General features: G+C 40.0%; 1 long non-coding RNA gene and 1 other non-coding gene across 5 annotated transcripts; one reads left to right on the forward strand and one right to left on the reverse strand.

Moving 5' to 3' along the window:
• Positions 1-9,641: 9,641 nt before the first annotated feature.
• On the forward strand, positions 9,642-44,941 carry LOC133260636 (uncharacterized). Of its 4 annotated transcripts, none has more exons than XR_009740929.1 (5): positions 9,642-10,361; positions 27,741-27,840; positions 30,811-32,955; positions 34,026-34,269; positions 44,362-44,941. It is a non-coding gene; the product is annotated as an uncharacterized LOC133260636 (long non-coding RNA). The 4 variants fall into 4 exon arrangements; XR_009740935.1 differs by lacking the exon at positions 44,362-44,941 and having other exon boundaries at positions 30,811-30,954; positions 31,168-32,955; positions 34,026-34,341; XR_009740918.1 differs by lacking the exon at positions 44,362-44,941 and having other exon boundaries at positions 9,647-10,361; positions 30,811-31,372; positions 32,830-32,955; positions 34,026-34,341.
• On the reverse strand, positions 9,822-9,958 carry LOC133255271 (small nucleolar RNA SNORA68). Its single transcript, XR_009738909.1, has one exon. It is a non-coding gene; the product is annotated as a small nucleolar RNA SNORA68 (small nucleolar RNA).
• Positions 44,942-72,089: the final 27,148 nt, after the last annotated feature.

Below are 72,089 nucleotides of genomic sequence, written 5' to 3' on the forward strand. Positions count from 1 at the left end.
CCTGACATCCCTCTGGTAACTATCCTGCCTTCTAACAACACACACAGTCATAACTCCACTGTATTTACTAAATTGTACTATTTTTACCCATTCCCAAGTTTGGAGAGCCAAACTTAAGAAATTTATTATTCAAGTGACTCAGTTTGGTTACTTTCAGCTAGCTACAGAAAGTCAGGCTAATTGTTAGCAAAGTACTATATTGCAAAACAGATATGTTTGCCTTGGTTTACTTAGGCCAATTTATCAGAAATTCTAGTGGGAGTGGTTGTTGGTTTATAGGGCTTCTCAGATATTGCTAGTGGTAAAGACCCCACCTGCCAGTGCAGGAGACATAAGAGACTCGGGTTCTATCCCTGGGTCAGGAAGATCCCCCGGAAGAGGGCATGGCAACCCACTCCAGTATTCTTGCCTGGAGAATCCCATCGACAGAGGAACCTGGCGGGCTACAATCCGTGTGGTTGCACAGAATCAGACATGACTAAAGCAGGTTAGTACACACAAACATGGATTGATAGCAGTGAGATTATCAAAGAACTGGAATTTTTGAGATTGTTATTCTATTTTTGACTGAGAATTTGCATTCTAAACTTTTAGGTCTTTAGAGGCAAATATTTACAAGAATCATTAAAATGATTTTTAAAGCTAAATATAAGCTAAATATCCAATTCAGTGTTGATGACTTGTTCTTTTTCTTTACTGAAATAATTTCAAAATTAGTTTTTCATAGAGGTATAGATACTACCAAGTATTCCAGAAAATTTTTATAAAATAAAGAAAACCATGGTGCCAGCCCCTTAAGTCTTTCAAGTTCCATCTTTAGCTCCTCTGTAATTCTTCCCTATAGTAATATGTATGTGATACGTGGAGTTGCAGCAACCATTTTGTGACCAAGATTAAGAAAGTCCCATGAGAAATATATTTCTTCTTCAATATTACAGAGTAGTAATATTGAAGGAGCCTGGCTCCTGATGACATTCTCGAGCAAATGCACCAGCCCTGGGCTGTCTACCTTTGTAGTTGTTGTTATACAGGAAAAAATAAATAAGGTACTAGTTGTCAGACTTTGTTTTACTTGCAGCTTAAGTCTTTCTAATACTTTAATTATTCCTCCTTTGCTCAGATGCTCACCCTGGAAGCAATCAACAATAGCTAAGGGTAGGAGATAGGATCATGTTAAGACACAGGGGACCTCCCTCCATAATTAGTGTTGGAGAGAATGAGTGGTGAGTGTGGGATGTCATTTCTAGAAAAGGGGAAATATGATAAGCAAATGATATTGTAAATGCCTACTTTAGAGAGAAGTTTTTGAAGATGATTCCAGCTATTGAGCCAATGTGGATCTAAAATTAACAAAAATATGAAATTCAGAAAGAGAAGAGATAGGAGGGAATCACTTTGATCCAGACAGTTATTGAAAGAGTTGTTTCCACCAGCTTGACTGAAGCTCTCCAGATGTTCATTTGTGTGGATGCAGGAGTTCCACTTCTTTCTACCCACCCCTTCACTATCCTATGTTCTCAACATCCATTCTAGGAGGCTTAAGAATATCATGGGTCAACTGAAAAGAGAGGGCAGGGGAGTCATTTTGGAAAACGTTAGGGAAAAAGCGTGATATATGCAAGTGTCCTTTCTGTTAGGCAGTCAAGGAACAATGAGCACTAGATTGCTATTGAGTAATCTTAATGAGCAGACAGAAATAAGAATAACAATAACATTGCTCCTGGGTACCTGCCCCCATGATGACTTCATGACACTTGCAACTGGTGGTTTTTGCATAAGAAATGAAAGCTGCTTCTTCCATTCATGTCATGGAGAATTCATCTCAGGTGGTGGATGGACTAGAATACTGTCTTGGAAAAGGAGAGGGTAACAGGAAGGAAGGCTAGTTCCTCATCCAGAGGAACTAGGCTGCAAGTGTCAGATGATTTTTATCTCTCTCTTAAGTGGCAGGAGGGAAAAAGCTACAAGTGTCAGATTTTTTCCCCTTCTCTGCACAAATTTAAAAGGAGGTTTCTTTTAGAATTCTGTGTTGCCATGACGGTACCTAGTTCCACCTAAACTTAACTTTTCTCAAACCTTGAGCTAACCAATGTGTTTTTCTTATGGAAATATTCTTCTTAAGCTATGTTAATGAATTATGTATTTACCTTAAGTCTTATTGCCTAAGACTCAGAACCTATAGCGGCTCAACAACCCAGTGTGTTTTACCCATGGAAATGTTCCCTTAAGCTATGTTAATGAGCCTATGTATTTGCTTGGAAACCTGTCTTTCTTCAAGGTTCATGTCAATCGTTTTATGGCCCAGGATGACTCCCCTTGTGCCAGTGTTATCTCAATATGAATGTTGTGGGTGAGGGGCCTGGTGCCACTCTCTGAGTTTTGAGACATTTCCTTTCTCTAATTAGCAGCCTGCTGATAGGTATATAACTTCTTGCTAAAAACTAGCAATGGGGCACTCTTTCTGCCCTGTCTGATGTCTGTGTCACAAGCTTTCTCTCTTTTACACTTTAATAAAACTTTATTACACAAAAACTCTGAGTGATCAAGCCTTGTCACTGGCCCTGGATCGAATTCCTGTCCTCTGGAGGCCAAGAATCCAGGCATCTTTCTTGGCTCAGCAGCAATCTTTCAAAAAAATATACATTTAAAGCCTTTTAACGTAAACCCATAAACCCAAATATTTTAGTAAGTTTAGGAGTCAAGAATTAGTTTCCTTTGTTCTCTGCATCTATCTAGAGTGACCTTTTCTCCCCTATCTGTTTAGCTAGGGCCAGGAGTTGCTTCTAGAAGTGATGGGGTTGAATGAATGTAGAGGGAGAGAGAAGCACATTTGAAACAATTCCCTCATTACAGACACATTGAACTTAATATCCTGGTGGTCTGTGTAAACTGAAATGTGGGTCTAGAGAGGCATAAGGACTGGAAGGGTAGATTTATGAGATACCCATAGCTGAAATGATTAAAAGTTCACAGAATAACTTTGAAACAAAGGGATGAAGGGCTCAAAGTTAGAAGACAGGGCACCAGACACATTTAGGGACAAAAGAAACTAGAAGTCTTATGTCCCAGAAGCATGCAATGGGGAGCCAAGGAGGAAAGTGTGGCCAGTGGATAGAAAGTTGAATTTTCTGATTGGAGAGCTTAGTGCTGAGTACTGGATACTAGAAATTATGAAATCACTGGATGCCTTTGTGACAAGAGCTTCAGAAAACCAGAGGAGAGGGCAGGTAATTTAAAAGAATGCATAGAACAATAGTAGCTTGGGTAGGCACTTATAAGACTGATCTTTTGTCTGAGTTGGAAGACTTGAGCATGCTTTTGTTTTTTGCTGAGAAGAGTGAGGCAACAGAGAGAACTAAAAATGCAAGAATAGGCACCATTAGGAGACCCCAAGGCCAGACCCAAGGTTTAATTCCTTTGATCCTTTTCCCAAACTGAACCATTCAACCTCCAGTAAGAGAGCACAAAGGTCAAGGGGAATAGGAATGAGGACTGAGGGAAAAGATTAAATACTTTTGGTCTTAATATATGTAGCTTCAAGGGATCAGGCTTTCTTGCTCTAAGTATTTGACCCCCCTCTCACCCTCTTTCTAACTAGTTCTGAGGCAGCCTGTCCTAGTCTCCACTTTAATCAAGAGGTTATGAGAACTTTGTGGGATAATTATTCTCAGTCATACTGAGTCCTGGTCATTCATTCTTCCTATAGACATTTATTTAGCACCTTTTATGTGCTACATTGAAAACAACCCCATAAAAGAAAGAACCACTGTTACTACCCTCACATGATGGATGAAGAAACTGAAGCTTAGGTTTAGACATAGAGCAAGCGTGGAGTTTGTTTCTAATGTTGTTTTAACATTACTTTACTATCTGATTCAGAGCCATTCTACTAAAACAATGAGACCAGTATTTTCTAAATCCCTACATCTTGCTAGAAACTTAAGAGTACACAAAGGAGCTAATACCCTCTTTCACTCTCCTAGAAAGAAATTCCATTTGAGCCACCAGACAATCTCCTTAAATGAAATATCACACAGTCAGTACCCATTTTGCATGGTACTTTGGGATCATAAAAATGATCATGCAAACAGAAGCCAAACAAATCAATCTTAATAATGTTAAAAAAAGAACTGACTGTTCTGTAATCTTTAAAATATTTTGTCAAAACACTAAAGATTTGGTTACTGTAAGTTATAAATTAAAAAATATCAAAACTGATATTTACTTAGTTCCCTTCAATTTAAAACATTAGAAACATTCAGAAGTAAAGTGTTTTATTTCTTTGTACTTATCAAGAAATTTTTGGGAATTGCCTGGCTATCCAGTGGTTAGGACTCTGTGCTTTCACTGCAAGCACACGGGTTTAGTCCCTGGTCGGGAAACTAAGATATTGGAAGCAGCGAGGTATGGCAAAAATACTGCCTTTTCTGTTGTATATCTTGCAATATGAAACAAGCATCTTTTCTATTCCTTGGTGAATTGTCAGTCTTCTTTCTAAGTTTGTATTAGCTTCTAATATTTTATCCTTGCACTTTTGGTGGTGTCAAATATTCCAAGAGTTCTGTAATCTGAAGATTTCCTGTTTGTTTCTTTGTTTACCACCAACACTTCCTCTGGGACATCTTTATCTGGCTTGTCATAACCACTTTTTTCATCTATGTCAATTACTTAACCTTCACAAAGTTCCTGTCATGCTTAATGTTATGTGTCAACTTGGTTGGGCCATTGTGTCCAGATATTTAGTCACATCTTGAATTGCACCATCAGCTTTCACCTCGGTCTCCAGTACACTGGTTCACTCTGCACATTTTCCCTTGTCAGCCTCCAAAGTCATGTGAGCCAACTCTTTAAAATACGTCTCTCGCTATGTGTATGTGTATATATATATGTAATATATGTTCTATTGACTCTGTTTCTCTGGAGAACACGGACTAACAGTTCCTCTAGCTAAGCATCTGTGTCTCGAACAGTGGCAGTGATGACATTTCCTTGATCAGCTTTTTCTAATTCCATTTATATTCAATTAGAATTTCACTTTTTGTTTCTTTACTCCACTTTCATCTCTACTGTCCAGTTATCATTTTTGTAAAATGTCACATGGGTTTATCACTGGTAGACAAAGAAGCAACATAGCTACACACTTTGCTTTCTGTATGTAAACTGGCAGCAGATGTCCAGTGGCCAGTCACCACAAACCGTTCTTTTTTTTAATTTTTATTTTATATTGAAGTACAATTGATTGACAATGTTGTGTTAGTTTCAGGTGGACAGCAAAGTGATTCAGTTACACTGATATGTATACATCTATTATCCCCTTAATTTTCAAGTTCTCTTCCCATATAGGTTATTAAAGAATATTGAGTAGAATTCCCAGAGCTGCACATTAGGTCCTCATTGATTACCTGTTTTTAAAAATAATCCATCTTATTTACTTTTGGCTGCACTGGATCTTCATTGCCGCATGCAGGCTTTCTCTAGTTGCAGTGAGCAGGGGCTACTCTTCATTGCAACACATGGGCTTCTTATTGTGGTGGCTTCTCTTGTTGCAGAGCACAAGCTCTAGGCACACAGACTTCAGTAGTTGCAACACTTGGGCTCAGTAGTTTTGGTGCATGCGCTCAGTTGCTCTGTGACACGTGGGATCTTCCTGGACCAGGGATCAAACCTGTGTCTCCTGCATTGGCAGGCAGATCTCCATCCATTGTGCCACCAGGAAAGTCCTAATTATTTATTTTGTATATAGTAGTGTATATATTGGAGAAGGCAATGGCACCCCACTCCAGTACTCTTGCCTGGAAAATCCCATGGATGGAGAAGCCTGGTGGGCTGCAGTCCATGGGGTCGCTAAGAGTCAGACACGACTGAAGCAACTTCACTTTCACTTTTCACTTTCATGCATTGGAGAAGGAAATGGCAACCCACTCCAGTGATCTTGCCTGGAGAATCACAGGGACGGGTGGACTGCAGTCTCTGGGGTCACACAGAGTTGGATACAACTGAAGCGACTTAGCAGCAGCAGCAGTAGCAGCAGCAGTGTACATACGTTAATCCCAACCTCCTAATTTATCCCCCACCCCAGCCCCATTTCCTCTTTGGTAACCATAAGTTTGTTTTTGAAATCTGTGAGTCTGTTTCTATTTTGAAAATAAGTTCGTTTGTATCATTTTTTAAATTCCACATATAAGTGATGTCATATGGCATTTGTCTTTGACGTATTTCACTTAGTATGATAATCTCCAGGTCCACACATGTCACTGCAAATGGCATTATTTCATGTTTTATGGCTGAGTAATATTCCACTGTATATATGTACTACATCTTTTTTATCCATTCTTCTGTCAATGGACATTTAGGTTGCCACCAATAGACTTTCAAAAAAAAGTAATGTGATTGGTCAGTGAATAGCCTGTGCATCTCTTATCTATGTAGTGATCTGTGGACTGAAGAGCTAGCACCAAGTTTGTACTTTATATATCCATCTCTATCTCTGTGTACCGTGTGTGTGTGTGTGTGTAGTAACTGTAATTTGAACTGTGTGGCTGGTCAACCAGTGATACTTAACTAAACCACAGTAACTAATTAAATGTATGCATATTGAAGCCATGCAATGCAAGGACTGCTTCTATTTACTTTTGAACTAATTGTCTAGGTCCATAAATCTCTACTATGAAGGACAGTCCCTTGAACAGCAAAGAGATCAAACCAGTCAATCCTAAAGAAAATCAACCCTGAATATTCATTGGAAGGACTGATGCTGAAGCTGAAGCTCCAATATTGTGGCCACCTGATTCAAAAAGCTGACCCATTGGAAAAGACCCTGATAAAGCTTTAGGGCAGGAGAAGGGGGAAACAGAGGATTCGATGGTTGGATGGCATCACCAACTCAATGGACATGAGTTTGAGCAAACTCTAGGAGATAGTAAAGGACAGGGAAGCCTGGCATGCTTCAGTCCATGGGGTCTCAAAGAGTCATATACAACTTAACAACTGAAGAACAACTGTGATGGATAAGAAAACCGGTTCTCAACTGAATCAGCAGCACCCCTATGTAAAAGTTGTATCATTTTATTAACTGTTATCCTTGAAATACCAGATACTTGCTTTCTTGCCTATTATCTGTGAATAGCTGGCTGCTTAGAAAATCACATAAAAATGTTCAAATATAGAAGGTGGTTTGTGGCACAGACAACTATTTGTCCACTGAAAATCCATTCTCCAATTCTTCCTTGAATTGTGAAAGTCAAAGTTTTATTGGGCCATATAGCTTTCTCACTAAAGACTACATTCCCACCCTCCCTTGAAGATTATGGCCAAATTCTGGCCTATGGGATGTGAGCAAAATTGTTGCATGCCACTTCTGGGTTTGTCATTAAATGGAAAGGATGTGTTCTTCCCTGGCCATTTTTCCATTGGTTAGGATACAGATGGAAATGGATCAGCTATTCTGAACCCCAAATGGAATCTGTATGTTGAGTGTAGATATCAGAGCTACTATCTCTAAATAGTTATATTAGAGGGAATAAATGTCAATCTTGCTTTAGCCACTACATTTTGGGATCTTCTGGTTATAGACATTTAATTCTAACTAATGGATGGTTTCCTGTGTGGGAATATGCAATAGTGTAACATAGTAATACAGGGGATTTACATATATTTATATCACACTAAAGAGTTAATTGATTCTGTTCCCTTCCAGCTCTAACTTAAAGAGGATAAGAAAAAACAAGGTTCTAAGTATAATCCCCTTCTGAGAAAATAAATTGAGCAGAACCTGTTGAAGACAATTAATGACGTCATGAAGCCACCACAGACAGGATGAGTAAGATCTGCTACTCTGCAACGTGCTTTGATGTTTCACATTTAGCAGTTACTGTGCACTAAGGCTATGAGCCTCTATTTCTAGTCACCAGACATGCTGGGATGGAGGCTTCCAATAATTACATTTCCAGGAGCTGCTAAAATGTGATGAGAGAGAGTTACTGGAATAATTACATAATTTTTGTGGCAAAGTAAATTTAAAATAGTGTTAATCAGTTAAGTCATTGACATGGAAATACTTTATCCTAATGCAGTTCTTAAAATTTGTGCATCAGGAAATGTGGCTCGAGTCTCGGGGGCGGCGGCGGCGGGAGCGGCAGGAGGACTGCTGGGCACGCTCACAGGGCTTCCTCCGCCTGCAGGTCGGGAAAGGGCGTTTCAGCTTTAAAAAAAAAAAAAAAAAAAAGGAAATGTGGCTCTTCAGTAAGCAACAGATTAGAAAGATCTGATTTAACACAAACAAATGCGTAACATTTCCCTTGTGCCTCAGCTGGTAAAGAATCCGCCTGCAATGCAGGAGACCTGGGTTCGATTCCTAAGTTGCGAAAATCCCCTGGAGAAGGAGAAGACTACCCACTCCAGTATTCTGGCCTGAAGAGTTCCATGGACCATATTCGTTAGTCCATGGAGTCGCAATTTCAAGTCAATTCAATGTGTAACACTTGTGTATATGCACTAGAGGGCACTCACCTACTGTTTTCTAGTTGAGCAAAATGGTTTTAAACAAGCCTATTGAAGAATTACCTTAGAATCTTGTTTAAAATGTAGACTCTTAGACTGTAAAGGAACCCTGTGAATCTGCATTTTTAGTAAGAGCTTATTATAAGGGAACATGGTTAAGAGGATGACTTGTGAAGCTTGACTGCCAGGATTTGAAACCTGGCTTTGACACTTGTGAACTTGGGTAATTATTTAATCTCTCTTCTTTGGCCACCTCATGCAAAGAGTTGACTCATTGGAAAAGACTCTGATGCTGGGAGGGATTGGGGGCAGGAGGAGAAGGGGTCGACAGAGGATAAGATGGCTGGATGGCATCACTAACTCAATGGACGTGAGTCTGAGTGAACTCCGGGAGTTGGTGATGGACAGGGAGGCCTGGCGTGCTGAGATTCATGGGGTCGCAAAGAGTCGGACACGACTGAGCGACTGATCTGATCTGATCTGATCTTACCTAAGTTTCCTTATCTGCCAGATGGAGTCAGGAATAGCACCTATGTCTTACGTTGTTGAAAAGATTAGAGAGTTAACCTAGAACATACAATATAATGCCTGGCAGTAAATATTCACTCTATTATTAAAAGTTTTTTGTTTGTTTGTTTTTTGTTGTTTTGGTTTTTGGTTTACCCAAAGAGTTTTATTTGGGCAGCTCTGGGGACTGGGAGGGACTGCACATAAAATAAGGTGTTGGGCCTCTTGTTGGTGAAGTGTGGCTTGTGCTAGCAACACAGGACCTGATGGGGCAGTGCAAAGTTGATCTTGGAGTAGTGGAACTGCTTGACTCTTGGTCAGTGGCACTTATACTGACTGTGGTCTCCTCCACCTTCATGATTTGTATTCAGTGTGCTCTGCTGCTGCTGCTGCTGCTAAGTCGCTTCAGTCGTGTCCGACTCTGTGCGACCCCATAGACGGCGGCCCACCAGGCTCCCCCGTCCCTGGGATTCTCCAGTCAAGAACACTGGAGTGGGTTGCCATTTCCTTCTCCAATGCATGAAAGGGAAAAGGGAAAGTGAAGTCGCTCAGTCATGTCTGACTCTTCACGACCCCATGGTCTGCAGCCTACCAGGCTCCTCCGTCCATGGGATTTTTCAGGCAAGAGTACTGGAGTGGGGTGCCATTGCCTTCTCCATCAGTGTGCTCAGGCACCCACATCTCTGTCTGTAGGGATTGAGAGAGGGCACGGTACATGTGTACATTCCCCCAAACTTCCCATCACGTGTAGGGGAAGAAGGCACTCAGGGATCCAATGGCCACAGCATGTGTCCGCAGCAGGCACTGGCTACCAGAGCTGTAGAACCTTCAAATTCATTTTGAGGGGCAAGGCCAGAGCCTCCCAAAGGCAATGAAATCCACTTGGTACTAGCACCTCTGTTTAAACTATAGCTATAATGAACAGCAGGCTTCCTTGGTGGCTCAGTGATAAAGAATCCACCTGCCAATGCAGGAGACTCAAATTGGATCCCTGGGTCAGGAAGATCCCCTGGAAAAGGAAATGGCAACCCGTGTCTAGTATCCTTGCCTGGGAAATCCCATGGACAGAGGAGTCTGGTGGGCTACAGTCCCCGGGACTGTGAAAAAGTCAGACACGACTTAGTGACTAAACAAGAAACAGCAGTTTTCAGGTTTAGGTGCTTAGAAGTTTTTTTTTTTTTTCAATAAAGATGCACATTGATATTGTTGCAAGAAGACTTGAGAACTACTCTTGAGCAACACAAGACTATTTTTAAAAGAAAAAAAGAAGATATTCTCAACATTCTACCCAGCTGGGCTAAAACTTCAGGTTCTGACCCCCAGCTAGAGTGACCACAGAATGGGAAGAACCAAAGGTACCAGATAAAGCTGGTGTTTGTATGTTCTGCCAAACAGTTTTTACTTTATTCAGAAGTCAATGGAAAGTCATCTCAGGCATTGAGGCAGAAGATGGCATGATTAGGTCTATATTTGAGATGGATTACTCTGCAAGCAGAGTGGGGGTTGGAATGTGATGGGTTACACTGGAGGCAGATGGGTGAGGGAGCTCGGGTAGATGCAACGCTTTTCCTTTTCCAGCCCAGAGAACGGTCTCCAGGAAGCATTGCAATTATCCACATTAGTGATTCTAGTATTAACAATTTGAACCTTATAAATCTTTTCTTCTTAGATGAAAATAGAGTGGAGTTTGTAATGAAGCACTCTGTGCCAACCCTACCTGATGTTTTATACACAGTATAGAGCACACAGGACCTGGCAGGCATCCTCCCTAAGTTCTGAGGCAGCCAGTCCTGCAATGAAAGCTCATTAGCTGTGCAGTCATCAAGGAAAAACTGGACCGCTTTCCACCATATCAGAGGCTGTGAAAGGACCACATTCTGTGTCTCAACTGGTGAGCCTGTCGAGGTTGGGGTAGATTTCCAGGAACTGTGGCAGCTTTGAAGTGTCTGACCTAAGAGAGATTAAAATAAACTTCAGTTCTGCTCTATCACACCCCAGCCAAAATGGGAGGCGCCGCGAGGAGGGGCAGGAGAAAGTGGTGGAGGAGGAGGGGAAAACTGAAGTCACAGTCTCCTCATTGGCTTTGCCTTGAATTCACCAACACTGCTCTGCTGTCATCAAATTAGCGGAGGCAACAGTGCTTGGGGAAATAGCTACAATACATGAGTGTTTTCTCTAGTTGCTGAGGAGTGGCTATAAATGATTTTATGAGAAAAGAATCTATCCCTGGGGCCCCATCTAACAGGATCAATTCCTACTTGCTCCCTCAGCCAAGTCTCATGTATCGCCCATGTACCTAGTCACTTAGTTCCTTAGAAACATATCTGTTTCTGAGTCTCTGAAAACACGCGAAATATAAAAAGATAAAACAACTCTTCCCTCTGTTAAGACTGCAGAATCAATCTTAGACTGCTTAGAGCTAGAAAGAATCTAATCCAACGGTTTTCAAGTTCGTTTTAGTATCTGATCCCTTCAGATGAAATCCGGTGAAGAAGTTCAAATAATATGTGAACAGAAAGCAGAGCTGCTTTTATAGAAAGGCATTTCTGGCTGGGCAATGCCTCTATTTTTGTCACATCTCCAACACCCTGTTTTGTGAATTAATTCTTTGAACAGCCAGGACTTAAAGGAGCAAAGTCTGAAAGTCATGATGAAACAAGTTCTTCCATTTTACAGAGGACAAAAATGAGTCCCAGAGAGTTCATAGTTATTTGGTTTTATGAGGGCTCCCCAGAGTAGTCATTTGCTAAGAAACACTTGTGAAAAAAATAATGTTTTCTTGATGGATGATGATGTAGGTGCACAGATATATTAAATGCAACTTGAGCATTTATCAATGGATATTATTTTTTATTCAGCCCCTTAATTTTCACATCATATTTTAAAAGGTAAAGGAAGTGAATTTGCCATTAACCATATGAAATTTTTTGGAACTAACTGATTCTCCCTAAAGCTTACTAAGAGAAAAATTTAACCCTAAAGCTATAACCAAATGTTTGAGACTGTGAGAAAATCAGAATACTCAAAAATTAATCCAGGAAATGAGTGTATCCCACGTGTGCATGCAAGCTCAGGCATGTCTGGCTCTTTGAGACCTCATAGACTGTAGCCCTCCAGGCTCCTCTGTCCCTGGGATTTCCCAGGCAAGAATACTGGAGTGGGTTGCCATTTCCTTCTCCAGAAGATCTTCCTGACCCAGGGACTGAACCCACATGTCTTGCATTGACAGGTGGATTGTTTACCGCTGAGCCACCAGGAAAGCCCATGACACACTTTATGACTTGTATTTTTTATATATATATAGCAGCTTTATTGAGCTATAATTCACATATTATGCAATTCACCATTTAAAATATACAGTTAAAAAAAAAGTTAAAAAAAAAATATACAGTTAGGTGACTGAGATTGTGGAGTAGGAAGAGCCTAAGCTCATCTCCCACAGGCATATCAAAATTACAACTGTTCACAGAGCAACTATTAATGAGAAGGACGTGAAGACTAGCTGAGAAGATCTTCTACAGCTGAAGATATGAAGAAGAACACTACAATAAAGACGGGTAAGAGGGGCAGAGATGTGAGATACGTGAGACCCACATTCCCAGGTAGATGACTCACAAACAGATAATTGCAGACATTCTCCCCAAGGAGCTAGGAGTCTGAGCCCAATACAGAGCTCTAGGCCTAAAGAATCCTAAACAGTTGGCTTGGAAGGCCAGTGGGGTTTTATATACATATATGTGGTATATTAGACCACAAAACTCATCTCAGTGAATTTAAGAAGACTGAAACTATATCAAGCATCTTTTCCAACAACAATATAGGACTAGAAATCAACTACAAGGGAAAAAAAAATGTGGAAAACCACAAACACACATAGGCCAAATAATATGCTACTAAACAACCAGTGGGGCTTCCCATATGATGTAGAGGTAAAGAATCTGCCTGACAATGCAGGAGACTCAGGAGACACGGGTTCAATCCCTGGATCAGAAAGATCCCCTGGAGAAGGCAATGGCAAGCTGCTCCAGTATTTTTGCCTAAAAAAAATTCCATGGACAGAGAAAACTGGTGGGCATGAAAACTGATTCACAGGGTCACAGAGTCAGATGCTACTGAACGACTGAGAACACACAACCAACCAATGGATCAATGCAGAAATCAAAGAGGAAATTAAAAAAAAAAAAAAAACACCTGGAGACATGAAAATGAAAACAATGATCCAAAAATCTGTGGGATGCAGCAAAGCAGTGCCAGGAGGGAAGGTGATAGCAATACAACCCTTCCCTAAGGAAATAAGAAAAATCTCAAGCAATCTAAACATACACCTGAAGGGACTAGAAAAAGGAGGACAAACCAAACTCAGTTGAGAATGTTTCCTTTAAATCAAAGGTTAACCGATGTAGCTCACCATTGTAACAGAATAAAGAGAAGAAAAAAAAACCCATGGAACTAAACAGGCGACGATAAAGGCATTTGATAAACTTCACCATTTATCCGTGGTTTAAAAACCTCTGTGGTACAGCCACACTGGGAAATAGTTCAGCACTTCCTTATAAAACTGAACATGAAACCACCATACGACACAGCAATTTGCACTCATGGACATTTATCCTGGAGAAGTGAAAACTGACATTCACACAAAAATCTATACATAAATTTCCAGAGCAGCTTTATTTGTATAGCCCCAAACTGAAACTACCCAGATGTCTTTCAATGGGTGAATGTTTGCACAAAGTGTGATATATCCATACTAAGGAAAGCAGTAAAAAAGAATGAACTCTTTATCTGTGAAACAACTTGGATGAATCCCCACGGAATTATATTGAGTGAAAAAAAAAAAAACAGTTTCTGAAGATTGCGTACTACATGATTTATTTGATTTGTATAAAATGTTTGAAGATGAAATTTTAGAAATTAAGAACAGATTAGTGCTTCATGGGAGTTAGGGAAAAATGTGCATACACATGAACAATCTTTGTGGTGATGAAAATGTTCTGTATTTTGACTATGGTCAACTTACATGTGATGAAATCACACAGAACTAAATACACATGAGTGTATAAGTGTATAAGTAAAATGGAGAAGGAAATGGCAACCCACTTCAGAGCTCTTGCCTGGAGAATCCCATGGATGGAGGAGCCTGGTGGCCTACAGTCCACGGGGTCGCAAAGAGTCAGACACGGCTGAGCAACTTCACTTTCGCTTTCACTATAAGTAAAATGGGAGAAGTCTGAAAAAGATTGTGGGATTGTAATGTCAAGGTCCTGATTGTAACATTACACTATATGTCTGCAAGATGGTACCATGGGAAGAAACTGAGTAGATGGTACAGACTTTCTCAGTATTATTTCTTACAACTGTGTGTTAATCTACAAATTACCTCAAAAGAAAAGTTTAATTGAAAAAACTTCTCCTAAAAATCTAGTAATAGATGAGAACTTCCAAATCTAATCAACAGTAGTTCTAAAAAGCACATAACAAACCTACTTTTGGGGAAAATATTGAAAGCTTTTCTTGAATATTAAGAACAAGATAAATGCCTGCTTTTCCCCATTTTTACCCGGCACTGTATTAAAGGTTGCAGCTACAGAATAATGCAAAAAAAATTAAATCCAAGTTATAAGGGCAGGAAAAGAACTAAAATTACTATTAGTCACAGGTCATATGGCTGCATATGTAAAATTCCAAAAGGAAGTACAGTTAAATTTCAGAATCAATGAATGTATTAGCAAAGCTACAGGAAAAGTCAATGTATAAGACTGTGTTATAGTATTCAAAAATCAATTGTAACATTAGCCAAAAGAACCCCAAAATATTTAAAATATGGCATTTAAAATAAAATTAAACACATGAATAAATCTACCAAAAGATATGCAAGGCCTCTACACAGAAAACTATTAGGATTATTAGGAAAAATTGTTGTTCAGTCATGTCCAACTCTTTGTGATCCCATGGACTGAAGCATGCCAGGCTTCCCTATCCTTCACCATCTCCAGGAGTTTACTCAAACTCATGTCCATCGAGTCATTGATGCCATCCAACCATCTCATCCTCTGTCATATACCACAGATGTTTTTAAATGCCGATATTATAAAGTGGTCAAGTTCCTAAGTTAATCTATGGAGCAGGTGCAATACTGATCAAAATCCCAATGAATTTCTGTTATTGGCTTTTCTGAAATTGACAAGTGGTTCCAGTGTTCTTGCCTGGAGAATCCCAAGGACGGGGGACCCTGGTGGGCTTCCGTCTCTGGGGTCACACGGAGTCAGACACGACTGAAGTGACTTAGCAGCAGCAGCAGAGAGGTAAGGAAAGACAAACTGAAGTTAAACAACATCATGGGAAGGACTTCCCTGGTCATCCAGAGGCTAAGGCGTCACACTTCCAAAGCAGGCAGCCCAAGTTTGATCCTTTGTCCCAAACTAGATGCCACATCTACAACTAAGTTCACACGCCACAGCTGAAAAAAAGAACCTGCCACAAAGAAGATCTCGTGTGCCACAACTGAGACCCAGTGTAGCCAAATAAATTAATTTTTTTTTAAATCATGGGAAATTTTGCTCTGAGAATTAGTTAACAGAACTACTTAAAATATTAAAATCTTATAGAAGTTAAAGGAGTACAATTTGTTGTTGTTCAGTTGCTAAGTCATATCTGACTCTTAGTCGCAACCCCATGGACTACAGCATGCCAGGCTCCCTTGTCCTTCACTATCTCCTGGAGTTTGCTCAGACTCACGCCCATTGAGTTGGTGATGCTATTCAACCATCTTGTCCTCTGTTGCCCACTTCTCCTGCTACCCTCAATCTTTCCTAGCATCAGGGTCTGTCCCAATGAATACAAATTTTGTGCAATACTGGCACAAAAAATGGACCAAAAGACCACTAAAACAGAAGAGAACATGTAGAAACAGGCAGTGAATAGATGGATACACAATTATGACAAAAGTGGAGCTACAGAGAAGTGGGTAAAAGACAGTCTTTTCAGAAAATAGCGCTGGATCGATGCGTAAATTTTCTGTAGCTGCCATAACAAATAACCACAAACTTAATGGCTTAAAGCAACACATTTATTATCTTACCATTATTTAAGTCAGCATTCCAACATAAACCTCACTAAGATAAAATAAACGATTGGCAGAAACGTTCTTTTCTGGAGGCTCTAGGAGGGAATTAATTTCCTTGCCATTTCCAGATTTCTAGAACCACTGGAGAATCCCAGGGACAGGGGAGCCTGGTAGGCTGCAGTCCATGGGGTCCCTAAGAGTCCGACGCGACTGAAGTGACTTAGCAGCAGCAGCAGCAGCAAAACCACCCACATTCCCTATCCTACATTGGCTTGTGGCCCCTTTCCTCAATCTTCAAGATCAACAGTGTTGCATCTCTCTGGCTTGTTCTTCGCTAATTAAATTTCCCTTTGACCGCAGCCTGGAAAGATTCTATTTTAGAGCTCTATTTGGTTAGGTTGGGCTCAGTCAGATAAAACAGGATAAACTGGTCATCCAGAGTCACATCTGCAAGGTTCTCTTTGCAGCAGAAGGTAACATATTATGAGGCTCCAGGGATCAGGACCAGGACATCTTTGTGGGGTCCTCATTCTGCCTACCACAGTCAACTAGATACTCTTTGTAAAAAATAAGAAAACTTCCTTCATCACTCATCAAATACAAAATCAATTCCAGATAGGCCATAACTCTACATGTGAGAGTTTGAAAAATTAAACTTTTGGAAGAAAATATAGAAAAATGTTTTCATGATATTGGGGTGGTGAAGGATTTCATGACCAGAACAACAACAACAAAAAAACACCTTAAGATTGAGAAATTGATCTAGATTAAAGTTAAGAATTTTTCATCAAAATCTCCTAAAAATAATGAAAATGCAAGCCACAGAGTGGGAGAAGGTACGGGCAATACACATCATCAATGAACAGCTGTGTCAAAGTTTGGGTTCCCCTGAAAGCAGAACCTGAGAAAAAGGCTTGGTACAGGAGCTTCCAGGGATCCATCGTGTGTGTTAGGCTTCACAATAAAACAAGTTAACACCAATAAAAACAAAAGTCTTAAATGTAGTAGCTAACATTTATTCAATGCTTTCTATGTACTAAACTCTGTTCTAAGCATTTTATGCAAATCAACTCAGTTAACACCTCAGACATGCCCAGAAGTAGATGCCTTTATGGGCTTCCCTGGGGGCTTAGACGGTAAAGAATCTGCCTCCAATGCAGGAGACCCAAGTTCAATCCCTGGGTCGGGAACATCCCCTGGAGAAGGGCATGGCAACCCACTCCAGTATTCTTGCCTGGAAAATCCCACGGACAGAGGAGCCTGGCAGGCTATAGTCCATGGAGTCGCAAAAGAGTCAGACGTGACTGAAGCGATTTAGCAAGCAAGCAAGATGCCTTTGTAATCCCTGGGGAAGGACACTGAGTCACAGTGTAGTTAATGTCCTAAAGCTACTAGGCACGGTTTGTGATGGTAGAGATTGTTGCCTGTTTTGTTGGCTGCTACATTCCCACTGCCTGGAAAAATGCCTCTTCATTGAATAAAGTGGCAAAATAAGATTCACACCCATGCTGCCTTTGGCAAATCTTGCATTCTTAACCATGACACAGAACAGCTCATAATGTTATTCACTTAAAATCTCCTATTCAGATCCAGGGTGTAAGAATGAAGATAATAAAAGCACAGAAAAATTAAAATTATTTTTTAATTTTAAAAATAAGTTTTTATTTAAAAAATAAAGATACAATTTAAAATCCATTCATCTAGATTTCTTAGAAGAAAGGGGGATGGGAGAAACCAAAGGCCAGAAGAATGTTTTCAAATACTTTTCTTCCCCACAGGTTTGTTTAAGATCATATTCCCGTCTTTGCCAGCCAGCATTTTAGCCCTTGCCAATGAACTTCCCAGATCATGGAAAGCCACCTCTTAACCCTTTTCCCAAGACCTGAGCCTAATCCCAACCCTCTCTCAACTGAAAGACATGTTCGTGTTGACTGTCGGTTCAGCAGTTGTGTTTCTAGCCACTGAATCAAATTAAACTGAAATCAAAACCAAACACATGTTCCTCTAAGAAACAGCCAAGACTTTCACGCTAAATACCAAACATTCTCCCCGCCAGCAGTTCAGGCGTTCTAGCACACAACTTTAAGATGTTAACCAAGAATTGTCCAGACTACAGATCATTGCTTGGAAAATTTTCCTTGCTACTGGTGGCGATGATGTGTGTGTGTGTGTGTGTTTAAAACCAATGTAGAAAAGTTCATGCAACAATGTGCTCCCATTTTAAGAAAAAATGATTTCAGTATAATTTTGTACAATAAAGTCTCTTCTGAGAGATCACAATTTTTCTTCTGTTGGATGATGTTTTTGGTGGTCAAGAGAAATATTGAAAAGTAGTATTCTTTTTTTTTTTTTAATGAAATGGGCATTTAAATGAACCATAAATCAACATTGGTCAATTGAAGCTATGGAAGTGACTGTTACAATGACTTTATTATTTTTTTTTAATATTGGTGTAGATCAACAATGTCTTGTTAGTTTCAAGTATATAGTAAGGTGATTAACTTATACGTACATATATATTCTTTTTCAAATTCTTTTCCCATTCAGGTTGTTACAAAATATTGAGTAGAGTTCCCTGTGCTATACAGTAGGTCCTTGTTGGTTATCCATTTTAAATATAGCAGTGTGTACATGTCCATCCCACACTCCCAAGGTTTTGGTGCTTATGATAATGTCTCCAAAGAAACTATGCAGCCTAAAATAATAATATATCACTACTCTTTGTACATTTTACTTTCTATGAACTCTATTTATGTGCATATCCATTTTCATATCAAATCATCAGATCAGATCAGTTGCTCAGTTGTGTCCGACTCTTTGTGACCCCATGAATCACAGCACGCCAGGCCTCCCTGTCCATCACCAACTCCCAGAGTTCACACAGACTCATGTCCATCGAGTCAGTGATGCCATCCAGCCATCTCATCCTCTGTCATCCCCTTCACCTCCTGCTCCCAATCCCTCCCAGCATCAGAGTCTTTTCCAATGAGTCAACTCTTTGCATGAAGTGGCCAAAGTACTGGAGTTTCAGCTTTACCATCATTCCTTCCAAAGAAATCCCAGGGCTGATCTCCTTCAGAATGGACTGGTTGGATCTCCTTGCAGTCCAAGGGACTCTCAAGAGTCTTCTCCAACACCACAGTTCAAAAGCATCAATTCTTTGGCACTCAGCTTTCTTCACAGTCCAACTCTCACATCCATACATGACCACAGGAAAAACCATAGCCTTGACTAGACGAACCTTTGTTGGCAAAGTAATGTCTCTGCTTTTGAATATGCTATCTTGGTTGGTCATAACTTCCCTTCCAAAGAATAAGAGTCTTTTAATTTCATGGCTGCAGTCACCATCTGTAGTGATTTTGGAGCCCCAAAAATAAAATCTGACACTGTTTCCACTGTTTCCCCATCTATTTCCCATGAAGTGATGGGACCGGATGCCATGATCTTCGTTTTCTGAATGTTGAGCTTTAAGCCAACTTTTTCACTCTCCACTTTCACCTTCATCAAGAGGCTTTTTAGTTCCTCTTCACTTTCTGCCATAAGGGTGGTGTCATCTGCATATCTGAGGTTATTGATATTTCTCCCGGCAATCTTGATTCCAACTTGTGTTTCTTCTAGTCCAGTGTTTCTCATGATGTACTCTGCATATAAGTTAAATAAACAGGGTGACAATATACAGCCTTGATGTACTCCTTTTCCTATTTGATAGGAAATTTTCCTATTTCCTATCAAATCATAATGCCTGTTTATTATTATTTCCTTGAGCCTATTAAAATACATGATTTCTATTTTCCCAGAGGTTCATATACAGTGTTTTTTTTTAATTCAGTCATAAAAAACATTTTTAAAAACTAAGATCATGGCATCCAGTCCTATCACTTCATGGCAAATAAAAAGGGGAAAACTAGAAGCAGTGATAGATTTTACTTTCTTGAACTCAAAATTCACTGCAGACAGTGACTGTAGCCATGTAATTAAAAGACAGTTGTTCCTCGGAAGGAAAGCGACGACAAACCTAGGCAACATGTTAAAAAGCAGAGACATCACTTTGCTAACAAAGGTCTATCTAGTCAAAGCGATGGTTTTTCCAGATGTGAGAGTTGAATCATAAGGGTGAGCACCAAAGAACTGATGCTTTGGAATTGCGGTGCTGGAGAAGACTCTTGAGAGTCCCTTGGACTGAAAGGAGCTCAAACCAATGAATCCTAAAGAAAATCAACCCTGAACATTCATTGAAAGGACTGATGCTGAAGCTGAAGCTCCAATACTTTGGCCACCTGATGGGAAGAGCCAACTCACTGGAAAAGACCCTGATGCTAGGAAAGATCAAAGGCAACAGGAGAAAGACGTGGCTAGATAGCATAACTGACTCAATGGACGTGAATTTGAGCAAACTCTGGAAGATAGCAAAGAACAGGGAAGCCTGACGTGCTACAGTCCATGGGGTTGCAAAGAGTCAGACAAGACTGAGCGACTGAACAGCGACAATGAACAATAAAACTCTATTCATTCAAATTATTGACTTAAGAAATATAAATTAAAAAAAAGATAAAGTAGACAGTACTGCCTTGTAACATGTCACCAGAGCCTTGTGCTAAGGTGTTCCCAGTCCAACAAATGGCTATCTTTGATTTTCAGATGCCTGCTAGTGTAACTACATGTATTATCACCTGGTACATATTTCTACATCTTTTCCACAAAGATATAAAAGTCTTTAGTTGTATTCTGGCATTTCTCTCCAATATTTTTTAAACATTACCAAAGTGCTTCCTATAGTCACTTACAGAAGTCATTATTCCAACCAAAGAATAAAGTTCATCTAGACCTGCACGTGTTCTACCTAGATTTAAATTATCTAGTTACCCTTATTCCCTACTACTCTATCTGGACTTCCTTCAGTCTTCTTGGGTGGCTCAGACAGTAAAAAAAAAAAATCTGCCTGCAATGTGGGAGACTTGGGTTTGATCCCTGGGTCGGGAAGATCCCCCAGAGAAAGGAATGGCAATTGACTTCAGTATTCTTGCCTGGAGAATCCCATGGACAGAGGAGTCTGGTGGGCTATAGTATATGGGGTCGCAAAGAGTCAGACACAGCCCAGTGACACACACACACATACACACACACACTACTTCCTACTTCCCTACTACTCATATTTCTCTATTAATATTTGAGATTTGGTTTATCTACATGTTTCTCTTTTATATACCACTTCAGTTATTCTGCTTTCTCTCTGTCTTTGTCTAACTTCAATTTTTGTCCCATTAGTGTGTCTCTTTCTCTCTACTTTGTTCTTTTTTTTTTTTTTTTTCATTTAATTGTATTTATTTTTGGCTGTTCTGGGTCTTCATTACTGTGCGCAGACTTCCTCTAGTTTCGGCAGGTGGGGGCTGCTCCCTAGTTGCGGAGCTTGGACTTCTCACTGCGGTGGCTTCTCTTCGTTCCAGAGCATGGGCTCCAGGTGCACAGGCTTCAGTAGTTATGGTGCACCGGCTTAGTTGTCCTGAGGCTTGTGGAATCTCCTTGCACCAGGCATCAAAGCCATGTCCCCTGAACTGGCAGGCAGACTTTTAACCACTGGACCACCAGGGAATTTCTCTACTTTGTTCTTTTTGGCCAAAAACATCTCCATCTCCTAATCCTGCCATGTACTTCTTGCCTCAAACCTTTGTTGCTGTTAGCTTGAAACATATGAAAGTATACATTGCCTGATATTTTTTTTACATTTTCATTGCCCCCATATGTTTGTCTTCCATGTTTCTGTTTTTGCCCTCCCAGTGTTTGACCATTTACTTATTCACTCTTACTGGATGAATATCTATTGACGACCTGCAATGTCCAGGTCTATGCTAGACGATGGCAACACCAAGTCATGACCCAGCAAGCACCTTCAAAGAGCTCATGAACTAGTGGAGAATTCATACAGATAAGCAAGAAGTTACAAAGATGTGGAAAGAATGACTATAACCAAGGAGCACAAAGGTGGGGATACTAAACCCAGACTGTGAAAGTCAGAAAACATGTTCTGGAAGGTAAGACAGCCATTCTAAGGCCAGAAGTAGAGGCTACAGGACATATGTGCAGGCCCACAGATTTCTGGAGATGTCATCTTTTTTCATCAGAATCACTTGTGACATCTTAACTTTTAAAGTTTACTATTTCACTATCTTGATAAATTACTTCTCACTCTTTCATTAATAAAAATTTTAAGGACCCGCTCAGTACCAGGACCACAATAAGTGTGGTCTTTTCTTTTTAAGGCCCACTGTTTAATATCTATTTTTATTTATTTATCTCGTCTTAGCTGCAGCACGTGGGTTCTTCGATCTTTGTTGAGTCACACAGAATCTTTTTTAGTTGTGGCTTGTGGAATCTATTTCCTTGACCAGGGATCGAACCTTCATTGGAAGCATGAAGTCTTAGCTACCAGACCACCAGGCAAGCCCCTAAGACTCAAATTAAAGACTCAAGGAAAAAAAAAAAAAAAAGACTCAAGGAATTCTCTGCTTTCACCCTCCCCCATAATTTGGGGGAACTTTTAACCTGTTTTTCCAAAATGCAAAGTACTCATTTGGCTCTTGCTACTGTTTCTTCCTCAACAACAAATAACTTTAAATTTTTAGTTTCCTTTTTACTTTGAAATTGCTCAGTGTAATTTATTGAGTGCTTTCTATGGACAAGGCACCATACTATGAGCTCTGGGAGATATACAACGATGACTAAGCTTCCTCATGAAGCTTATAAACTAATAAGGGAAAGGTGCACAAAGAACAGGATATAGAGAATAATAGATGCTCTACTAAAGATATTTTATGTTTAAAGATTAGAATTTCTTAGTTTTAATTAAATTCAGAAGAGGATTGCTTGTTTTTTCCTGAATCATTAGCAAGTTGATAAGATTAGGACAGAAAGTCTAGATCAAGTCAAAACATTTTTGAGAGGCATTGTGTAATTTTTTTTAAACTATTTTTGTTTTCAATACATCCCAGAGGAAAGGGTGCCTGTACCAGTCTGATTGTATCCAATAATTCAGAAGTCAGTTCATTAGATTAACAAAATTTAATAGTGGTATTATGGATCAAATTAGATTTTAAAATAGGTATTGGAATTTCAGTGTTACCCCTGGGCTTTCACATTCTACATTATGTATTTCTGTAATTTTGGAATACTTCTTAGTAATGATAATGTGTTACTTTTTTAATTAGAAAAAATACATTCATAAATACATATACGGAGCTTCAATTAGGAAGATGAATGTGTGCCCTAAGTCGCTTCAGTCATGCCTGACTCTTTGCAACTCCTCTGTACATGGAATTTTCCAGGCAAGAAATCCTGGAATGGGTTACCATTTCCTACTCCAGGGGATCTTCCTGACCCAGACTGAACATTCACCTCTTATGTCCTGCATTGGCAGGTGGGTTCTTTACCACTAGTGCCACCGAGGAAGCCCACTCCAACTCTAGCAACCCCATGGACTGCAGCCTACCAGGCTCCTCCATCCATGGGATTTTCTAGGCAAAAGTACTGGAGTGGGGTGCCATTGCCTTCTCCAATTAGGAAAATACATTGTGCTAATTCTCCAGAAAGGTATCTGTTAGCTTCCTTTTTCAAAATGAAATATATATATATGATTATAAAAGTTGAAAAAATATGGAAAAAAGAAAAAAATTACCTATAAAGCCACTACACTAACTCAATTGTTTTCTATGATGTGTTTTTCTCCTCTTGTTTTTTTTGTACATCGATGAGGTTGTTTTTAAGTGATGAGATAGCAACAGTTCATTTTAAAATTTTAATTTGTCTTATTGAAGTATGGCTGACTTACAATGTTGTGTTAGTTTCTGATATAGAGCAAATAATTCAGTTATACATGTATATAATAGTTTGCATTTGTTTATCCCAAACTCCCAGTGCATTCCTCCCCAGCCCTCCTCCTTTTTGGCAATCACGAATCTGTTCTCTGTGTCCTGTGAGTCTGCTTCTGTTTATAGATAAGTTCATTTGTGTCATATTTTATTTATTTATTTTTATTTTATATTGGAATATAGTTGATTAACAGTGTTGTGTTAGTTTCAAGTGTGCAGCAAAGTGATTCAGTTATATATACATATATGAAAGTGAAAATCACTCAGTCATATCTGACTCTTTGTGACCCCATGGAATTCTCCAGGCCAGAATACTGGAATGGGTAGCATTTCCCTTCTCCAGGGATCTTTCTAACCCAGGGATTGAACCTAGTTCTCCCGCATTATAGGCAGATTCTTTACCAGCTGAGGCACCAGGGAAGCCCAAGAATATTGGAGTGGGTAGCCTATCCCTTCCCTAGTGGATTTTCCTGATCCAGGAATCAAACCATGGTCTCCTGCATTGCAGGCTGATTATTTACCAGCTAGTCAAGGCTATGGTTTTTCCTGTGGTCATGTATGGATGTGAGAGTTGGACTGTGAAGAAGGCTGAGCGCTGAAGAATTGATGCTTTTGAACTGTGGTATTGGAGAAGACTCTTGAGAGTCCCTTGGACTGCAAGGAGATCCAACCAGTCCATTCTGAAGGAGATCAGCCCTGGGATTTCTTTGGAAGGAATGATGCTAAAGCTGAAACTCCAGTACTTTGGCCACCTCATGCAAAGAGTTGACTCATTGGAAAAGACTCTGATGCTGGGAGGGATTGGGGGCAGGAGGAGAAGGGGACGACCGAGGATGAGATGGCTGGATGGCATTACTGACTCAATGGACATGAGTCTGAGTGAACTCTGGGAGTTGGTGATGGACAGGGAGGCCTGGCATGCTGCGATTCATGGGGTCGCAAAGAGTCGGACACTACTGAGTGACTGATCTGATCTGATACATGTATTTATTCTTTTTTCAAATTCTTTTCCCATTTAGTTTATTACAGAATATTTAGTGGAGTCACTGTGCTATACAGTGGGTCCTTGTTGGTTGTCTATTTTAAATACAGTACAGTGTCACACCAATATTTGTTGCAGTGCTGTTTACAACAGCCAATACATGTAAGCAACCTAAATGTTCATCAATAGAATAATGGATGAATAAGATGTAGTGTATATATATATGATGGAATATTACTCAGCCATTAAAAAGAATGAAATAATGCTATTTGCAGCAACATGAATAGACTTAGAGATTATCGTACTAAGTGAAGTAAGTCAGAGAAAGACAAATATCATATGATACCACTTTTATGCAGAATCTAAACAAAGTAATACTAATGAACTTGTATTTACAAAACAGAAATAGGTTCACAAATTTAGGAAACAAACATATGGTTATCAGAGGGGAAATGAGGTGTGGTGAGGGATAAATTGGGAATTTGGGATTGAGAGAGCAATATTTCTTAATAATATTTAACCCACAGAAATAAGAACATTTTCTTCACATATACACAGTTCTGTGTTTTTGGCCCAGATGGAAAGGTAGAATCATGGAATATTTACATGAAAATACCTTATAGATTATTCTGAAATATTCAAACTCTCATTATCATCTCCCACTAGGTAAAACCATTATCTTCCAGGTTTACTACTTTGTAGATGGAGTCATATTAACAGTAATAATCCAGATTTTATTGACACTTGTCATGAAGAGAGGTTCATGACATTGTACAGGAGACAGGGATCAGGACCATCCTGAAGAAAAAGAAATGCAAAAAAGCAAAATGGCTATCTGAGGAGACCTTATAAATAGCTGTGAAAAGAAGGGAAGCAAAAAGCAAAGGAGAAAAGGAAAGATATACCCATTTGAATGCAGAATTACAAAGCATAGCAAGGAGAGATAAGAAAGCCTTCCTCAGTGATCAGTGCAAAGAAATAGAGGAAAATAATAGAATGGGAAAGACTAGAGATCCCTTCAAGAAAATTAGAGATACCAAGGGAACATTTCATGCAAAGATGGGCACAATAAAGGACAGAAATGATACGGATCTAACAGAAGCAGAAGATATTAAAAAGAGGTGGCAAGAATATGCAGAAGAACTATATCAAAAAAATCTTTATGACCCAGATAACCAGGATGGAGGGATCACTCACCTAGAGCCAGACATCCTGGAATGTGAAGTCAAGTGGGACTTAGGAAGCATCACTGTGAACAAAGCTAGTGGAGGTTATGAAATTCCAGTTGAGCTATTTCAAATCCTAAAAGACGATGCTGTGAAAGTGCTGCACTCAATATGCCAGCAAATTTGGAAAACTCAGCAGTGGCCACAGGACTGGAAAAGGTCAGTTTTCATTCCAGTCTCAAAGAATGGCAAATGCCAAAAAAGCTCGAACTACCACACAATTGCACTCATCTCACATGCTAGCAAAGTAATGCTCAAAATTCTCCAAGCCAGGCTTCAACAGTACGTGAACCATGAACTTCCAGATGTTCAAGCTGGATTTAGAAAAGGCAGAGGAATCAGAGGTCAATTGCCAACATCCGTTGGATCATCGAAAAAGCAAGAGAGTTCCAGAAAACCATCTATTTCTGCTTTATTGACTATGCAAAACCCTTGACTATGTGGATCACAAGAAATTGTGGAAAATTCTGAAAGAGATGGGAATACCAGACCACCTTACCTGCCTCCTGAGAAATTTGTATGCAGGTCAGGAAGCAACAGTTAGAATTGGACATGGAACAACAGACTGGTTCCAAATAGGGAAAGGAGTACGTCAAAGCTGTATATTGTCACTCTGCTTATTTAACTTCTGTGCAGAGTACATCATGAGAAACGCTAGGCTTGAAGAAGCACAAGCTGGAATCAAGATTGTTGGGAGAAATATCAATAACCTCAGATATGCAGATGACACCACCCTTATGGCAGAAAGTGAAGAACTAAAGAGCCTCTTGATGAAAGTGAAAGAGGAGGGTGAAAAAGGTGGCTTAAAACTCAACATTCAGAAAACTAAGATCATGGCATCTGGTCCCATCACTTCACAACAAATAGATGGGGAAACAGTGGGAATAGTGAGAGACTTTATTTTGGGGGACTCCCAAATCACTTGCAGATGGTGACTACAGCCATGAAATTAAAAAACATTTGCTCCTTGGAAGAAAAGCTATGACCAACCTAGACAGCATATTAAAAAGCACAGACATCACTTTGTAAAAAATGTTCTGTCTAGTCAAAGCTATGGTTTTTCCAGTAGTCATGTATGGATGTGAGAGTTGGAGTATAAAGAAAGCTGAGCACTGAAGAATTGATGCTTTTGAACTGTGGTGTTGGAGAAGACTCTTGAGAGTCCCTTGGACAGCAAAGAGATCCAACCAGTCCATCCTAAAGGAAATCAGTCCTGAATACTCATTGGAAGGACTGATGCTGAAGCTTAAACTCCAATACTTGGCCACCTGATTTGAAGAACTGACTCATTTGAAAAGACCCTGATGCTGGGAAAGATTGAAGGAAGGAGAAGGGGACAACAGAGGATGAGATGGTTGCATGGCATCACTGACTCAATGGATATGAGTTTGAGTAAGCTCCAGGAATTGGTGATGGATAGGGAGGCCTGGTGTGCTGCAGTCCATGAGGTCGCAGAGTTGGGCTGTGCAACTGAACTGAACCTAATGTCATGAAAAGGTCCCCCAAATTTTTCTGGGACTTCAGGTAATGTTTCACTTGTGCTATAAGTAAAACCAGTTACCTGTCTAGTCACCTCCTTTTTTCTTTCCTCTTCTCAGCTCTAACCATCATGGGCTAGATGTTGCTGAGTTTCCTGATGATGCTGCCTTCCCTAGGATGCTGCCACAGATGTCCTAGAAATGCCAAAGCAGTGCTGTGGTGTGTACAGAAGCATAGACTGCACTTCCCTGGTGGTTGATAATCTGCCTTCCAATGCAGAGAACATGGGTTCCCAGGTCAGGGAAGTAAGATCCCACATGCTGCAGGGTGACTAAGCCCAGAGCACCACAATGAAGATCCCCAGTGCCTCAACTCAGACGTATTTATGTTGATGTATGACAGAAACCAAACCAATATTATAAAGCAATCATCAGTCAATTAAAAATAAACTTTTAAAATAATATAAAGACTTTTTTTAAACCAAAGCAAGCACAGAATGTCCCCTTCTCCTCTCCCATTGTAGGTTCCCCAGCACACCATTTGTGTCCCATGTCCTGGGACACTTTCTACTCAAAATGTGGTCCATGGACCAGCATCATTGGGCAGAATTGTTAGAAATGCAGGCTCTCAGGTCCTGTGTATCAGAATCTGCCTTTTAAGAAGAGTCCCAGGTGATTCATATACAAGTGACGGTCTGAGGAACACCTACTCAAGACACGCTCTGAGGCTACGATAAGAATTCGTTTGGGACAAGAGCAGTGTTGGGTCAGAAAACAAAAGTAGCAAATAATAGGTCCTTTTATAATGATTTCTTCTCTTTGAAGACCTTGTCTTTATGACTGGGCCAAACATAGGCTACGTGGCCCCTTCTCTTAGGATGCACTCTCCCTCAGGAGCCCCTCAATCCTCACTACCTCACCAAGAGAGACTTTTGATGACCTGTCACTTCTATTTCAGTGCAACCAGACGTGGCTTAGGCTCAAACTAAGAATCCACCACACATGGGAGATCTTATACCATGTAAAATATATATATTTATATGTATATATAATTTATATACATGTAAAATAATTTTTTTTTGTAACAAATATTGATTCAGCAGCTATCATTTCCTAATGGAGAAAGAACCAAAAGGTTCCCACATGGAAGAGTCTTACTGTAGGTTGGAGAAACCAGCCTTATATCTTGACCCTACAGCGTGTCTGTGCCCTTTCTCCAGGTGAAACACCCTCTTCCAGTTCATTTCTCTACATTCTTACCCACGCTCCAAGGCCAATTTCAAATGCCAGTTTATCAATGTTCAGTTCAGTTCAGTCCCTCAGTCGTGTAATTCCCTCCTATACATATGCCTTTAAAAATTCAGAAGCTTCTGTGTGTTCAGTCGTGTCTGACTCTTTGCAACCCTGTGGACTGTAGCTCACCAGGTTCTCTGTCCATGGAATTTTCCAGGCAAGAATGCTGGAGTGGGTTGCCATTTCCTCCTCCAGGGGATCTTCCCGATCTAGGGATCACACTGCGTCTCTTGCATCTCCTAAGTTGGCAAGCAGATTCTTTACCACTTGAGCCACCTGGGAAGCTCTGACAAGTCAGAAGTCCCATCATATCCTGCTTTAAGACTGTGTATGTTGAGGCCTTGTGAGAAGGGCATATGTCCCTTATAGGCAAAAAGTGTATTTTAGTCAGTTTTCTTAGATTCTCCATAGGACCTAACATGATATGCCGTAACTACTTTTTGAAAAAAAGGAAACAATTAAAGGTAATGAGCCTATTCTGTTAATGCTTCCCCATTCAGGAAGTGTTTAAATCAGCCTTCTCAAATCATAGTCAGAGAACATGGGGGCAAATACAAAACACTGGCTGGGATAGTTAGGAGGATTCCACTTTTTCCCAACTTTCTCTCTCTCAGATTGGTTCTTTCATGCAAAATAAGGTCCTCATTGGTAGGTTAGTAGCTGTTAATCTCAGCTGAATAGCATTTCATCTTAACTTGTTTTCAGCTGAATAGAAGTGGGCTGGCTATATATATATATATATATTTAAGCCTGTTAGTATTTAAGAAGTCTCTTACCTTGGTGGGTAGCACTTTTTATGCCTGGTTTTTCCTAAAGCTGAGATGGCATCCCAGGCAAAGGGCCTTCTTTCTGAAGAATGTAGGGATGCTCTTAATCAAGTAGCATCTTACGAGCTGCATGTCAGTGATGCTTATTTATCTATGGTTAGTATGTGTCCTGGAGTCACTGTCAGGGAGGTTTCAGATCTGGTCAGGATAATATATCTTACAAAGCCTTACTCATTTTTGTTGCAGCCATGTTTCTTGTTTGATACTAGAGGGACCAATTTAGTGGCTGGGATTTTGCTTCTTTGAGGCCCAGTGATTTAGAGCTGTGATTGCAAACTGTGGGTGAATAGTTGGGAGAATAATTCTTTTCCAGAGTAGTCCCAAAACTTGTGTGGGCATCAGACACTGCTATAAATAATTTTTCATCTATCTGCTAGTTTAGAGCTAGTGCTGATATGGTAGGGTTAATGAAATAGTTTGACTTTTGTAGAGTTCACTTGTTTTAAACATTTTCTTAAGTTTATTTACTTATTGGCTGCACTGGGTCTTCGTTGCTGTTGTGTGTGCTTTCTCTAGTTATGGTGAGTGGGAACTACTCTAGTTGCGGTGCATGGGCTTCTCATTACGGTGGCTTCTTTTATTGCAGAGCTCAGGCTCTAGGGCACATGGGCTTAGTTGCCCCGCAGTATGTGGGACCTTCCTGGACTAGGGATCAAACCAGTTTCCTTTGCACTGGTGGGCGGATTCTTAAACACTAGACCACCAAAGAAGTCCCAAGATTGACTTTTGAGTGTCACTTACTTTATGCTGGACTTCTGCCAGTTGTCAACATAAATACTGGTTATAGTGCTAGCATATAGGGTTCATAAACCTGACCCTTAAAGAGGCCTAATGGCCAAATGCTAGGCACCGCGTGTTAAAACCTGGGTCACGTCTCTGAAGTAGCCTGGGTTTGAGAAGGCAGTTGGGGCCTTCTGGAAGTCAAAGAGCAAACTGAGAACCCTGGACTGAACAAAGAAGGCCTCTTTTGGACAGCCACAGAGATAACAAAGTGAGTTTGTGTGAGGTTCCAGTCCTAAACATCGACTCCTCTCACCTGCAGTCTCTCCCCATTCTTATCCCTGCTCCAGGCCTGTTATTACATTGAAGATCCAGAAGCACCTACTTTTCATACATTCTTCCAAGACCAAGCTGATGTGAAGAGGGAGCATGCAAAGCAGTTCATAAAATATCTAAGAAAATATAAGTGTAAAATCTGCCTTCCGGTGATTAAGGTGACGATGTAGCTTTGTTATGATGATCTCTATAGGGCCTTTGCTGGGTCTGGATAACTAAGTTATCAGTTGCTATCTGACTTGTTCCATTACTCATGTTCCTACATGGGATTATAGAAGCTGACTGAGGGTAAGCATGTATCTTGTTTGTAACCTCTTCATATCATTTTGAGTAAATTTCAGTCACTAAATCTTAGCTTTCTTTTCTGAAAGAGTGATACAAAGTGTGACCTCTGGACCAGCAGCACCAGCCTGACCTGGGATCTTATTAGAAATGCAAATTCATGGGCCCCACTCGAAGAAACTGAGTCACCCTCTCTAAGAGAAGGGCCCAAGGAGCTAAAGAGCTTAATAAGCTCTCCAGATGATTCTAATCCTCTGTATAGTTTGAGAAGATCTACTGTTCTCTTCTAGAGTGGTTTGTATCTTATGTTAGCTCTTTAATTCAGATACACCCTCAGGTATTTAATACAGCTGCCTCTTCAATGTATTTAATAAAACAAACTTTTTTTCCACTGGAACAGACTCTACATTTGTAGAGTTGTACATTCTATTTGCTACATGCTGCTGCTGCCGCTTAGTTGCCTCAGTTGTGTCAACTCTGTGCGACCCTAAGGACTGTAGCCTGCCAGGCTCCTCTGTCCATGGGATTCTCTGCTGCTGCTGCTAAGTGGCTTCAGTTGTGTCCGACTCTGTGCGACCCCATAGACGGTAGCCCACCAGGCTCCCCCTTCCCTGGGATTCTCCAGGCAAGAACACTGGAGTGGGGTGCCATTGCCTTCTCCTGGGATTCTCTGCTGCTGCTGCTAAGTGGCTTCAGTTGTGTCTGACTCTGTGCAACCCCATAGATGGCAGCCCACCAGGCTCCCCCATCCTTGGGATTCTCCAGGCGAGAATACTGGAGTAGGGTGCCATTGCCTTCTGGGATTCTCTAGGCAAGAGTAAAAGAGTGGGTTGCCATGCTCTTCTCCAGGGGATCTTCCCAATCCAGGGATTGAACCTGGGTCTCCTGCATTGCAGGCAGATTCTTTAATGCTGAGCCACCAGGGAAGCCCTATTGCTACATACTTGTCTCTTATTTCCTCTTTCTTAAGAATAATTACTATTACCAACTTAAACATTATGAATAGGGACACACCCAAATGATAGAGAATAGGTATTTATGTTCTAAAGGGCTTCCCCCATGGCTCAGATGGTAAAGAATCTGCCTGCAATGTAGGAGACCTGGGTTTGATCCCTGAGGGACTGGCAACCCATTCCAGTATTCTTGCCTGGAGAATCCAATGGATACAGGAGCTTGGTGGGCTACAGTCCATGGGGTCTCAAAGAGTCGGACACAACTGAGCAACTAACACAAACATACATATTTATGTTCTAAAACCAAGAAACAGAAAAAAGCGACAATCTAAAATTGATTTACTCCTAATGTTTTTGATATACTCTAAAGAAACGATCTAAACCTTAGTTGATGCTATTACATGTGGAAATATGCCTCCTTATCTGAGGGGTTCTTTTAACTCCAGGTCTCTAAAGACAACTAAATGTCTGGTGATAACTGAACTGAACTACTCTCCAAAGCTAAAGAAATTCCAAAGCTAATGAAGAGTGCACATAACTGTGCTAGTGGTAGCTGTGCTTTGCAGAACATTAAAGTCACCTGGAGAACTTTTAAAAGCCCTGCTCCTCGGTACCAATTAAGTCAGAATGTCTGCAGCTGAAAGCCAGACACCAATATTTAAGGGGCTCCAGTGATTCCATCATGCCACAAAGCATGGAAACTACTGGCCTTTGCAAGCCTGTAAATCTACCCAGGAAGTAGGGTGTGACTAAACTGTGCCTTAGCTAGCAGAGTGACTCCCTGTTTCTCTCCAATAGAGGCCTGATATAGATAACTGGGGAACTGGTAAACAAGCTCTACTGTCTGCTCTGCAGTTGGAGAATGAGTTAAACAAGCTCCTGCAAGACCTGAAGGCCTCAGCTTCTAGGAATAGAGAAACCAATGTAAGTAGTAAACGGGTCATTTCACTTCTAGATGATGGCTTGCTTTTAGGAAATGAACCCAAGGCAATGGATCATCTAATGTGTTTATTTCCTCTGAAGGAAGTATATGAACTTATTTCTTAGAGTAGTTGGGAGGTGGGAGGAGCAGTGGCCCTGGTAAGGAGGAATGCAACTCAATACAAGATGGAGAAGTCTTTTCAGGAATAATTTGCACTCTTGATATTTAAATCCATCTTGAGAACCACTATCCTAGACTACCCCCACAAAAGTGAATGTCAATGGTGACCTATTCTATAGACTTCTCTGAAGTGTTCTTTGGTTACTGGTGAACACTCTATTGCAATGATAACATTTCTCACCAAACTTCTTAGTTTCTCTGGAAGTTGAAGAAAATAATCTGGTAGAAAAGCTATCAACCTTGCTGCTATTGGACTCACTGTAGAACCCTGAAAACCATCAAAGACCTGAGCCTTACACCAGAACCCTAAAATTTCAGTGCTTGGGAATGAGGTCTGGGAAGCTACTTGACACTTACCCATGATTCAAATAGGGTGAAAAACCATTACAGTATAGCTTATTAAATTAATCTATGCTTTTGATGAGATGCTTTAATACTCATACTCGTTGAAAGTGGATGTTTGGTGGGAGGGGGATTCAGGATGAGGGGGGGAGACACACACATACCTGTGGCCAATTCATGTTGATGTATGGCAAAAACCATCACATTATTGCAAAGTAATTATCCTCCAATTAAATAATTGTAAGAAAAGATAACATTGTAAACCAACTATACTCTAATAACTTTTTTAAAAAGTGGATGTTTGTGTTCATCTGGAGGTCTTGAATGTCAGAAATCAATGCCTTTGAACTTCATTATGCATGTAAACGATCTAGTCCCTTCTTAAAACATATATTTTGATTTAGTAGGAGTGGAAGAGATTCAAGATTCTGCATTTCTGACAAGCTCCTAGAACTGCTGATCCATGAGCTATGATTTGGGTAGCAGATTAGATTGCCTCCTGCTGCAGACAAGGTCCTTAATGAGTTTTTTCTTGTTTTTATTTCTGTAGCTCTTACGCTTCATGAAAAAGTTCCTGGATGAACAGACCAGGAACATAAAATATCTGGAATACCAGCTTAACTATCAGAAGGAGTTGGAAATGTCAACCCAGAGTGAAGGACAGCCTGAAAATGCCCCCGGAACATCTGCAGCAGCTGGTCAAGAGACAGAACCTACAGGCAACTCTCCAAGTCCTCCTGCCCAGAAGGTCCCAAAGTCAGCTCCTTAAGAATCCTGATCTCCATTTGACAGAAGTATGCTTCTCTTTTCATCTCAGATCCTAATCCTCCTGTTGTACATGCAAATAAATGTGTTTTGCATTATGATTATGTGTAGAGAGATTGCTATTGGAGCACAGGAAAGGTTAGATTCATAAATGGGAGTTTGAAAGCTTCCTGAGGTACCATGGATGCATTAGACTTAAAAAAAAAAAAAATTCCCTCAACACCCAGATGTAGAGTCAGGTTCTAGTAAGTTCAGTTAGTCCAAGTGGATACAGATGAAATTAAGTAGCATAACCTAATGTCTTGCTAATTCTCCTCCCCACAACTTAATATATTGCTGCTGCTGCTGCTAAGTCGCTTCAGTTGTGTCTGACTCTGTGTGACCCTATGGACAGCAGCACACCAGTCCCCTCTGTTCACAGGATTCTCTAGGCAAGAATACTGGAGTGGGTTGCCATTTCTTTCTCCACTTAATATATTAAGTTTACAAAATAGTAGGGTTTTCTAATAAATGCAAAGCTAAACTTAAACAAGAGCTCTTGGTCTAGAAAAGATGACTTCACTTGAAAGGTATACAGTGAATAGGCAGCTGCAACCCAGGTGCCCTCCCAGTGCTGGACGCAGGCATAGAGAATGGGTACACAGGTAACTAAGACACGACAGACAAGTGTTAGGATGGCCCTACCCTCTCTGCTGTGGGCTAGCCAGCAGCTACTGGAGAAATTGCTTTTAGGAGCAAAGAATGAGCATGCAATCTTGGATCACACCCAAGGGCCTCAGGTGGCTAGTAGCACCTAGGTAAAAGAGGCGTCTATAACGGGTGCCGAAACAGTGGAAACAGTGTCAGACTTTATTTTTTGGGGCTCCAAAATCACTGCAGATGGTGACTGCAGCCAGGAAATTAAAAGACGCTTACTCCTTGGAAGGAAAGTTATGACCAACCTAGACAGCATATTCAAAACATTATTTTGCCGACAAAGGTCCGTCTAGTCAAGGCTATGGTTTTTCCTGTGGTCATGTATGGATGTGAGGGTTGGACTGTGTAGAAGGCTGAGCGCCACAGAATTGATGCTTTTGAACTGTGGTGTGGGAGAAGACTCTTGAGAGTCCCTTGGACTGCAAGGAGATCCAACCAGTCCATTCTGAAGGAGATCAGCCCTGGGATTTCTTTGGAGGGAATAATGCTGAAGCTGAAATTCCAGTACTTTGGTCACCTCATGCGAAGAGTTGACTCATTGGAAAAGACTCTGATGCTGGGAGGGACTGGGGGCAGGAGGAGAAGGGGGACGACAGAGGATGAGATGGCTGGATGGCATCACTGACTCAATGCACGTGAGTTTGTGTGAACTCCGGGAGTTGGTGATGGACAGGGAGGCCTGGCGTGCTGCGATTCATGGGGTTGCAAAGAGTCGGACACGACTGAGCTACTGAACTGAACTGAATTGAAAACTCTGGGATGTAATGTCTGATCTGAGGTGGAGTTAGTGTAATAATAATAGAAATAAAGTGTGCAATAAATGTACTTGAGTCATCCTGAAACCATCCCCAACCCCTGGTCGGTAGAAATATCTTCCTTGAAACCGGTCACTGGTGCCAGAAGATTGGAGACCACTGCACTATAGGATTGTGTCCTGACTTGAAAACTAACTCAATGGCTTTGAATAAGTTTTTATTTGCCTTAGGCATTGATGCAGTTTAATCATCTGTAAAGTGGGATTACTATTAATTAGTTCATAAAGTTAATAAAAGGATTGTGCTGTGTTGTGCTTAATTGGTTAGTCCAAATAAAAGGATTAAGGATTATATAAAGTATCTAACCACAGCGCCTGCTCAGATTATGTATTCTGTTATTTGTACAATAAATAGTGCCACTGCTTAAACATGTGGAAAGCCAGTACATAACAGAAGCACTGACAGTAAGAAAACAAATCACTGAAACTAAGCCAGAATCTTAATACATTTAACCTTAAAATAATCTTGTTTGAAACAAGGATAAGTGATCATGAGAAAGAACCAACTATATATCTTGGAAAAACTGAAGTTAACAAATGAGCTGAATATTCAAATAAGCACAGCTAATCAAACAAGTGATCTAGAAGTAAGCTAAGAAGTTCTCTGGCAAAAGAAATGGTCTTCAAAAGTTAAAACATGGAGTTACAACAAAAGATCTAGTTAGAGTTCCAAGAGGAAAGGAATCAAGAGATCTATTATAGTGAAATTTGAAAGCATCAAGGATGAAAAAGTTTGCCATTAAGTCATCATTTAAGGAAAACTGATGTATTAATAACAGCTTTTTCACCAATATTAGAAGCAGAAATAAAAATCTTCCAAACGCTGGAGGGGGAAATTAATAGACCTAGGATAGAATAGGAGAGAAGGCGATGGCACCCCACTCCAGTACTCTTGCCTGGAAAATCCCATGGATGAAGGAGCCTGGTGGGCTGCAGTCCATGCGGTCGCAAAGAGTCCGGACATGACTGAGCGACTTCACTTTCACTTTTCACTTTCATGCATTGGAGAAGGACATGCAACCCACTCCAATGTTCTTGCCTGGAGAATCCCAGGGACGGGGGAGCCTGGTGGGCTGCCGTCTATGGGGTCACACAGAGTCGGACACGACCGAAGTGCCTTAGCAGCAGCAGCAGTAGCAGCAGCGGGATAGAATAGACCAATTCGGGTATTCACTAAATTTATCAGAAGTTTTTAACCCAAAGACCTTTACTGTGAACAGTATCACTGTTTCAATAGCAAAATTTAAGGGCATGGGCTTCTATGGGCAGGTTTAAAGTAACTTAGCTGATATTAATATAAGTGTGCTATGCTTGAGCAATTCTAATGGGAAAGGGTATGCCCCGAGGGAATAGTCAACCACATCATGGATTTTTCCTACCTTTTATACAAGTCACACATCTTGAAAATCATTGCCATGGCAAGCTTGTCACCACTGGAGAAATACTAGTGTACAAAGCACTCTTGAGTAAAGTTCTCACTTTTACAATTACTAATTTATATTAATTTTATACTTATTAGTGAATGATAGAAATTCACATTAAATTGAGAATAAGACCACATTATCCTCAGCACTAATTATTGCGTTCTGAACGTTCTCAAACAGCATTTCTGAACCTCAGTACTATTTTTTTTATTGATGATATTCCCCATTCTATATATTACATCCCTGTGACTAATTTTTTTATAATTTTATTTATTTATTTTTGGGAGTGCTGGGTCCTCATTGCTGAGCAGGCTTTTCTCTAGTTGTGGCGAGTGGGGGGCTACTCTCTGGTTGAGGTGCACAAGCTTCTCACTGTGGTGCTTTCTCTGGTGGAACATGGGCTTCAATAGTTGCGGCACGTGGGCTTCGTAGTTTCGAGTGCCAGGCTCTAGAGCACAGGATCAATAGTTGTGGTACAAGGGCTTAGTTGCTCCATGGCATGTGGGATCCTCCTGGAAAAGGGATTGAACCCATGTCTCCTGCATTGGCACGAAGATTCTTTACCACTGAGCCACCAAAGAAGCCCTCAACCTCAGTACTATTAATATTTTGAGGCTAATGACCCATTGTTATAGGGAGTAATCCTTCCCATTGTAAGGTGTCAAGGAACATCCCTGGCCTCTAACTACTAGATAGAGCCTTCTCCAGCTGTAACAAAAATGTCATTCTCTTTTGTGGCTAAGCAATATTCTATTGTATATACATATTACATCTTTATCCATTCATCTGTTGATGGATTCATAAGTTGCTTCCATACTTTGGTAATTTTAATTCCATACTTTGGCAAATGCTGCTACGAATGTTGGGGTACATGTATCTTTCTGAATTAGTGTTTTTGTTCTTTTCAAAATTTCAAAATTGCTGGGCCATGTGGTATGTCTATTTTTAGTTTTTTGGGAAGCCTCCATACTGCTTTCCACAGTGGCTGCACCAATTTATATTCCCACCAACACTTTAGGAGGGTTCCTTTTTCTCCACATCCTCACCAACATTTATTTCTGCTCTTTTTTTAAAATGTGACTTTGGATTGTTCTTTTTATATTTATTTATGTTCCACTTCATGGCATGTAGGATCTTAGTTCCCCCACCAAAGATGGAGCTTGAGGCCCCTGAATTGGAAGTATGGAATTTTAACCACAGACTGCCAAGGAAGTCTCCTATTTGTGTTCTTTTTGATGATAACCATTCTGACCACTATGAGGCGATAATCACATTGTGGTTTTGATTTGCATTTCTTTGATGATTAGTGATGTTGAGCATCTTTTCATGTGCCTTTTAACCATCTCCGTTTCCTCTTTGAAAAATATGTATTCAGTTCTGTCCATCTTTTAAATGGATTGTTTTTTTGATGTTGAGTTATATGAGTTATTTATATATGTTGAATATTAACCCCTTATTAGTCATATCATTTGCAAATATTTTCTCCCATTCAGTAGACTCTCTTTTTGTTTTGTTGATGGTTCCCTTTGCTGTGCAAAAGCTTTTAAGTTTAATTAGGTCCCACTTGTTTATTTGTTCTTTTGTTTCCTTTGCTTTGGGAGAGGGATCCAAAAAAAAATATTGCTGCAATTTCTGTCAAAGAGTGCTCTGCCTGTATATTCCTCAAGGAGTTTTATAGTATCTGTTCTTACAGTTAGGTCTTTAATCCATTTTGAGTTAATTTTTGCCCATGGTGTTAGAGAATACTTTCATTTCACTCTTTTATATGTGTCTGTCTAGTTTTTCCAGCACCACTTATTGAAGAGATTATCTTTTCTCCATTGTATATTCTTGCCCCCTTTGTCATAGATTAATTAATCGTAAGTACATGGGTTTATTTCTGGGCTTTCTTTCCTGTTCCATTGATTTACATATCTGTTTTTGTGCCAGTTCCACACTATTTTGATTACTGTGGCTTTGTGGTATAGTTTGAAGGTGGGGAGTATGATTCTTCCAGCTCTGTTCTTCTTTCTCTAGATTGTTTTGACTATTTGGGGTCTTTTATGTTTCCATACAAAATTTAAAGTTATTATAGTCTTATGAAAAATGCCATTAGTTCTATTTTCTTGAATCTGCCACCTCTGGGTGACTCCTCATCCGAACGTATTCTACTTCTAACTCCAACCCTCTTGTTGCACTAACCCTCTTTGATCATAGAAGTTCTCACTGATAATGGGACCTCATCCTTTTGGGAGTGAATATTTACTATTGATTTCTGACACCTACCACTTTTGCAAATCCTATTCTCAGAAACACCTGCAGCACTGTTGTGGCTTTCTGAACTAAAGCCTATGACTTCAGATGCTCCAAACAGTTATCACCTAGGATACTTAAAGGAAGAGAACGAGGAGGAAAAAACCCATTAATAATAGAGTGTGTGTCATAAAGCACACACACTAAAATGTTTACTTCCTAAAAGTGAGGAATACTTCTTGAGTGCAAAAATTATATCATTTACCTGCTAATGAGGTTTCAGTAATAGGGCTATGCTAACAGAAGGTCCTTTTGGAAACTTTAGGTACATAAATGCAAAAAGGCAAGCCCTCATAAAGAATCATGAAGGCAACCTAGATTGGAGGAAGCCAGTTAATTTTGTGACTACAGAAAAGAGATACTGCTTTAGAAAAAAGTATCAAAATCACTTAGCCTAGATGGCTATCCTGGTCATTTCTCACCTACAGGAAATTCTTAAAAATGAATGATTTAGAAATCCCCATCTCAAGTAACAATGATCAATACAAAAGAAGAAAGGGCTTGGTGGGGAACTGATATGTAGATGCTATTAGAGAAAAAGGAAGGGAAATAAACCATAGTTTATTAACATATGAGGACTACTTTGATATGGAATAGTTGCAAACTGTGAACAAATATTTTATTTATTTATTTACTTGGATCTTGTTTGTTTATTCATCAGCCACTCAATATGTTTTGACTGGGAGTTTAACCCATTTGCTGCTAAGTCACTTCAGTCATGTCTGACTCTGTGTGACCCCATAGACGGCAGTCCACCAGGCTCCCCCATCCCTGGGATTCTCCAGGCAAGAACACTGGAGTGGGTTGCCATTTCCTTCTCCAATGCATGAAAGTGAAAAGTGAAAGTGAAGTCGCTAAGTCGGGTCCGACCCTCAGCGACCCCATGGACCGCAGCCTACCAGGCTCCTCCGTCCATGGGATTTTCCAGTAAGAGTACTGGAGTGGGGTGCCATTGCCTAATTAAATTACATGTAAATTACTGATGGGAAAGGGCTTTCTATTGCCATTATACATTGTTTTCTGTATGTCTTTAGTGACTTTCTTACTGCCTTTCATTGTGTTTTGTTTTTCTTTTTTTTAAATACAAATTTATTTTAATTGGAGGCTAATGACTTTACAATATTGTATGGGTTTTGCCATACATTGACATGAATACACCATGGGTGTACATGTGTTCCCCATCCTGAACCCCCCTCCCACCTCCCTCCCCATCCCATCCCTCTGGGTCATCCCAGTGCACCAGCCCCGAGTACCCTGTCTCATGCATCAAAGCGGGACTGGCAATTTGTTTCACATATGATAATATACATGTTTCAATGCCATTCTCCCAAGTCATCCCACCCTCACCCTCTCCCACAGAGTCCAAAAGACTGTTCTATACATCTGTGTCTCTTTTGCTGTCGTGCATACAGGGTTATCGTTACCATCTTTCTAAATTCCATATATATGCGTTAGTATACTGTATTGGTGTTTTTCTTTCTGGCTTATGTCACTCTGTATAATAGGCTCCAGTTTCACCCACCTCATTAGAAGTGGTTCAAATGTATTCTTTTTAATGGCTGAGTGATACTCCATTGTGTATGTGTACCACAGCTTGCTCATCCATTCATCTGCTGATGGACATCTAGGTTGCTATTATAAACAGCACTGCGATGAAGATTGGGGTACACATGTCTCTTTCAATTCTGGTTTCCTCCGTGTGTATGCCCAGCAGTGGGATTGCTGGGTCATATGGCAGTTCTATTTCCAGTTTTTTAAGGAATCTCCACACTGTTCTCCATAGTGGCTGTACTAGTTTGCATTCCCACCAACAGTGTAAGAGGGTTCCCTTTTCTCCACACCCTCTCCAGCATTTATTGCTTGTAGACTTTTGGATAGCAGCCATTCTGATTGGCATGAAATGGTACTTCATTGTGGTTTTGATTTGCATAATGAGTTGTGAGATGTCAATGGATTTGGTGTGACTTTGGGCAACCTGTATATTGAAGCTCAGGGCTATGTTCCTATGTTGCTGGAGAATTTGAGTGGTATGTCTTGCCTGGAACTTGTTGGCCCTTGGGTGGTACTTGGTTTCAGTGTAGGTATGGAGGTGTTTGATGAGCTCCTATCAATTAATGTTCCCTGGAGTCAGGAGTTCTGTGGTGTTCTCAGGATTTGGACTTAAGCCTCCTGCCTCTGGTTTTCAGTCTTATTCTTACAGTAGGCTCAAGACTTCTCCATCTATACAGCACCATTGATAAAACATCTAGGTTAAAGATGAAAAGTTTCTCCACAGTGAGGGACACCCAGAGAGGTTCACAGAGTTACATGGAGAAGAGAAGAAGGAGGAGGGAGATAGAGGTGACCAGGAGGAGAAGAGGGGGGATCAAAAGAGGAGAGAGCAAGCTAGCCAGTAATCACTTCCCTATGTACTCTCCACAGTCTGGACCACTCAGAGATGTTCATGGAGTTATAAAGAGAAGAGAAGAGGGAGGAAGGAGACAGAGGTAGCCAGGAGGATAAAGGGGGGAATCAAAAGGAGAGAGACAGATCCAGCCAGCAATCAGTTCCCTAAGTGTTCTCACAGTCCAGAACACACAAAGAGATTCACAGAGTTGGGTAGAGAAGAGAAGGGGAGGGAGGAGATAGAGGTGACCTGGTGAAGCAAAAAAGAGAGTCCAAAGTGGGAGAGAGCAGTCAAGCTAGTAATCTCACTCCCAAGTAAAAATGGGTACTGAAGATTGGGTTCTTAAAGGTACAAAATTGATAACAAATACCAAAAAGTAAAGATTAAAAATCTAGAGTAGAGGTTAGATTCTCAAAAATACAATAGTAAAGAAAAAAAAGTCACAAAAGTTATAAAATATATATATGAAGTTTGCTTTAAAAAATAGGGTCTTTATTTTTGCAAAGTAATAGTAGGTTATAAAAATGAAAATTAAAGGAGTAATAGAGGACTTAAAAACAAAAAAATTTTTTTTAATTTAAAAAATGATAATAGTAAAAATATATCTAGGACTTTCTCTGGTGTTGTTGTGGACAGTGTGGGGTCAGTTCATTTTCAGATAGTTCCTTGATCCAGCTTATACTTCTCGAGATCGATGCTATGCTATGCTAAGTCACTTAAGTCGTGTCCGACTCTGTGTGACCCCATAGACGGTAGCCTACCAGGCTCCCCCATCCCTGGGATTCTGCAGGCAAAAACACTGGAGTGGGTTGCCATTTCCTTCTCCAATGCATGAAAGTGAAAAGTGAAAGTGAAGTTGCTCAGTCATGTCCGACTCTTAGCGACTCCATGGACTGCAGTCTACCAGGCTCCTCCATCCATGGGATTTTCCAGGCAAGAGTACTGGAGTGGGGTGCCATTGCTTTCTCCTCAAGATCTATAGGCCCCTTCCTATATAGTTGGTGCCAGCTACAGGGTTTTAATCTATTGCACCTGTCACTTCCAAGGCAGTTCCCTCTGTTTTAGCTTCTTCTGTTTGTTGGTCTCTCCAGTGTCTAATTTCCACCCTGACACAAGGGGGCGGTGGTGGACACTTTTTTAGGCTCATTTGTTCAGTCCTGCTGTGGAGAGGGAAGAACACTGCAAACAAGTAACACTGGCGTGTGCTCGCAGTGTCTCAGCCACACTGGGTTTGCCCCCATCACAGCGCGTGTGCTTTCCCTGTTTACACTGCTCAGGGCTCTAGGTTGCTCTGCCGGGACTGTCTGAGGCCGGCTCTGGGTTGTATGCACTTCCCAGGTCCAAGCCGCTCAGGTTCAGGTACTCAGGTACTCCACAAAGACACAGACTCGGTTGGGCCTGCATTTTGTGCCCTTCCCAGGTCTGAGCAGCTCAGGTGACCAGGTGCTTGGCGAGCGCGGTCGCTGAGACTTATCTCCCCCGTCCCCGCTGCTCGGTTTTCTGGGTGTACAATCAGCGCACCTTCTCAGCTGTGCTGTGTGTCTCTTCTGGGGAGCTGATCTCTGGCTGCGACCCTCCTGGCGGATGTTGACTGTCCAGAATCCCAAGAAGTCTTGGTTAGCAATGAAGCCTGCTTGCAGTTTGGTAGTTGTTGCCTCTCTGGGGCCTCAATTGCCCCCTTCCAGCTCTGGCTGCCCTTGCCTGCCTGTTTCCGGCGGGGGATGGGCCAGTCCACAGCCAGCTAGCTCTGCTCAGTCCTTTGTTCTGTGAGCGGGCTTGGCGATGTCTTAGGTTAGGGTTTTTGGCAGAATAGCTATCCCACAGTCTGGTTTGCTTTCTCAAGTTAGTTCCCTCAGATTGCCCTCGGGGCATTCAGGCCTGATCCTTACCCTAAGCAATGCAGCCCGTCCCTCCCTGACCAGCCCCTGCTTGCTGGTGGCGGATGCGGGCATCTGTGCTGCTTCTCTTCTGGGAGTTACCATTGGGCACGTAATCTGTGGGTTTTAATTATTTATTTATTTTTCCTCCCAGTTCTGTTGCCCTCTGAGGTTTCAAGGCTCGCCACAGACTCGTCAGTGAGAGTGTTTCCTGGTGTTTGGAAACCTCTCTTTTTAAGACTCCCTTCCCGGGACAGATCTCCATCCCTACCTCTTTTGTCTCTTTTTTTGTCTTTTATATCTTTTCCTATCTCCTTTCGAAGACAATGGGCTGCTTTTCTGGGTACCTGATGTCCTTGCCAGCATTCAGAAGTTGTTTTGTGGAATTTACTCAGCATTCAGATGTTCTTTTGATGAATTTGTGGGGGAGAAAGTGGTCTCCCCGTCCTATTCTTCTGCCATCTTAGGACCACTCCCCAAACATTTTAATTTTAGCTATTCTAGTGGATATACAGTGCATCCTATTGTAGTTTTCATTTGCATTTCCCTGATGGCTATGAAAAGCAAATGTTTAAAACTGTTACAAAATAATATTGGAGAATAACTTAGCCTTCTGCCCTGGTTTTTTGAAGGAGCAGAACTGAGTCTGATTAAGAGGAATATTACAAATGCAGTCTGCTATAATGGCAACATACAGACACTGAAGGCTGTCTAGGATCCTGCGTGTTAGCATTAGAGGTATGAATACTGGGTCACTGCATGGAGGTTTGCTGATGCTCACAGATACTATTATTACCAATATTGTTATGCATATTTTTATTTTTTGTTATTCATTTATTTTTGGCTGTGATGGGTCTTTGTTGCTGTGTGTGGGCCCTCTCTAGTTGTGGCGCACAGGCTTCTCATTGCAGTGGCATCGCTTGTCATGGAGCTAGGGTTCTACGGCGTGCAGGCTTCAGCAGCAGCGGCAAGCAGGCTCAGTAGTTGCGGCTCTCAGGCTCTAGAGCATGAGAACTCAGTACTTGTGGCACAGGGGCTTAGTTGCCCTGTGGTATGTGGGATCTTCCTGGAACTGGGGTTGAAACTGTGTCTCCTGCACTGACAGGCAGATTCTTAACCACTGGACCACCAGGGAAGTCCTGTTTTGTTTACTTGAATCCTGAAAGATGAAAGAGCAATTATGCCTGTGCAAATAATTTATCCATGCCTCTTTAATTCCTAGCAATGTGATGTTACCAGTAGAAAAAATTTTTCTTCTTAAAAACACTGCAGAGAACTCTTCTTAAACATTAGAAAACAAAACTGCTAGATTTTTTATCTCTTCAGTAATAATAAATCAGCTCAATTAAACAAGTACCTGTAGAGTACCTTCTATTTATCATGGACTTTACTCGGATGCTGGGAATACAAAATTGAATGCGCTTTGCCATCAAGATGTGCACTATCTAGTAAAGGATGCATAGTTATGTAAATAATTAGAATTCAATGTGGTAAATGCACCAATAAAGGCCTATGTGAGGCAGAGTAGAAAACAGAGAGTGACTATTTGTGTCAGTGTAAGGGGAATACAGGGCTTCCCAGGTGGCTCAATGGTAAAGAATCTGCCTGCCAAGCAGGAGAATCAGGTTTGATCCCTGGGTCAGGAAAATCCCCTGGAGAAGGAAATAGCAACCCACTCAGGTATTTGTGCTTAGGAAATCCCATGGACAGAGGCGACTGGCAGGCTATATATAGTTCATGGGGTCACAAGAGTTGGACATGACTTAGTGACTAAACAGCAGCAGCAACACCAAGGAGGATGCAGCCTAAAAAAAGCATCTGATGTGGACCTGGGTGGATGACTCAGAGTTCAGTGGGATGGGAAAGCAGAATAGAAACTTCAGGCTTAGCCAGTGGCATAAGTTCAGATCCTGAAGTGTTTTGCAGCATGTTAACATCCCTTAATTTTGTTCTTCAGAGGGTGGGAACGAAACAAGTAGTTTAGACAAAGTTTATGACTTGATAAACTTGGTCAGTTTATGACTTGATCAGTTTTGCAGTTTAGAACAATAACCATGGTAGCACAGTAGCTGATGGTGTGTTCTTTTTATTCTGACATCACTGTCTGTCTGTATTATGTGATAAAATAAATAACTATTTATGTTGGTGTTTTTGAGAACTGAGATTTTCTGTGTAAAATGAAAGTGTAGGATCAATGAAATTAAGTAAAAATCCTATAATATTTAATTGTAAAGATCAGAATAAGCTCATGATATAATTATCTTTTAAAGAAAATTCTTAACTGTCCACTGAAAAGACTTAGAAACAAGTAGCAAGGGGCACCCCGACAACCTCATTTTGGTCTCTAAATACCTTTTGTCACTAAAAGGAACAAGGGCTCATTTGAGAAATGGCTGCTTGTAGTTCTGAGTCAGGAAATATATTAAATAATCCTGAAACATGTTATCATATAAGAAATCAAAGCTATCAAAAAGAAGTCAGAACAGAGCAAACTAGTGGTCACCAGTGAAGAGGGGCAATATAGACTAAGTGGGGGAGCAGGAGGTACAAAGTATCTAGTGTAAGATAGGCTACAAGGATGTGTTGTACAACACGGGGAATATAGCCAGTATTTGTAATAACTGTAAATGGAGTGTAATCTTTAAAAATTATATTTAAAAAATTTTAATTGTAAAAAAAAAGAAAGCAAACTTGAAGAGGCTTCCTTTGGGTAAGGTTAGCCACTTTGAGAAAAAATAACTGCAGTGGATTACATGCGTGCTAAGTCACTTCAGTTATGTCCAACTTTTTGCAACCCAACCCTATGGACTGTAGCCTGTCAGCCTCCTCTGTCCATGGGGATTCTCCAGGCATACTGGAGTGGGTTGCCATACCTTCCTCCAGGGCATCTTCTCAACCCAGAGATCAAACCCATGTGTCTTATATCTCCTGTATGGCAGGTGGATTCTTTACCACTAGCGCCACCTGGGAAGCAGTGGACTAAGACATACCAGATGCTTGAATTTATTAATAAAATATTGAACAATAATAAAGTATTAATAATTGTTACTATTTAATAATTATAATAAATGATACTAAAAAATAGTCACCTTTGGAGGATAGTAGAGACCTAACTGAAAACTGTATATTGTCACCCTGCTTATTTAACTTCTATGCAGAGTACATCATGAGAAACACTGGGCTGGAGGAAGCACAAGCTGGAATCAAGATTGCCAGGACAAATATCAATAACCTCAGATATGCAGATGACACCACCCTTCTGGCAGAAAGTGAAGAAGAACTAAAGAGCCTCTTGATGAAGGTGAAAGAGGACAGTGAAAAAGTTGGCTTAAAACTCCACATTCAGAAAACTAAGATCATGGCATCTAGTCCCATCACTTCATGGCAAATAGATGGGGAAACAGTAGAAACAGTGACAGATTTTATTTTGGGGGGCTCCAAAATCACTGCAGATGGTGATTGCAGCCATGAAATTAAAAGACGCTTACTCCTTGGAAGGAGTGTTATGACCAACCTAGACAGCATATTAAAAAGCAGAGACATTACTTTATCAACAGAGGTCCGTCTAGTCACGGCTATGGTTTTTCCAGTGGTCATGTATGGATGTGAGTTGGACTATAAAGAAAGCTGAGTGCCAAAGAACTGATGCTTTTGAACTGTGGTGTTGGAGAAGACTCTTGAGAGTCCCTTGGACTGCAAGGAGATCCAACCAGTCCATCCTAAAGGAGATCAGTCCTGGGTGTTCACTGGAAGGACTGATGTTGAAGCTGAAACTCCAATATTTTGGCCACCTCATGCAAAGAGCTGACTCATTTGACAAGACTCTGATGCTGGGAGGGATTGAGGGCAGGAGGAGAAGGGGACGACAGGATGAGATGACTGGATGGCATCACTGATTCAATGGACATGAGTCTGGGTGAACTCCGGGAGTTGGTGATGGACAGGGAGGCCGTGTTGGGGTTCATGGGATCACAAAGAGTCAGACATGACTGAGTGACTGAACTGAACTGAAAACTGGTAAAAGAAAGAATCAAAGATTTATTTTAACCTGTCTTTCCTACATGAACTAACTTAGAATAACCAAATTGTTATAAGGGAAAGTTTTTCATTCTAGAAAATAATACAGTGTGAAATTTACCCTTTTGCCAGTCTTTAAAAATAACTAGGCAATGATCATCAATGGCTATTAACAGAAGGAAAACCAATCAGGCATTTTGTGCCCGCTAACAAAATCACACACTAGTACTTATGAAGTCATTTTGAAAATAAAAGGTGAAACTACATCATATCAAGCCTCAAGGTTTCACTTGCCCCTTTAGGAAATATGGGAGAGAAGTGTCTAGTGAAGACCAACAGAAATGCAATCAACAAAATCCATAATGTGAGAAACTATTGAACAAACGTCACAAGTTCTCCAACAAATTATATGGGGGAAAAAAGGAGAAAAGAGGCATGTGGCCTTTGATCCTGATTAAATCAAATTTCTAAAACTTTAAAGAATTTTGTCTCATAAACTTTATGAGACAACCGGTAAAATCTGAACATTGATAATATTTTATATTAAGGAACCATTATCAATTATTTTCAGTATGATCATTATATTATGGTTATGTATAAAATAAAAATCTTTATATTTACATTTTAGAAATATAAATTAAAATATTTATAAATGAAATGATGAAATTTTAAAGGGAGAAAGGAGAATGGGGTAAAGATGAAGCAAGATTGGTTATTGTTGAAACTGGGTAATGGGATCCTTGGGGGTTTATTACACTATACTGTATACTTTTCAAAAATAACTTTTTAAAGTTGCTTTTGAAGGGCAATTTTATCTCTTTAATATCTGATTCAGAACAGGGGAAGGTCAATTCACCACAATCTCTAGGTGCTGATACTGGCACCCTGAATTTCTTGCCCAGGTGTCCATCTTTCCTTCACAGAGCTGTCTGTAATCATCTTGACATTAATGTTCACCTTGTTGTGCTTTACAGAGAGGTCAGAGGTTTTTTAATTTTTATTAATTTATTTATTTATAACTGTGCTGGGTCTTCAGTGCTGTGTGGCTTTCCCCAGTTGCTGTGATTGGGGGCTTCTTTTCCTTGTGGTGCGGTAGCTTCTTTGTTGAGGAGACAGGCTCTAGTGCGCAGGCTCAGTAGTTGTGGGGCACAAGCTTAATTGCTCCCAGGCAAGTAGGCTCCTCCCTGGCCAGGGATGGAACCCATGTCCCTTGCACTGGCAGAGGGATTCCTAACTGCTAGACCATCAGGGAAGTCTCAAAGAGGTCAGAGTTTGGAGAACTAGTCATGTAGTCTTTTTCAAGTTGCTACAGTTATCACTGGGCCCAAGGATGTCTGGTTTCCTGTTTCCTTGAATAAAGCACAGTGCACCTTGCCACCAGTCAATTACTGGACTATTTTAAGAGTGCTCTTTTCTGCCTAGTTTTTCTTTAGAACAGAAGGGTTTCCAAAAATGGCCTCCAAACCATTTTGTCCTTGATGTCGCTGACTTTCACACCAAATCAAAAGGGTCTTACTTAACATCTTCTCAGGTGGGCTCCTTGTGTGTAGTCCATGCACCTGCTATGAGGATTGAGTTCTCACTAGCTTCATCTTATGCCTGCATATGAGTGCATTGCAGATTTTCCTGAGGAGTCAGAAGTAATAAGTGAAAATTACACAAAGCATAAAAAAGGCAACACCTAAGTAGAATACTAGCTGTTTCACTGCCCCAAAGCCTCTCAGCCATCCTGCCATCTCTAGCCATTTTCTTTTCAGAATCAACCAGAATATTGTGGGTCCACACCTCTCTGTTCTAGGCTTTCTCCAACATCTCAGCATTTGGATCTCCATCATGGACCAGTGAAGAATCAAAAAATTATTCCTTCTTTAATGTGAAAACCCTAAACTCATCTTTGTCTGAACCTGACCCAGAGGGCCAAAATCTGCTCACGCATTTTACTGAACAAATGTGCAGCTGTCTTTCCAACAGGAATTCTGCTTTCCTCCAAGTTAACAAGCTCCAACTGGTGCTTACCTTCCAGGATAACAAGCTTTTACAATTAAGTTTTTCTCTTTCCCTTTCACAGTATTTCTCCTTAAACTACAGTAGGCACTATGACTTTCCTTACACATTGAAAGAAAAAAAATAAGATGATCAATTATGCACACAGAAAAAGAACATCTAGTTGGGAGCAAATATACCCACAATAAATATACCCAGATATACAAACCTATATATGTAGATTTTTACTATTTACTTTGTGTTTTAGGATGTGTATTGTCTTAAAATATTGTCTGGAATGGGAAAAATGACCTTCCTGTACTGTGACTAAATTTTGCTTTTGTTTGTGGCAAGCTGACCTATTATGAAGCTGAAATTATAAACATACATGAAAAAGCAGCTTAAATGTGCTACTTACTAATAAGCATAAAATGATGTAGAAGCATGACACATTTTAAAAACTACCTTCTGAAGTTGGGGTGATGACAATAAAAGTCAATGTTTCCCGAGGGCATGTGATGTTATACTTCTAAATGCTTCACATTGGTGCACTTGATTACCTTAATCATCCTAAATGGTTCTTTAGAGTTAATGCAAGGAACACTCTTTGCAGAAAGTACTGATAGTAGTTCCAACTATAGTGAGGAAACTGAGAGGCTAAGAAATCAGCAAGTCAGTCTGGTGAGTTACTCTTAAGCCAGTGGTCATTGCCTGCTCAGTTATGTCCAACTCTGTGACCCTTTGGACTCCAGCTCACCAGGCTCTTCTCTCCATGGATTTTTCAGGCAAGAATGCTGGAGTGGGTTGCCATTTTCCTCCTCTAGAAGATCTTCCCGACACAGAGATTGAACCCAAGGCTCCTGTGTTTCCTGCATCGCAGGCGGATTCTTCACCTGTTGAGCCATCAGGGAAGCCTTGCTCCATGGTAGTGACTGTTATGAGGATCCTAAGTGATCTGAATTAGAAACAAAGGCAGGTAATCTCTTGGTTCCTTGTTCTCTAGAGCTATATCATGTTTTGTCCTGTCTCTATATGTGCACCTGCATCTTTCTTTTCCTTTTTCCAGTTTCTCTATGTTGTTAGCTCATAGTCAACTGAGTCCTCTCAACCTGGTATATCCTTCATTTAAGCAACCAGCAAAAACTGACCACTAGCTTTGAATTTCAATTCCAAAGTACTGTGAGAAAGACTTCAATTAGCCTTAGGAGTCAGGGTTCCCTTGCCCCTGGGGACAAAGGCAGTGGCTATAGGAGTAAAGCAAGGTCATATACTATAAATATATTATACTGGTGTAATATGTTCACTGAATTGGTATCTTTTGCATGTACAAGTCTATTTGGATTAAAGTCACAAGAATGTTTTTAGACAGATACACTCTTTCAGCCCGTTCCAGAACAATGATTGTTTGTATTCGTCCATGGCCTGACAAATACAGAATCTGTATAGACGTACAGCAGAAATCTGGGTTAGCTCTCTGGAGCCACCACAACAAACTAGGTGGCTTATAAGAAATTCATTTTCCCACAGTCCTGTAGGCCAAGGTCCAAAATCAAGGTGTTAGCATGGTTGATTCCTCCTTGAGACTCTAAGGGAGAAAATGTTTCATGCCTCTCTCCTAACTTCTGGTGGTTGCTGGCAACTCTTGGCATTTCTTGGCTTGTGGAAGCATCACTGCAACCTCTCTCTTCACATTGCCTTCTCCCTGCATTTCCCCTCTCCTGTCTCCTATAAGGACTTTGCATTGGATTTAGGGCTCACCCTAACTCAGCATGATTTCATTTTGATCCTTATTCTAATTATATCTGAAAAAACTCTTATTGCAAATAATATCACATTTTGAGTTTCTGCGTAGATATAAATTTAGGGGGACATCATCCAATCCACCAAAACATCTATAAAGTGTCTTTGCAACTGACACCATAACACCCCTACTTATTGCCTCTAAATTGATTTGTTCTACTTTTATCAAATACTTACTCTATGGCAGGTACTGTTCTCAGTATTTCACAGATAATAATTCATTTAATAGTTGTTATCAATTGGTGGGGGCTTCCCCAGTGGCTCAGTGGTAAAGAATCCACCTGCCAATGCAGGTAGACATAAGAGATGTGGGTTAGATCCCTGGATCAGGAAGATCCCCTGGAGGAGGGCATGGCAACCCACTCCAGTATTTTTGTCTGGAGAATCCCATGGACAGAGGAACCTGGTGGGCTACAGTCCACAAGGTTGCAGAGCCAGACACGACTGAACCAACTTAGCATGTACACACACACACACACACACACACGCACATGAACTGGTGTTTTTCTTCTGGGTTATTGCTCTCATGTATAACAGACAGGCCACACTTTCCTTTGCAACTGGTCCAGTGCTCTGTGCTCTGTGCGTGGGAATTTTGATAAAGACTAAGCTGAGACCCAGCTGCAGTGCCTGACTCTGACAGTTCATGTAGTCTCTCACTTAAGAGTACTATGTCACCTCCTGGAGAGAGCTAAGTAAGACATTCAGGAAACTAACACATAGGACTTAAGATCCCTTGTGTAAGTATCTCCCTGGAAAATGAGCAGCAGGAGAGCTCCATAAGGAAAGAAAGGGACAATAATGAAGATGGCCACACAGCCACAGCAGGAAGCAGAACTGGCTATGTCATTCCCCGTGGTGTTCAGGGATGTTCCCAGAGTTTTAGGGACAGGGAGGAGATGTCCAGCTCATGTGCCACACCCACCAAGTTTTCCTAGATTGCTGCTTTTGTCTTCTTCTCCTCCACTTAGACCCAGAGGGACAACTCCTAAATAAGGTGCTAGGTTGAATTGAATATTTGGGTTTGGTTTTAAAATACTGTGAGGATCTATAATGTAGCAATCTGGGAGCCAAAATTGGGGACTTCCCTGGTGGTCCAGCGACTAGGACTGTGCCCCCAATGCAGGGGTCTTGGGTTCAATCCCTGATCAGGGAAATCGATCCCACATGCCACAACTAAGAGTTCATACGCCACAACTAAGCTTCGTGCAGCCAAATAAATAAATAAAAGTAAATTTAAATATTAGAATCCAGCAAATGAATTGTATTTCCTTTTAGTGGAGTAACAAGTATTAAGAGTATATGTAACATTTGGAGCTATTGATTTACTTGGAATGTATATGTATCAGCCTAGGATTCAATGCTATTTATTCACTATACTTATGGCTTCACAAAGCATAGATGAGCTGAAGTTTTTATTCTGTAGGCACTCCATAAAATCTTATGCTACTTGTGGTCAGCTGGAAGGATTAACTTCCACCAATGATAAAGGCAGATGTCACAGAACACTAAAAGAATAAAAATGACACATGTGATAGAAATTTTTTTTTTAAAGAATAAAATCTTACCTTTGGGACAACATTCTAAGGGGTATTATGCTATGTGAAGTAAGTTACAGAAAGACAAATACTGCATGATTTCACTTATATGTGGGATCCAAAAAACAAAACAAATGAAAATGTACAAACATTAAAAAAAAACAGAAACAGTTACAGATACAGGGACCAAAAGGTGGTTGCCAGAGTAGAGGGAGGTAGGGGGAAGAAAAAAGTAGATGAGAGAGATTATGAGGGACAGACTTCCAGTTATAAAACAAGTGAGTCACAAGTATAAGTGTATAGTGTAGGGAAGATAGTCAATAATTATGTAATAGCTTTGTTATGTGATATATTATAAATAGACTTACCATGATGATCATTTTGAAATGTATGGGGAAAAAAATCACTATGTTATGTAACAGGAATCAAGGTAGTGTAGGTAATTATACTTCAAAATTGAGTGCAATCACACTCATAGAAAAAGAAATCAAATTTGTGGTTATCAGAGCGGGGGGGGGCATGCAGGGAGGAGGAACTGGGTGAAGGCAGTCATAAGATACAAATTTCCAGTTACAAGATAAATAAATACTAGGGATATAGCATACAATATAGTAGCTATAATAAACATGGCTATATGGTGAGAGTAAATCCCAAAGGTTTTCATCACACAAATTATTTTTTACTATTTCTTCAATTTTGTGTCTGTGTGAAATGATGGATGGTCACTAAATTTTTGGATAATAATTTCGTGATGTATTTTAAATCAAAACATTTTGCCCCAAACCCTAAAATTACATAGTTCTATTTTAATTATATTTCAATACAACTGGAAAAAAATATTGGCCACAATAAGAAGTATTGAAAATTGGAATAAATTATGATGTCTTCTATTCCAAAAACAAGGAAATGGACAACTACAACAACCCAGTCCAGGCAGGATTACTAAGAGCCTCTGCCCTTCAGGAATGAAGGTTTGGGTCACCCACCAAACAAGGAACTATGACTAACTATAACTAACTGAGGTGCTTGCTGAAGACAAAAAGAATACATCAGTTCAGTTGCTCAGTCGTGTCTGACTCTTTGCCACCCCATGAATCGCAGCACGCCAGGCCTCCTTGTCCATCACCAACTCCCGGAGTTCACTCAGACTCACGTCCATCAAGTCAGTGATGCCATCCAGCCATCTCATCCTCTGTTGTCCCCTTCTCTTCCTGCCCCCAATCCCTCCCAGCATCAGAGTCTTTTCCAATGAATACATAGTGGGTAGTAAATAAGGTAGTTATAAATACCAGCTACAATCACATGACCAGTCAGAAGTGAGGACTATACTGGCTATGAGCATTTACTCCTTATTATTAAGGAATATTAATAAGGAGCATTTCTTCCTATTTTATTATGAATAGATTTGTTTATATATGTTGATATATAAACAGTTGACCCTTGAACAACTCGGGTTTGAACTGCATGGGTCCCCTCATACATGAATTTTTTTCAGTAGTAAATCCTACAGAACTACATGATCCATGGTTGGTTGAATCCACTGATGCAGAACTGAAGATATGGGGGGCTGCGGATATGGAGAGTCAACTATAAGTTGCAGACAGATTTTCAACTGCAAGGAGGGCCAATGCCCTTAACCCCACTGTTGTTCAAGGGTCAACTGTGTATCTTTGTTTTCTTTCCTCTTTTATTCCCTTACCATGTAACATAGATGTATTGACTTTATATCATGGTCACTTTTTATTGATTACATATAAATATTAATTTAACATAATAGTATTTAAGTTATAGGATTTTAAGGAAAAGAGTAAGCATCACTCAAGGACTTTACCTTTTCTTCTGGGGAAAGGGTTAGTGCTTTTTTTTACCCCCTTGGCTACACCATGAGAGATATGGGATCTTTGTTTCCCAAGCAGGGATCAAACCCACACCCCCTGCAATGAAAGTGTGGAGTCTTTTCTGCTAGACCTCCAGGGAAGTCCCAAGTGTGTTTTTGATTATATACAGAATAGTTGTATCATGTTAGGAATGGTCTTGTCATTGTCTTTATTTTGAGATTAAGCATGGTTGAAGGAGATGGTATGGGTGCCAAGTTAATAAGGGTTGGACTTATGGTTAATTTTGTGTGTCAGCTTGATGGAGTCATACAGTGTCCAGATATTTAGCTAACATTTTTTTTTCTGAGTTTGTCTGTGAGGATGTTTCAGGATTACATTAGCATTTGAATCGGTGGACTCAGTAAAGCTTCCCTGATGTGGACTCAGTAAAGCAGATTGCCTTCCTCATCCAATTCACTGAAGGCCTGAATAACATAAAAGGCAGAAGAAGGGAGAATTCACCCTTTCTGCCTGACTACTTGAGCTGAACACTGGTCTTCTATTGCCCTCAGGAAGACTACCATCAGTTCTCCTGGAACTCAGGTCTTTGGACTTAGACTGAACCACACCACCAGCTCCCGTGCATCTCCAGCCTGCAGATATATCTGATATCAGATACATATACTCCACTACTTTGGCCACCTGATGCAAAAAGAGGAATCATTGGAAAAGACCCTGATGCTGGGAAAGATTGAGGGCAAGAGGAGAAGGGGCAGCAAAGGATGAGATGGTTAGATAGCATCACCAACTCAATGGACATGAATTTGAGCAAACTCCAGGAAATAGGGAAGGACAGGGAAGCCTGTGTGCTGCAGTCCGTGGGGTCACAGAGAGTCAGACATGACTTAGAAACTGAGAAGCAACAAAAAATCATATATGTATGGTATATCTGATATCAGCTATATATTTTTTTAAGATTTTCTTTGATAAACTGGCTCATTTGATTAGGAAAACTGAGAAGTCCCACAGTTTGCAAGGGGATATATATACGTGTGTGTGTGTGTGTGTGTGTGTGTGTGTGTGTATGTTAGTTGCTCAGTTTTGTCCAACTCTTTGTGACCCCATGGACTGTAGCCCATCAGGCTCCTCTATCCATAGGATTTCCCAGGCAAGAATACTGGAGCGGCTTGCCATTTCCTTCTCGTGTGTGTGTGTGTGTGTGTGTGTGTGTGTGTGTGTGTAACTAGATTAGAATAAAATTAAGTCCAATCTCAGAGAGGGCAATGGCAACCCACTCCAGTACTCTTGCCTGGAAAAATCCCATGGACGGAGGAGCCTGGAAGGCTGCAGTCCATGGGGTCGCGAAGAGTCGGACACAACTGAGTGACTTCACTTTCACTTTTCACTTTCATGAGTTGGAGAAGGAAATGGCAACCCACTCCAGTGTTCTTGCCTGGAGAATCCCAGGGACGGCGGAGCCTGGTGGGCTGCCGTCTGTGGGGTCGCACAGAGTCGGACACGACTGAAGCGAGTTAGTAGTAGTAGTAGTAGTAGTAAGTCCAATCTGAATTTTTACTTGTCTTTTGGGTTGGAACAACAACAAAAGTCATAATGGCTAAATTTTTCAAATTATACCTGAGCAAGGGAAGTGACATTGGTAGGTAATTTATCTAACCACTTTATATAGAGAGAGTAATTTGGTTTTGAAACCTATCAGGAAATCTAAGCCTGATCATTTTAAAATAAATTTTACTTGTGAATTTTTCAACCTTTGTTTATCTTATTTTATTTTTTTACTTTTTAAGTATTTTTATTTATTTATTTGACTGCACCAGGTCTTAGTTGTGGCTTGTAGGATCTTCCATCTTCATGCCAGCATGTGGGATCTAGTTCCCTGACTAGGGATTGAACCCAGGCCCCCTGCATTGAGAACAGGGAGTCTTAGCCAGTGGGTCACCAGAGAAATCCCTATTTCTCTAACTTATTTTAAAATTTACAAATAGTTTCAAGAAAAAAAGACAAATAACATATCTCTATAGCACTTCACTGACTTAAAAATCTAGCAGATATAAAGTAAAGCAAGATTTCATATTACATGGCTATGTTTTTTCAAATTAGCCCTGGAGCAAAATAAAATAATTTCCCTCTGCTTTTTGCCATTAGCTGCCTATCTGCCTACCTCTGATTGATCTCAGGCCCTTGCCAGTAACCTGCAGCTCTGACTTGAAGGGGTAAAAGAAAAGTAGAAATCTGTAGTTCAGGACTGGCTCTCCTAAAATTTGTCTTCCTTTGCCTCTAAGGAGGATATTCCCTTTAAAGGTACCCATATATACTTCCTCCAAAATCTTGAACTTGTTAATAATACCCTAGCTTGGGTATGATGATGAGAATCAAGATTTGGAACAAAAGACCTTGATCCTAATTCTGCTGCTCACTGTATGATGTCAGGCAAGTCACCTGACTTCTGAAATTTCAGGTTCATCCCATGTAATCACTGACAATCAGCTATATCTCTAAGAATTATAGTAAATACAAGAGAAGTGAGTAACTTCTCAATGACTAATATATTGTTGGATGAGGACAAATGCTTATTCTTCATAGATAAAATCAGTCTATTTTATCTGTTTATAGATTTTATGTATTCATAGATAAAATCAGTCTTCATGACATATCTGAAATTTCTTCCTACTGACTAGAGTCATGGAAATTTGCTCAAAACTGAAAATTCAATCTAATTTAAGAAGTGCCTGTTAACTACTAGGTATTTTGAAAAATTCAGGATAAGAATGAGATACTGTTTTGCTTTCAATTTTCTCATAATATGATTGCCATAATTTACTCTGGAATCTTAAACTCCTCAGTGCCTAATGCAAAAGTCACATTAATTTCCCCTTCTTTTTTTTTCTTTTTTGTTGTTCAGTCGCTAAGTTATGTCTGACTCTTTTCAACCCCATGGACTGCAGCATGCCAGGCTCCTCTGTTCTCCACTATCTTCCAGAGTTTGCTCAAATTCTCGTCCATTGAGTCAGTGATAGTATTAACTATCTCATCTTCTGCCACCCCCTTCTCCTTTTTCCTTCAGTCTTTCCCATCATCAGGGTTTTTTTCCAATGAATCGGCTCTTCAAATCAAGTGGCCAAAGTATTGAAACTTCAGCATCAGTCCTTCCAATGAATATTCAGGGTTGATTTAGAATTTACTGGTTTGATCCCCTTGCTGTCCAAGGGACTCTCGAGTCTTCTCCAGCACCACAATTCAAAAGCCTCAATTCTTCAGTGCTCTGCCTTCTTTGTGGTTCAACTCTCACATCCATACATGGCTAGTAGAAAAGCGATAGCTCTGACTATACAGACCTTTTTTGGCAAAGTGATGTCTCTCCTTTTTAATACAGTGTCTAGGTTTGTCATAGCTTCCTTGCTTCCAAGGAGCAAGCACCTTCTAATTTCATGGCCACAGTCACTGTCCACAGTGACTTTGGAGCCCAAGAAAATAAAGTCTGTTCCTGCTTCCACTTTTTCCCCCATCTATTTGCCATGAAGTGATGGGATGAAATGCCATGATCTGAGTTTTTGAATGTTGAGTTTCAAGCTAACTTTTCTTTTATAGCTAATTCTTATTAAAATACAGAGAATAAAAATAAAATAAAATAAAATACAGAGAATAAAAGCAATAGCTAAATAACAAACACCATTGGACATTTATAAAAAAAGTTTTTTTGGCTGTACTGGGTCTACACTGCTTTGCACAGGCTTTCTTTAGTTGCAGCAAGTGGGGGCTAAACTTCGTTGCAGTGCGTGGGCTACTCATTGCTGTGGCCTCTCCTATTGTGGAACATAGGCTTTAGGCACACAGACTTGAGTAGCTCAGGCCCACAAGCTCAGTGAAAGTGAAAATCACTTAGTTGTAGTTGGGGTTACTCAGTTGTGTCTGACTCTTTGCGACCCCATGGACTATACAGTCCATGGAATTTTCCATGCCAGAACACTGGAGTGGGTAGCCTTTCCCTTCTCCAGGGGATTTTCCCAACCCAGAGATGGAACCCAGGTCTCCTGCATTGCAGATGGATTCTTTACCAGCTGAGCCACAAAGGAAGCCCACAGGCTCAGTAGTTCGGTTAATGGGCTCTAGGCCTTGGGCTCAGTGTTTCCAGTGCACAGGCTTAGTTTCTCTGCAGCATGTGGACTCTTTAAAGGACCAGGGATCAAACCTGTGTCCCATGCATTGGCAGGTGGATTCTTATCCACTGCATATTACTAGGGAAGTCCCACATTTGCACCAACATTCTACAAAATTTGTGACCTCATTTAGGAAATGGATGTGCATAATTTGAAAGTCTTCAATATTGTCACAATTGTTTGGCGAATCAACAAGTAGCTTTACAATAAGGGAAGAGAGAATTGTACTACACAAAGGGAAGAAAGGATGAAAGAAAAGCTAGGGAAGCAATTTATTATTTTTTCAATTTTAGAAAAAAATATTAAAAATATGTTTCATTTGGTTTAACTGAGTTAGCATTGCTTCATCTTTAAAATATTTACTTGCAGGGAATTCACTTGCAGTCCAGTAGTTAGGACTCGGCACTTCCACTGCCCAGGGACTGGGTTTGATCCCTGGTCAGGGAACTGAAATCCTGGAAGCCATGCAGCACAACCATCCCCACCCTCCCAATTTTTTTTTTCTTACTTGCAGAATCCTCTTTGAATGCAGTTGAGAAAGAATACTATTTGAGTTTTTCCAAAATTATAGAATACATTATGATGTTAACTAATCAATTACTTAAATAAAGAAAGAGGCTAGAAAGAACAATAAGATGTGAGTGAAAACCAAGTTGTTACCTAAAAGAGTCAGGGCTTTTGACCTATAATCCCACTATTGGGAATATATCTTAAAGAATAAAAGTTATGTGTACATACCTTTGTAAAACAGTATTTGCAAAAGCAGAGTGCTAAAAACAATTTACTTGTGCAGCAGCTACACAATGGCTAATGAACAATGAGGGAATCTGTGCAACCACTAACAATACAAATAGACAGCTGCAGAAACGTGAATGCAAAGCTTTTAAGTGCAAACAAAGTAACTATAATTAGGTGAAATTAAAGTATGCATACATGTAACAGAAGAAGTGGTGCAAAGACATAAATAACTCTCCCGTATGAAAGCATACTTTTATATTAAAGGGTTTAGAGAGATACTGGGTTGGCCAAAAAGTTTATTCAGGGGTTTTTCCATAACGTCTTGTGGAAAAACTCGAACAAGCTGTTTGGCCAACCCAATATAGTAAATATACCATAAGAGTCATCTGTTTAAAGTTTACCATTCAAGGGTTTTAAATATATTTATAGAGTGCTTATTTTTTAGAATTATTAAAATTTTCCTTTCTTTTTTTTTTTAAAGATGAGATCAGTAGATCTAATTGCCTGGGACAAAGAAAGAGGAGTCACATTTTCATTTAAGATCTATTTGTTTAAGATCTTTTGAAAACTTGTTGCTGCTATACCCAGGCAATGAATATAATTTCCACTTAATATCTAAATAGATGTCCAGGCAATCCAATAAGACTTTCTTAAAAATCCAAATACACTGCTGACAGTAAATTACCTCTTCATTTTTCAGCTTACATAAGGTTTGTGTAGTCTGGTCCTTGCAAGTTTAAATCCACCTCGTCTACTGTCAAATACAGGGACACCAGTCTCTAGTGCATTCTGCACTGATATGAGGCTTTATTCTCAGGAATAAATGTGGTAAACATGTTAGGCTTTGAATTTAGACTTTCTGTTTATAAACAGTCCTGCTGGTTATCATCTAATCTTGGCCTCACTTGCCCGGTTACTTCATCTGCAGAATGGGGATAATGGCATTTTCTTTCAGGGTGGTAACTGACATGATGGATACAAAACAACACAGTAGCTGAAATGCTGGTGAGGTTCACTCACTGGTATAATTACTACCATTATTCCTCCTATTATATTAGTATAGACCAAAATAACCACAAACAAGTCTTGTTTCTCAGATTGACCAACCATGAGTAAACCAATTAAGGACATGAATTGCTCCTAAGGAATTCTTCAGCACCCCTCCCATTTCCTGGGGCGCTCCTTTGCACCAACACTCAGGCTATGTGCCATTCCAGAAAGGAGGGGAGACTAGCCACCCTGTTCTTCTGCATGTGTGTGCATGCATATCCATGGAACTGTTCGGTAGCTACAACACCTCCAGCACTAATCTTCCTACTGCACTCATAACCTGCCCCCAAAGGGCCATCCACTCATTCAGATATGTGGCTCTGCTTTACTCCCAACTGTAGCTTTGGGGAAATTCCAAAGGATGGTCTTATCAGAGGAATAACCCAGTCATATCAGCCTTTGTAAAATTAGCTAAAAGTTCTGCTATGTTGGCAGCAGCCTCACAAACCTATTTGCAAGAATAGTCTGTACCTATACAGATACAAACCTGCTTAAACTGTGATCCAAATATTTTTGAGATGTGCCCAAAGTGCTGCCCAAAATATTTTGGTTATAGGTCCCTCGGGTTCTTTCAACAGCATTCTTGTAATTCTGTATATATGTGTGTGTTCTTACATGTGGGCTCAGAAAGATTGCTTCCTAAAGAGGGTAAGAAGGTTTTGTATTATGAGACCCTGAGCTTCACTTTTGCCAGGAAAGAAGTTTAAAAGGCTTTGTTTTCAAAAACCTGGAGCAGAGTCTCCGAGGTCAGTTGTCTGAAAAGATCAGGGTTCCAAGATGGAAATAGAGTGGAGAGGCCTAGACTTGAGGGACAGGGGTGGTGGGAAAGACTGACACGACGGGGCTGCCCACTTCTCACACTTCTCATACCTGCCTGACTGCATGACAGTGAGGTTCCTGACAGTGTAGTTGGGGGTGGAATACACTATTTAACTTGAACAGTAAACAGTTTTGATTGTGACAATCAGAGTCAAGGTCAAGGTTCCATCTCAAATTTCCAATAAGCCCCAGAATTCCTTATAGAATTGAGAGATAGGAAAAGGGTTTCACCCACCCACTCCATGAATAAAATTAGATTTTCTGCCAGATAAAAACTAGATTGTCTTCCAAGCTGGATGGAAGTGTATGGGGAGACTGATTTGATTTAGGGGAAAAAAGTTACATTTCTTTCATTTTGAATGAGTGGCATATATCGTGTTGGTTACTCTCCCACTTCGGCTGCATTTAACTGGAAGGGCTTTGGCAAGTATTCTTAGGCTTATTGTTGAGAAATTCTCTGTTACCTTGAGACGTTGTATTCGCAAGAGACTATCTGCAAAGCAAAAACAGATTTATATATTTATATGTGATAGATTATTATTCTTTGGAATTTAACTTACATGATTAGATTCAACCATCTAGATTATTTAAATGAGGTATTGTCGGACAAGGCAATTTGTGAATTTGGAAGGAAACTGCAAGAGAAGATAAATACTGTGCAAAAACCAAAAGTTTTAGAGACAGAAAAACATGCTGTAAGAACTTGGACAATTTGCCTACTTCCTCTTAAGCTTGTATTTTCATCTGTAAAATAAAGATACGATAAGTATATTTTCCAACAAGTTATAGTGAGGAAGAAAATGAATATATATTCAACAGCACAAATCCTTCAATAAATGCTCATTTTATTTTCCATTATAACCACACTTGGCTTCTTTTGATCTCCTTTATTTTATTTTTTAAAAGATTTATCTATTTTTGGCTGTGCAGGGTCTTCAATGCTGCTTTTGGGCTTTCTCTTGTTGGTGCACGGCCTTCTTATTGCAGTGGCTTCTCTCGTTGCGGAGCACAGGCTCTAGGTGCACGGGCTTCAGCAGCTGCAACTCACAGACTACAGCACGTTTCCCCTGCACTGGCAGGTAGATTCATAACCACTAGACCACCAGGAAACCCTGATCTCCTTTATTTTTAAATAAACTTTATTAGTATGTAACATACAGAACAGTACACCAAAAGCAGAGTTTCATGAATTATCGCAGCAAGAATACACCTTTATAGTTACCATGAGGTCAAGAAATAGAACATAACCAAGTCAAGGAAGCCCCTCCTTCTCTCCCATTTGTTACCCCCTTTATATCCCTCACTGATGTGACCACTATCCTGACTTCTAACACCATCATTTAGTTTGGGGAGTTGTATTTTTCTTTTAACATTTTTTTTTTTGTGATAAGGATATCACATGAGATATATTCTCTTAAACTTTAAGTGTACATTGTTGTTGACTACAGGTCCAATGTTGTACAGCAGATCTCTAGAGCTTATTCATCTTATTTAACTGACGCTTTATGCCTGTTGATTAATATCATTATTAAGCTTGGATGATTTTTAAACTTAACACATATTGAATCATGCAGTACATATCAGTTGGTATCTGGCTTCTTTAACTTACGGTATTGATGAAATTCATTCATATTTTGCATTAAACAGGAATTTATTCATGATCATTGCTGAAGAATTCTTCCGTTGTTTGAATACACCACACTATGTGTATCCATTCTTATGTGAGTGAGCATTTGTGTTGTTTCCAGATTAGGACTTTTATGAGTAGTGCTGTGACAATTTTCACTCATGTGTATGCATTTCTGTTAGGAATATGTATAAGGGCCAAATTGCTATGTCATATGGTATGTATACAAACAGCTTTCATGTATACTGCCAAACAATTTTCTCAAGTGGCTGTCCAATTTTCTCTCTCACAAGGAGTATGAGAGTTCCTGTTTTTTATCTCTGTACCTGGTACTGACAGTCTTTTCTTTTCTGATGTAGACTTTCTTCTCAGGATATGTTGTCTCACTGTGGTTTGATTTAGATGCCCCTGATAACTAATGAGGTTGAAAAGCTTTTTCATGAATTTGCTACTTACTTGGATATCCTCTTTTGTGAAGGCCTTGTTTAAAAGTTTTATTGCGCATTTTTAAAATTGGGTTGTCTGTTTTACTGTTAATCTTTTTATTTTGTTTTGGTAATTCTACTGTATGGATACCACATCTTTAATCCATTCACCTGTTGCTGGCATTTGGATTTCCCTGGCTTGGGGCAATTCTGAGTAAAGTGTATACAAATATTTGTAAATACATATGCATATATGTCTTTCTATTCACATATGTTTCCATTCCTCTTGGTCAGAGTGAAATTGCTAAGTGAAATGGTATTTAATAAATAACTACCAAACTGTTTTCCAAATTGATTATACCATTTTATATTCCTACTGCATGAGTTCTAGTTGCTTCATATGCTCACCAACCCTTCTCCCTACCTCCTTCTCTTTCTCTGTCCCTCTCTCCTAAATTACTCCTAATCTACTCCTATTGCCTTTTAATTTTATTTTTTTCAGTTCTATAATTTCCATTTGAAGAATTTTATACTTTGTAGTTTTATACTGAGCTTTTCCATTTTGTCATCTTATTTCTGGAACATATTAATATGTTATCTTAAAGATCACATATAATAATTCCCATATTTGGATCTCCAATGAGTATATTTCTATAATCTGTCTCCTCTTGTTTTTCAGTCAGGTGCTCTCACCTCCTGGTATACCTGGTAGTTGGCAGGTATACCAATTGGCATACCAGGTAGGCAGCTAGACAATATATATGATAATTGTTTTATGATAAATTGTAGAGATATTTTAAAATTCTAGATAATACCTTACAGAGAGCATTCATTTTTGCTTGGCAGTTTAGCAGTTAGCTAAAGGAAGATTAAGTTTCATTAAATCAAGGATTTAGTTGATTTACTGTCTAGCCTTTGTAGAGTTATAAGTTAAAACTGGAGTGTTTGCCTGAGTCTCTCCTTGGTCAGCCTGAAGTCTTCATTTTTGACCACAAGCACTGTAAGAATGTTGGAAACTCCACTCAGCTTCTCAGCTTCCTGGCTTCTACTCATAAACAGACAAATGGCTAAAGTGAGACATTAGGGTCAAGCTGGGCTCACTTCTCTAAATTTTCATTCTGTCTTAGCCTAAGTTCCTTAGAAAACAGATGCTGGGGTAAAGGTTAAGTGTTAATTTTTCACTAGGAAGTACACACAACACAACAACACAGGAGAAGGCTCTACACATGGACATCACCAGATGGTCAAACCAGAATCAGATTGATTATATTCTTTGCAGCCAAAGATGGAAAAGGTCTATACAGTCAGCAAAAACAAGACTGGGAGCTGACCGTGGCTCAGATCATGAACTCCTTATTACCAAATTCAGATATAAATTGAAGAAGGTGGGGAAAACCATTAGACCATTCAGATATGGCCTAAATCAAATCCCTTATGATTATACAGTGGAAGTGAGAAATAGATTCAAGGGATTAGATCTGATAATCAGAGTCCCTGAAGAACTATGGATGGAGGTTCATGACATTGTACAGGAGGCAGTGATCAAGATCATCCCCAAGAAAAAGAAATGCAAAAAGGCAAAATGGTTGTCTGAGGAGGCCTTACAAATAGCTGTTGAAAAGAAGAGAAGTGAAAGGCAAAGGAAAAAAGGAAAGATATATCCAGTTGAATGCAGAGTTCCAGAGAGTAGCAAGGAAAGATAAGAAAGCCTTCCTCAGTGCTCAATGCAAAAAAATAGAGGACAACAGAATGGGGGAGACTAGGAATCTTTTCAAGAAAATTAGAGATACCAAGGGAACATTTCATGCAAAGATGGGCACAATAAAGGATAGAAATGGTATGGACCTAACAGAAGCAAAAGATATTAAGAAGAGGTGGAAAGAATATACAGAAGTATACAAAAAAGATCTTCATGACCCAGATAATCACAATGGTGTGATCACTCACCTAGAGCCAAGCATCCTGAAACTCGAAGTCAAGTGGGGCTTAGGAAACATCACTATGACCCAAGCTAGTGGAGGTGATGGAATTCCAGTTGAGCTATTTCAAATCCTGAAAGATGATGCTGTGAAAGTGCTGCACTCAATATGCCAGCAAATTTGGAAAACTCAGCAGTGGCCACAGGCCTGGAAAAGGTCAGTTTTCATTCCAATCACAAAGAAAGACAATGCCAAAGAATGCTCAAACTATCGCACAATTGCACTCATCTCACATGCTAGCAAAGTAATGTTCAAAATTCTCGAAGACAGTCTTCAACAATACATGAACCATGAACTTCCAGGTGTTCAAGCTAGATTTAGAAAAGGCAGAGGAACCAGAGATCAAATTGCCAACATCTGCTGGATCATCAAAAAAGCAAAAGAGTTCCAGAAAAACATCTATTTCTCCTTTATTGACTATGCCAAAGCCTTCGACTGTGTGGATCATAATAAACTGTGGAAAATACTTAAAGAGATGGGAATACCAGACCACTTGACCTGCCTCCTGAGAAATCTGCATGCAGGTCAGGAAGCAACAGTTAGAACTGGACATGAAACAACAGACTGGTTCCAAATAGGGAAAGGAGTACGTCAAGGCTGGATATTGTCACCCTGCTTATTTAACTTATATGTAGAACACATCATGAGACATGCCAGGCTGGATGAAGCACAAGCTGGAATCAAGATTGCCAGGAGAAATATCAATAACCTCAGAAATGCAGATAACACCACACTTACAGCAGAAAGCAAAGAAGAACTAAAGAGCCTCTTGATGAAAGTGAAAGGAGAGTGAAAAATGTGGCTTAAAACTCAACATTCAGAAAACGAAGATCATGGCATCTGGTCCCATCACTTCATGGCAAATAGATGGGGAAACAATGGAAGCAGTGACAGACTTTATCTTTTTAGGCTCCCAAATCACTGCAGATGGTGATTGCAGCCACGAAATTAAAAGATGCTTACTCCTTGGAAGAAAAGTTATGACCAACCTAGACAGCATATTCACAAGCAGAGACATTACTTTGCCAACAAAGGTCCATTTAATCAAGGTTATGGTTTTTCCAGTAGTCATGTATGGATGTGAGAGTTGGACTATGAAGAAAGCTGAGTGCCAAAGAATTGATGCTTTTGAACTATGGTGTTGGAGAAGACTCTTGAGAGCCCTTTGGACTGCAAGAAGATACAACCTGTCCATCCTAAAGGAAAGGAGTCCTGAATATTCACTGAAAGGACTGATGTTGAAGCTGAAATTCCAATACTTTGGCCACTTGATGTGAAGAACTGACTCATTTGAAAAGACCCTGATGCTGGGAAAGATTGAAGGCAGGAGGAGAAGGGGACGACAGAGAATGAGATGGTTGGATGGCCTCACTGACTCAATGGACATGAATTTGAGTAAGCTCTGGGAGCTGGTGACGGCCAAGAAAGCCTGGCATGCTGCAGTCCATGGGGTCACAAAGAGTTGGACACAACTGAGCGACTAAACTGAACTGAACTAAATAACTCTGAGATAGTAAAAGTAAAAGGAAAATAAAGCTGGTAGAAGAGGAGGAAAAGGAGATACAGATTAGTCTGCAGATGACCACAGCTTCATGTAGAGAAGCTCACTGTGTAGAAGCACTTTGTCTTGGAACAGTCTGTTAGAGGAAGAAAAAGACAGGAATTAATTCAATGGCTCCCTCTGTTGATTGACTTAACTTTTATTGGTCAACCTTTACCCTATAAGACATTAACATCCATGCATTCCTGATGTTTCAACTGACCACTTCAGACCCAACAAGGAAACAGAATCCCATACCCTACAACATGTTACTTCCTCTAACTCCAGAACTAATTAAAGAAATCAGATCCTTATGATTATGGTGGGACCTGGTGCCATAGCTGCAGCAGCTCATCCCGTTTCAGGAGCAATGCAGTCTGTGCTGGAGACTAGCACTCACCTTGGAGGAAACGGAAGCACCCTGCAAAGCCTGTTGATGAAATAGTTGTGACTTCATGTCCATGGTAAGTTTGAGGACCTGGGGAACAGATAGGACCTTGAAGATTTAAGGAGGTTTCCTCAACTTATCCAATGCACCTTCTCCTAGGAATCTTGTTCTCTCAAAGCCCTTGGTGGTATCATAGTTTTCAAATGTCTTTTAGCAATGTTTTTATGTATTGTCCAGAATTTCTGATTGTCAGGGGAAGGTTTAGTCTGTAACCAACTACTCTACATTATTAGGAAACAAACAAACAAACAAACCTCACTGCTATCTTTTAAAAGGGGCTTCCCGGATAGCTCAGTGGGTAAAGAATCCACCTGCAATGCAGGAGACACAGGAGACATGGATTTAATCCCTGAGTTGGGAAGATTCCCTGGAGGAGGAAATGGCATCCCACTCCAGTATTCTTGCCTGGAAAATTAAGTGGACAGAAGAGCCTGGTGGGCTGCAGTCCAAAGAGTTAGACATGACTGAGCACTATCATGGGTCCTTTAAAGATCTTAATAAAGTTAACTACAGGCACAACTGACACCCAAATATGGCTAAAAAGTGAGTTGACTTTAGCCTCAGAGTAAAACCTGTGGGACACCAAGAAGCCAGGTTCTCATCTGTTAGATGTAAATCACCCCTTATCTCTGTATTGATTTCTCAGGTAAATTCAGCTGATGTTTTCAAAGTCATCTTACCCGGATTTCCTCAGATTAGTCACAGACTTTATTACTCATTTAATGGAAATTCCCATCCTCACTAAAGCACTAACCTTGGGCGAGGCAAGGGTACACAATATGCCAATCGCATCATTTCCAAAGCTGAGGGTTCACAAGTGATTTGTTACATATTTACTCTGTGTTTGTTACATAGTTACTCTGTGTTGCATATTTACTCTGTGTTAATTTTACTGCTGCAAAAACTCAGCTCACACTAACATTTATCTTTCCTTCCTTATCAGACTTATCTCTGATCTTACCTACAGTGTATGATTCAACTCCTTGTGACATACTCTAAAAATTTCAGGGACTTCCCTGGCAGTCTAGTGGTTAAGACTGTCCTTCAATGCTGGGGGAGAGATTTGATCCTTGTTGGGGGAGCTAAGATCCTATATGATTCCTGGACAAAAAAACCCAAAACATAAAACAGAAGCAATATTGTAACAAATGCAATAAAGACTTAAAAAGAAAAAGAATTTTAGAATTTCCTCACCAGTTGTTCTGAAACACTGCTGACATATATGAACCCTGAAATTTTTAGCCTTGTCCAAGTTAGACCAAAGATTTTGGTTCCTAATGAAACCTTCTTACAGAAATTTACTGTTGTATCTTTCTATACTTTTATGTAATATGGAAAACAGGAAGTATAGTGTAAGGAGCTCTATCAGGAATGTTAAATAAAGGTCTTCTCTTCTACTTGTTTCCTTCTCAGAGTGCCTTAGATGCCTCTCTTTAGAAAATACCACCCTGTGGAGAATGGTAATAGATGCATGCTTAATGATACAAGTCATGGATATCCAAAAATGTTTCATTAGCTTTCTGCAAAAAACAAAACAAACAAACAAAAAAACCCAGCAAGTTTTCTATGAACATTTTAGGATAATAACCTTTCTCTACTTCCTCCCAATCTGTCATTTGTCTCCACCATGGGTCATCCTTGCCCCAGCAATTTGAACGTTTGTGACCAATGGGAAATGGTGACTTTTCCAAAGAGAAGAGGACTTTTCTTCAATGAAGGGAACATGCATGGCTGTGGTTCCCTGCTAATGTATAGGCCCCATCACAGCATCAAGAAATATTTTATCACAAAATTGTGTATGCAGTTAAAAAACTGTGTGCAGTATGATCTCAATTATATGATATGTGTGTCTATAAAATATATATGCATGTATGATGATATACACTAAAGTGTTAACCAATTATGAATCATAGAATTATGGGTATGAGCTAATTTTTTGTGCTTATCTGTGCTGTCATCATTTTACTTACTGGGCATATAATTTTTTTCAAAAAGCTTAAAAAAAACTGCTTTTGCCAGATGTTGTGTTCTCCCAGGTAAAATACACATCCTATGCTCTTCTAGGCAATAAGTCAATAAATAGACATGAAATGCATAGAATAGGACTTAGCACATAGTCTGTTCTCAATAAAGATTAGTTATTTGCATACTACATAGGACATTAAATTCAGCTTTTTTGTTAACTGCAATTTTAAAATATCTGTGTGCTGCGTGCTAAGTTGCTTCAGTCATGTTCGACTCTTTGCGACCCTATGGACTACAGCCCACCAGGCTCCTCTGTCCAAGGGATTCTCCAGGCAAGAATACTGGAGTGGGTTGCCATTTCCTTCTTCAGGGGATCTTCCTGATCCAGGGATCAAACCCACCTCTCTGTGTCTCCTGCATTGGCAGGTGGATCCTTTACCACTAACGCCACCTGGGAAGGCCCCCCAAAATTTACAGTTAAGCTTTAAAAAATACCTTTTCAGTCATGATATCATTCAATTTAAGAAATTTTCATTCATTAATTTATTTTTTTTTGTCTATGCTGGGTGTTCATTGCTATGTGTGGGCTACTCTCTAGTACGATGCACAGACTTCTTATTGCAGTGGCTTCTCTTGCTGTGAAGCATGGGTTCTAGCATGCAGGCATCTATAGTTGAGGCTCACGGGCTCCAGAGCTTGGGCTCAGTAGTTGTGGCACAAGGGCTTAGTTGCTCCACACCATGTGGAAACTTACTGGACCAGGGATTGAACCCGTGTTCTCTGCATTGGCAGCTGGATTCTAAACCATATGTCATTTAAATTTTAACATAAACCAGTGAGAGAAGCAGGAGAACATTCAGTAATATGTGATCAAGTAAGCACTAGAGTATCAAAATTGACTAATCAACTTAGTTCAGAATTTTAAAAAGTAAATGCTAAATAAAAGTAATTTTGTTTACAAAAAGTACAAATAAAAAATCTATATTCAAAGGCAAGGGTCTTAAAAGAGTATATGGATCTATTAAAGGAACCACATAATTTACTAAAAGTGCTTGCCTCCTTTTTTAATATGATATATAACTGAAACAGAGCAAAAAGACTTATAATGACTACTAGGCAGAAGATTGTAAGGGATTCGAAGTCAATAACTCTTTAGCTATGGGTGCTGCCCCTCATTAGCTAAGGTTATAATCTGGGTAGAAAAGAATGAAAAATTATTTGGAAAGAAAAATGATGAGCAAGAGAAGCATAAAAGAGGAAAAAGAAGGAAGGAATGGAAAGGAGAGGAAAAAGAGAATATTATAGAGCTTAACTGGAGGAAAGAAAAAAAGGAATGATGAAGCAAATAATTGGAAGCGTGGCATCTATGAAGACCAACTAATGCTACATATGCCAGGCCTCCTGCTAAGTGTTTTTCCAGAACTATCTCATTTAGTTTTTACATCAGCCCTCTGAAATTGGTATTCTATTGTCCATATTTAACAGATGGGGCTTCTTGGGTGGCTCAGAATAAAGAACCCACATGCCAGTGCAGAAGATGTGGGTTTGATCCCTGGGTAGGGAAGATCCCATGGAAAAGGAAACGGTAGCCCACTCCAATATTCTTATCTGGGAAATTCCATGGGCAGAGGAGCCGGTGGGCTGCAGGCCAGGGGGTCGCAAAGAGTGAGGCATGACTTAGAGACTAAACAACAACAACAACGACAACAATTTAACAGATGAGAAAACTAAGATTTTCAGGGTTTAAGTGATTTTCCCCCCAGATAAAATACTACATCTTTTTCATGAGGTATATCCTATCTCTTTGAGCCTCACTTTAGCCTGATTTATCTTCTTAGGGTGTGATGTCCCATCTTCCCATATTATAAAATAAATGAGCAGAATATCTGCTGTTTGTTTTACATCTTTTATATTGACATTATTTTCTATAATCCTCTAAATCAAGTAGGCTTAATGAGGCTTTCAATAATTTAATATGAGGAGGCATGGCAAGATCTAACAATAATACCATGTTCCTATTTTCCCAACTATAATTTGTCATTAATTCTAAGACATTGTATAATATTTTCAAATTTATTACACATAAAATTTTACTAAAGCATAAAGAGAAAATCATAGAATACTTTTTTGAAAAGCATCAAATAAAACAAAATTATGTTTTGGCCCCAGAATTCTAATGTCGTCACCATAAGGGCCAGACCTCTATATTGCTGCTTACTTAATAAGGAGATTTCCTATTAACAGCTGAATGGGAAAACTGTCTGATGTTAAATTTTATACTTCCCTCAATATTTGGATAAAAGGGTTCTGGATTGATAGAGAGTCCAGATGTAGGTTATAGCTTGTGCCCTGTCAGTTGTGCAATCTTTGACCTAGTCCCTAACTTCTCAGGGTCTTAGTTTTCTTTTTCTGTATAATTGTATTTATTTATTTATTTTT

This window comes from Bos javanicus, chromosome 1 (genome assembly GCF_032452875.1).
Source record: "Bos javanicus breed banteng chromosome 1, ARS-OSU_banteng_1.0, whole genome shotgun sequence".
NCBI lineage: Eukaryota > Metazoa > Chordata > Mammalia > Artiodactyla > Bovidae > Bos > Bos javanicus.